The sequence below is a fragment of the Dioscorea cayenensis genome, chromosome 12, assembly GCF_009730915.1.
Source record: "Dioscorea cayenensis subsp. rotundata cultivar TDr96_F1 chromosome 12, TDr96_F1_v2_PseudoChromosome.rev07_lg8_w22 25.fasta, whole genome shotgun sequence".
NCBI classification, from domain to species: domain Eukaryota; kingdom Viridiplantae; phylum Streptophyta; class Magnoliopsida; order Dioscoreales; family Dioscoreaceae; genus Dioscorea; species Dioscorea cayenensis.
Window position 1 is genome coordinate 3,242,923 of NC_052482.1, and position 72,089 is coordinate 3,315,011.

Below are 72,089 nucleotides of genomic sequence, written 5' to 3' on the forward strand. Positions count from 1 at the left end.
ATCACTCCTTTAGGAAGGCGTGGTCTATGTGCCGGTGTACTCTTCTAATCTAGCACCCAAGAAGTCGAGTGAGCGTCTGAGGTTCCTAATGGAGTCCTCTGGGAAGCATTGGTTTGGGTTTTTAGCTGTAGAGTACTAAGCAAGTAACATATGAATAATTTTGGAAATAACAGAAAATGAGTCACGAGCATGCATGTTGAAGACACGACTATTTTGTTCAAGCCATAAATTCCAGAAGATGGCCCTTGCGAAAAATCCCAAAAAGAACGAAGTTGGGCTTGTAAGGATGGGATCCAAGAAGTCCAGACCTCAGCAAAGGTCCGAGGAAGGAAGTACAAACCTAGGACTTGCTTAAAGAAGTGCCAGATACAGTTGGAAAAATCACACTCGAGCAAGAGGTGTTCCACTGAATCTGAATTTCTATGGCACAAAACACAGGTGTTCGTTACACATTTGAAATTGCAACCTTTTTTGGCTAGATTGACAAAAGTAAGGATTTCGTCATCCCAAGCGAGCCAACAGAAGAGGGTTATTTTGCTGGGGAAACCCATTTTCCAGAAATGAGAGTAGAGGGGACTACGGGTACCACCATTCACCATAAATTGATAGAAGGATTTTACTGAAAATTTTTTAGCGCTATCCAAGGACCAGGTTCTCACATCCTCTAAGTCACTTTGACAATCTGGAATTACAGAAAGGAAGGGTGAGATTTCTTCAGCCATGGTTGTTTGGAACAACCTATCAGGAGACTAAAGTTCACTAGAAAAGGACCTTACAGTCAGCCAAAGGGAACGATAATCATTGTAAAGATCAGACAATAAATCTCTAGGTGCTCTACTGTTTAGTATGTTATCATGCCACTGTAGGGTAGAAGCACCTTTCTTGACAGTCATCCAGGAACAAAATTTAAAAGAAGGTAACAATGGTATAATTCCATGCAAGAAGAAAGATTTGTTCCCCGGTGGTGTGTGGAACAATGGCCCCAATGAATCTCTACACAAATAATTGAAATTAATGATTTTGAGCAACAGTAATTACTATCAAAAGTGATTTTTCACCACCACTTTCCTAGGGGAGCCTTATTGAAGTCTTGAATGTTTAGGATGCCCCATCTTCCCATAGCGTGGGATCAGCAAATCCTTTTCCAAGTGACAAGTCTCATCCCGTTGGGGCCCAGATCATGTCCTTTCCAAAGAAAGTCTCTATGGATTATATCGATCTCATTAGAAACCCAGACCGGTAATTTGAACACTGACATCTAGTAAGTTGGAACTGAAGATAAGACAAAGTTTAGAAGAGTGAGTCGTCCGCATAGAGAAAGATAATTCCTTTCCCGGAAGTAAGTTTGGAGCAAACCATCAAGATAAGTTTTAGCCAATCTAATAGTCTAAGTGGAAGACAGTCACTAAAGCAATTAAGAGTTGCAAGTGATATTGCATTTGGGTGGAAGCCAAAATTGGTAGAATGTAGACAACTTTTAGAGAAGTTGATAGCGAGTCCTGATGATCCTTCAAAAAAATAAAGGATTAGTTTAATAATCTAAAGATCCTCATGTCTACCTGCTGAAAAAATGATTAGATCATCCACATATTAAAGATGTCAAATATTCCCAAACTGACCCAAGGGAATCCCCAATAAAACTCTTGAGCGGAGCACATGTGTGAACATTGTACTTATAGAATCTGCTACTAAGGCAAATAGCAGGGGGGATAAGGGTCACCTTGATGTAGACCACACTGGCAACGGATATAACCATATAGAGATCCATTGATTAAGATCCGGGCTTTGGCAGAACCAAGGATAATATGAATCCAAGAAATCCAATGAGTGCCAAACCCACTAGCAGCTAAGACCACCAAGAGAAAATTCCAATCTAGAGAGTCAAACGCTTTTGTAAAATCAACCTTGAAAGTTAACCCTGGCAGTTTGCACTTTGGAAGACTAAAGATAAGCTCTTGTGCTGCAACTATGTTATCCGCTATGCATCTCCCTTTAATAAAATCCGATTGGGAATTGTCAATTAAAACATTGATGACTCGGCTTAATCTGTTAGCTAGCAATTTAGAAATGATTTTGCAAGAAGAATTAATCAAATTGATGGGTCTGAAGTCAGAAATAACTTTAGGTGTGTTTTTCTTAGCAATAAGGGCAATATTAACCCAGTTCAGCCGTTCTAGGTTAGCTCTACCCTTAAAAAATCTACACAAAGTTTGACAAGATCTTCTTGGATCACAAACCAATGTTTCTGGAAGAAGAGGATAGTAAACCTATCAGGTCCTGGTGCTTTGTCCGCACCTAAAGCAAACACTGCTTGTTTAATTTCATCTGGAGTAAACGGCATCTCAAGAGATGAAAGATCCATTCTTTCTTTATGGACAAATAGGGCTTTCCAATCCATGAGAAAATAGTAGGGTCTAGAGGAACCAAGTTACACACGATAATGATCTGTAAAAATCTTGCCCAGCTCCTACTCTCCTTCAATCCAACTCCTATTATGACACATGCAAGGGATGAGGTTTTTGTTGCAACTATCATTAGCTATTAAGTGGAAGAATATGGTATTCACATTGCCTTCTTGAAGCCACGTGATTCGGGAGCGTTGTTTCCAAAAAATTTCCTCTTGACGACGAAGGGAAAATAGCTCCTGTCGAGCTTGAGACAGATGTTATAACTCAGCAGTGGAAAGTGGCCTACTCTCACTAGAGATATCTAGTGAATCAATCTCCAGAAGTAAGAATCTTTTAGTTAGGTTAAAGGATCCAAAGGTCTCAGATGCCCACCTTCGAAGCCTGGATTTCATGTGGAAATTTTTTTTTTTGAAAAGATAAAGTCTCCAGATCTCTCAGGATTAATTTCACCCCACCTATCATGAATTAAAGATCCCAATTGGTCATTCGAGTACCAGGATTTCTCAAAGAGAAAAATATTAGTTCAGGAAGTGTGAATGCTAAAGTCTAAGCAGATAGGGGAGTGATCAGATCCTAATCTAGGAAGAGAGAATTGATATGTTCTCGGGAAAGCTGAAGTCCAGGTGTGGGAAAGTAAAAAATGATCTAAACGTACCCACAATGGTTCCAATTGACCATTAGTCCAATTGTAACCTCTTCTCTGAAGAAGGGGATCAATTAGCTCAAGGTCTTGAAAAAGATTTTATGAACTGAGAACATCCCCTAAATTTGGTAAGCCTTTATTTTTATCTTGTGGTGAGAAGACCACATTGAAGTCACCGCAAAGGACCCAAGGAGAGGAACACAAACCTTTGATTAAGAGAAGTTCATTCCATAAATCTATCCTGAGTGAACGAGTATTGCGTCTATAAACAGTGGTACATAACTAGACAAAATTGTCTACTCAGTTAGTGAAATCACCGAGAGGAAGAACAAGCCCATGTGTAAAAGGATGCCACTAACATGGGTACTATCCCAAGCCATAATTATAACTCCAGCAGTACCAGAGGAAGGTAAAAATTCAAAAGTGTCTAGGGGACGGCTACCAATCGATCTCCAAAGAGAACGGTGCACATTCTGAAGTTTAGTCTCTTGGAGACAAACTATCCCTGCTCTAGAATTCGATAGAAACTCCTTGACTAGGAAGAATTAGAAGGTCTTCCCAAACCTCTAACATTTCATGTTAAGATTTTCATAAAGAGTGAGTGGTGGTTTGATCAGCAGACCTCAAAGAGGTCTCCGCACAAGAGTGAAGTGGGAAGAAATTTTAGCTTCAAGATTACGCATTATATTTATGCATTTATACTTATGATTAGGAGAACCCAAGAGTTTAACACCACAAGATATGTTATAATTAAGAAACTGAGCATCATGCTAGGAATTAAGAGTAGAAGGGTTAAAAGAAGAAGTAACTTCCTTCGGTTCCTCCGGAGTTTTTTTTTGGTAGATCTGGGGGCTATGGAAGAAATCATGTCTCTTCATTCTAGTGAGAGGAGGGTTTCTTAGCTCTGTCACTCCTTCTGATTGGAGTGGGGCCTTGTGCCAACCTGGGAGGATGCCCCTGGTGAAGGTCCATTTGTGGTTCACAAGACTCTGCTCCTACAATTCCTTCATTTATCTCAATAGTATCAAAGCAAGGAGCTTCTGAATGGGGGATTCTTGTATTTGTTGGTTAGATCCCTTCTGTCACTTCTATAGGAAGATCTTCTGCTTCAAGGATAGTATCCTCATTTGCGAAAGATTTTGCCATGTAGTCCTGGTCATCATCATCACCCTAATCTAGCAATTCCTCATATAAAGGATCTTCCTATGGAGGACTATACGGAGTTGGATCTTTGGTGATAAATTTCTCTGAGTTACAACATGGGATAAGAGTCCAATCCCCATATAGAACCACCTATTTGTAACCCTCGGGGATCTCCATAGGACGAAGAAATATTAAATGACATGGCAAAGGATGGTTTGGGGGAGTAGAATTGCCCCTTCAAAGGTATTGGTTACGTTGATACAAATACTTGGTCCCACAAGGGAGGGATTAGAAGAAGTAACTGGTATGGACATTGAATGAGGATGATCCTTTGTCGAAGCCATATCCTGAGGCAGAACCAAAGGCTGAGATAAATTTGGAATAATATCATCATAGGTAGCCTTGTCTCGAGATGAGTTTGGAATTAAATCAACCGAATTCAAATCCCTGGACAAGTTCAAAGTGTTAACATCTGAATTTGAAATTAAATCATCAGAATTCAAAGCCCAAGGCAAGTTCAATGAGTTAACATCTGAATTTGGAATTAAATTAGCAGAATTCAAATCCCTAATTAAGTTTTCGGTTATTATTTGACATTTTTGCTTATTATTTTGAGTTGGTACTTAATCATTTCATCTCTAGGGTATCGCTTTAGTGGCTTCAACATGGTTAATTGCTAATCAATTATTTTTTTAATAAAATAACATACAATAATATGTTAATACCTAATATTATATGTTATGAAATAAATTTGTGAAAATAGATAAAATAAAAAAAAACAACCATTTGAATCCAATTTCAAAATAGATATATGGCTTCAATCAATAACCTATGCCAAATCTAAAATATACTACAGTGGCACGCAAGATATTGTAGCAACATTATTTTTTTAATTTCTTGTTTTTTTAATTCCCTTTTTTTGTTTTTATAAAATTATATTTATAATTTATATTTTAATTAAATTAATAACTTATAATATAAGTTTATATTTTCTCAATCAATAATGCCATATATCCTGAGTTGGTGTCTCAAAGCTAACCCCACCTACGGGGTTAGCAAACCACACCTTTGGAGTTAGATTTCTCCAGAGACTTCAACAGGACACCAATTCGGTGGGTATAGCATTACTCTTTTTAAAAATAAATATTCATAATAAACATAAATTGTGAAGTGAGAAAAATAATTATAGAACATTCTATTTTAGAGTTAAAAATAGAGATGGTGGATGGAGGAACTTTCACTGTAGAAGCTGTATTTTTTAGTATTGAAACGCCTAATATGGAGTTTTGGGTTGGAGATGGCTTTAAACGGAATGTAAGTGCTGGAATTTATTTTTATTTATTTGTTTACTTATGCTTAGATTATGAATTATTATATTTTTTTTCCTGTTTTTTAATTGGTTTATTTTGTTTTAAAATATTTGTTATAATATATGGTCATCCCAGTTAGTTGCTCATGAGGTGAAATTATCATTGTATGTAATTTTCCCCTTAGGGACTGTTTGGTTCGCGGTAATGTAAAAAAATTACCATGTGTTACGTGGTAATCTGAAAATATTACCACGTTTGGCATTGCACCGGTGGTAATGTAGATGGTAATATCACATTACCAACTTATAAATATTACCAAGAAAGTGGTAATTCTATTACCACCAAATTTGGTGTCTATCTTGGATTACCATGGTAATCTTATAACTTTTTATATTTTAACAAATTGATCACCATAACAACCAAACACGGTAATGAACTATTCCCGGTAATAAGAGTTCTCAACCAAACATGGTTATATTAAATTACCACAATATTCCCAACCATATAACATTCTCACTCATATTACCATGGTAATCTCGTTACGTGGTAATATGTCATCACCACGAATAAAACGGTCCCTTAATTTAAGTAATTTTTCAGAAATTAGTTTTTCTTATGAAAAAAGTTCAATAACACAAGACTTTTATGTGGTTCTTTTTTATAATTTAAGAGGTAGTTTTGCAATAAAAGAGCATCCATTAGAGATACAAAATCAGCATTGGTTTGTTTTTAAAATTAATATTTTTAGAATTTTAATGTTTTACATAGGAAAGCTAGTATGGATGATTCAAATAAATTAGAATTGGATTATTATTTTATTCCTCTTGATTCCAAGGAGTGTGAGATTTAGAAATATACAATTAAAATAAACTTTTGAGATACATGATAGTTTATAATATCCAGCGGTTCTAATTAGAGGGGAACTGGTAGATATTTAGTGGCAAAACTCATTTGGTCATATGGGTTGGTCAACTTAATGGATTTGAATCATTTTTTTTTTAAAAAAAAATTTTATGAAACATAAATTGTGCTTTTCATGATATTTTAGCCTTGACCTAGAATATATAAAATTAAAGGCACTAACTACTTGCGTTAGTGAATTTTTTTTTCTTTTTCACTAAGTGGACAAGTCAATGTGAGTTAGAGGATTGCATAAGTGTGTTGAATGCACTGTATACCATAGCATTGTGCGTGGTTCGAATCCACTATAGAAAATTATTTTCACCATGCCTCAAATGTGATTTAAACATGTGTTGTTCACATAAGAAATAATGTGTTTTACCACTAGGCTATACTAGTGTTGGGTAATATGTGAAAATTCTTGTAACACAGGCAAATAATATTAAATATAATATCTCTGAGAATATAGAATTTATAACAGAATGCATATAAAAATGCTTTGTTCTATACTATCCCAGTGATTAATATTTTAATGAAATTAATAAAACAAATAATGTGAAGATAAGAGAAAGTCAAACATAGGGGTGCTAAAGTGGATTGTGCAGGTGCCTAGTCTATGTTTACATGCCACGAATGCTTGCCTTGTTTATGCTTTCATTGACAAGTCAGCTGTTAAGACGGTGCGTAAAATTTTTAAGTATATTATGCACTTTTTTTTTGGAATTTTACTTTTGGTTTCAGATCTCATATACGAATAAGTTAAAATAGTGTTGATAAATTTGCTAAATTTATAAAATTAATATTGGTAACGGATTAAATATTACTATTTTTTTTAAAAAAAATGCCCAATTAAATTTGGACAAACAATTCTATATCAATAGATCTTTAATAAATCAATAATTAATTAATCATCAAAAAATTAATTAAATGAATGCACGAATATATCTAATGAATCAAAGTTATTTTACAGAGAATTACAAATACAAATTCTCCAACATTGACAAATTATTTTTTATTATTTCAACCTTGATTCCTAGCTATAGCTCCTCTCTAATTAAATAAAGTTAGAGCATATAGTATATATGGAACCGTTTTAGGTATCTACATATTTAATAAATTATTTTTTTTTTAATTTTGATAATCACAATCAGTTTTTTAAATATTGCAACGTAATATAAAATTTTAAAGATATTTATATGTGAAACCCTAGTGTAAGATTATTTTACGTTCTAATCTCTTGGATCCTCAAATATCTTGGAAGCAATGAAGGTATAGTGACTTCATCATCTTTGCATGCATGCATTGTCAAAGGTGCACAGCCTCACAATTTGATGGTGTCTCTCAACCAAAGATTGATCACAACTTCATGAAGGCTGAGCACATGGCCGTCTAAGAAAGTGGTCAAGGTGTAAACAAATCCTTGACATGGGACCAACCAAGAGCCACCCATGACACTCACCACAATCACAAAGAAACTTAGGTGTGCCCATCTTTTTGATTCACTGAGACAACAGCACATTCAAACTATGCCCCCACTAATTAGTTATTTTATTTGTCTCAATTCCCCCACAGATGAAAAGCTGTTGTGTGTGGGCCAAAGGGTGGCAAGTGATGTCTGATTAGATCCACTATACTTTATTTGAGGCGGTCTTGGAGAGACCTCAAGAATGGCAAGCATTTTCTCATTCACATTTAGAAAAGCGGCTTCATTTTTTTTTTTTTAAGAAACATACATTATAATCCGGACTTTTTTCCGAGAGCCTTACAAGTTTGAGCCTTCTAGATTCTCGATATTTTTCTCCATGTTTTTATAACTTAATTCCAAAAACAATCAATAATAATTTATACTTATATATAAATATATATATATATATATGATAAACTACTATGAAAATTAATTAATTGATTTTTCATCAAACATATGAAAAGCACAAGTTAAATAAAACATGCTCTACTATGGAGTGATATATTATATTTCGATAACGACAAATCTTAATGTATTTATTATATAACCCAACAAATACATATATATAATTATAAATTAAATGTCACTTTTAGACAACATAAAGTAGTATATATATATATTTTTTTTTTTAATAACAACTTTAGGTATTAAGAATTTTATGTAAACAATGTAGCTCTTTATCTTGATGAAATATTTTGTTTGAGAATTTTTAAATGGTTTAATTCAATATTTGTCAACTACAAAATTTTACATTGTTTTTAAAAGTCTATATCCTAGTCGTTGAGACATATTACACTTATTACATATAACAATATAATATGCAGCAACCAACAATAAATATAGAATTACATTTTATCTTATAAATTGTAAACTATTTTAAAATATTATATATATAGAGAAAATATATATTTCAATTAATAAACTCTATTATTAATTGATTTTTATACATTACAACTCAAAAATAAAATATATCATCAAACTTAAATAGCAGAATACCGAAGTAATTAAAAATTAAATTCTATTATTAAATGGACTAGTTTTTAGCTTTTATACAGGAAAACAATATTCTTTCTCTGCATTTTTGTTCCCCATTCTTCCTTAGCCAAAAGGCCAAAAATTTATATAGATAAACATGCATGAGCCCAATTTATGTTCTCAACTTCAAGTTATACATGTTTTTGCAAAAATTCTTGCTGTGTTTGTGGCCTCAATTCAACTTACTTTTATATAAGCCGCTCTCTGTTGGCATGCTTAATAACAAAGCAATTGCCCTTTCTTCCTTTTCCTCTTACCTTATATTATATGAGTATTTAAAAAGTTTAGACTAGTGAAGAAGTTTTGTGAGAGATCCATTACCAAGGTTGTTGAAGGTCAAACGTGGAGGAAGGTGGGAGGAAGGTGGGAGGAAGGTGCAAGGGTGAAGACTAGACCGAATTAGAGATTAGGAGAGTCTTTATAAATACAACTACGGTTATATCAATGTAGTAGACATGTGACATAAAAGTCATTTTCATATATTGGATTTGAGACAAATTTTGTATGAAATAAATTTAAAATTTTAAATGGCCGACTAGGCAAATTATTTTTAAATTATTTTATACATAATAATAATAATAATAATAATAATAAAATAAATAAATAATCTATTTATAATGAATAAAATAATAATAATTTTTATACCTATGTATATGAAACAAAATTATGGTTATAAATGAGAAGTAAAATTTAGAAAAGAAGAAAAAAATAGATGTATTAAACCAAATATGTTGTAAAATAATATATTTAATAAAATTAAAACAAATATGTATTAAATCAATTCAAATAAATTAGATGTTCAAAATATGCAAAAGTATTTGCTATAATAATAATAATAATAATAATAAGGGAAAATTACTGTTCACCCCTCGTAATTTTCAAAACTTCCCAAAAACCCCCTCCTACTTTTACACACCCCGGACAGCCCTTCCGTTAGTGTTTAACTTCCCTATTACCCCCTACCGTTCACTTCAAATGGGTCGATGTTGTGAAATCCCATTTTTGGCCTTGAAAAATGGTGGGAAAGGAAAAGCGTCAAATCATCATGTTCAACCTTTTCGAGGGCTTTACGCTTGGTTTCGATAGACAATGCATGGGAGTTGCATTACATCTTGTTGTTCTCCTCATTTCTCCTCATTTGAGTTGTTCGACTTCGATTACTGCCGGTTGCGTATCACGGTGAGAATCTCTTCGTTGCTATCGGTTTAACCATTCAGCTAGGAGTTTATTATGGCGACTCATTTGTGGTAGTCTGGGTGAAGTTTATCATACCCGAAATATATAAATCGGTTTCTTCAACGGAAAAATGAAGTTGATTTCCATCGGATTGGTCAATGCACTTCATCTTCAAATGAGTCGTATTCGATTTTTATTGTCGAGGCGAGCATGTGCCATTGTCGTCTCCGTTTGAAAACGAGTTCATTTTTCGTTGTAAAAGTTCTTCTCGTTTATTGTTATCTCGTTTGTATATTTTTAAATAATGTTTAACTATTTGTTATTATCCGTTTAAATATATTACTAATATGTTTAATAATTGTCATATCCGTTTAATACTTGTCATCTCCGTTTAACATTATCTTTACATGTATAACTTTTCATATTAACGTTTAAATTCTCAAAGTCTCTGCGTAAAACGGTGATCTTTTTCGTTTGATCTGAATTGTTGCAGGTGGCACGTGGCAGGTGGCAAGGTTATGGTATCCCGTGCATAAGAATTAATGACGGCATTAATTCTTATGCACTGTAACATAAATATCCGAACACCCGTTCGTTGTAATCGATCGATGTCGGTCCAGCATGCGTTTGATTTTTCTCGGATATGAAGAGTCGACTCGCTTGTGGACTTCACACCATAAATAACCAGGAAGAACCCTTCCCATGGACAACCACTCGTCGTCGTCCTCATCATCCTCCTCCTCCCCCTCCTCCTCTTCCTCCTCTTCCCATGGACAACCACTCTATCTGAAAGGATGTTTCGTGAACCTCCTTCCTTATCTTGAGAATCAATCAGCCGTAATCACGCAACAAGTTAAACTATCTTTTTCTTGCCCAGTCGAAAATGCTCGCATAATTGCCTGAATGCAGAGGATTCTCCAGCGGTGGATGATGGGAAGCAATTATGCGAGTTTTTCGACTTGGGTAAGAAAAGAAAGTTTTCACGTATTGCGTGATTGCGGAGGATTCTCTAGAGGAGGGAGGTCAGGAAACATCCTTTAAGACGGGGTTGATATTTATCACTTGAGACTTTTTGTTACCGTTTAAGAACATTACGTCGATGTACTAACTATGTGGATTACGTGTTTAACTACCAGTATCTTCGCTTAAGTCCGACCATGACACATTGATTAATAGTCGTTTTCATGAATGTGTTTGTTTAACATTTTTAATGTTGTATGTTGTGCGGGTTCAAGTTGATCGCGCATGTTATGCGACCAGTGTGAGCGTTCGAATGTCTGGGACACTTGTGTCGTTATATGAGGGTCGAGTCGTGAGTGTCCAAAGTCCTTGTAAATGTTGTAAATGTTGTAAATGTTGTAAATGTTTTGTAAATGTTTTGTAAATGTTGTAAAACGAATGTTTTTATTTGAATGTGAACTTCCGAAATTTAAACAGAGATCTAGTAAAAAACAATGTGGGAAACAAAAGAACGTCATTGTAAACAATAGAAAAAAAGTTAAACAATACGATCATACTCTTTAAACAATGACAACGAGTGTTTAAGAAAAATACGTAAAGATGTTTAATCGGTGACCCAAGAGGTACCCATCTTCACGCGATGTCGGTGAAAGCATTCAATTTAAACAATAACATATATTTTTAAACGATTGAAGTCACTATATTTAAACGTTTCAATGTATTATTTACATGATATAGACTTTATTTAAACCGTGATCGTTATGTTAAACACTATGTGTATCTGTTTAAACATAAAAAAACTTGACGGTTAAGCAGATACTCATGTCGAGCGATGACAATACGTCTTCATCGCGACGATGGCATATATTTTTTTCCTTTTTGCCCTTCCCGATGGAGGGAAAAAATACCGCCCAATCACATCACGTCTAGTCTAACCTCTATGCACTTTTTTTGGTCTTCATCGCATGACGTTGATATATATATGCACTTTTCTTGTTTGCCTATCTGACTGTTGTTTGTTGTTTACATCTTCTTCTTCTTCTTCTTCTTCTTCTTCTTATTCTTCTTCTTCTTCTTCTTCGGCTTATTTTTGTTCTTCATTTCATTTGAATTGTACGATTTGGTTTTCAGCTGATATATTATGGAGAGTTTTTGTGGTATTGCTAGATTCAACGGGGAGGGAAGAGTGCTAATATTCACGGCTCGGACTTCTTGGGAGTTGGTGTTAGCGAGATATGTGAGCGATGGGGTCTCAAGTTTCTCTTGTCGGGGGTTAAGTTCATCACACCGGATGGATATAAAAGCGGTTTGCCCAATAGAAAAGCGATGTTGACTTCCGAAACGGATGTGTCAGCGTGCACTCCATCTTCAAATGTGCTGTAGTTAATCTTGTCGTCGAGACAGAAAATGTGCCATTGTCGAATCCTAATGAAAACGAGTTTTACTCGTTGTAAGTTCCTTCTCTTTTAATTGTTCGGTTATGCGGGGCCATTAGTGTTTAAATATGTCCGTCACTGGTTAACATATTGTACTAGTCATTTACGTTATTAGTTAACTGCTTAAGTATTTAATTTAACGTTTAAATATTGTCATTATCACTTAAACATTATATTCTCCGCTTAACATATTGATCTTTTCATTTGACTGAAGTGTTGGCAGGAATTCCGATTCTGCGAGTGCTCCAGTTCATCCCCATGGTGACCCTGACGGCGTGGGATGTCTTCCTTCCTTGTCAGATCATTCTGAAGTGCTGTCGTTGGATATTGGACAACGTTTTGGCTGAGTGTCGAACATTTTCGAGGATGTACTTGAAATCATGCAATCAAAAGGAATTTTTGACTTCAAATTCATAAAGAACGAAAAACATCGGGTGGCGTGGAATGCTGCTGCCGAGTGGTTGTCGTTAGCGCCTTCATGCATCAAAAGCGTATAACAAAAAACTTTCGAATCAAGACTAATCAACCCGTCGACACACTTGCGGTGGTGGCATAGGTTCGGCGTCGCATCCGAAAAGCGTCGAAAAATGGGAGTTAGCGCACGAGTGATTCGAAGCTCAAGGGACCGTCCCTTGTGCAAGGCCATCGAGCATTCGAGGAAGGACATGTTGCGGGAACATGGTGTCCACATACCACCTACAAAGCGGGGCTTGGTTGGGAAAAGAGCATGCTCGGGGTGGTCCTCGTGCGGTGACATCTCTGACTCATGTTGTTTGCTTTGGTATGTGGATAAGGTGGGTGAGACAAATCCGCTGACGTTGCGATCGTGGAAAGAGGCGGTGATCGTTTTAAAGCGTGCATTCTTTTTCGTTCGGTCGCGTGTATTGTGGGATTCAAGAGGGTTTGCGGGCAGTCTACTGTTTCTCGATGGTACGCACCTCTACGGGAAAATGTCGGGAGTACACTACTTGGTTTGCCACGAGGAAGATGGAAACAATGGTTTTTCCGCGTCGCCTTGGTATAGATCGACAACGAGACCGATGCCAATTGGACTTGGTTATATCTAAGTTAGGCGATGCCTTATACGAGGATGGAGATTATCATGAGATAATTACCTTCGTGTCGAGACGAGTCGAGGGGCCTTGTGAGCGCAATTGCGAGTGCTTTCCCATCGTCGCCACATGCATACTGTCTTCGACATTTTGGAGGCCAATTTTATGAAAGCCGATGTCGGACTTGGGAAGTCATTGAGGGAGGAGTCTTTGGTCTATATGCTTCCGCATTGCGTGGGCATCCACGGCTAAAGATTTCGATGATCACAGTGAATGAGCTGCAGGCCACATCACCCGAGCTCATCATCGGTTGATTAATAAATCGGATATGGCACATTGGTCGAATTATCTCGTTCGGGAGGTGATCGTTGGGGTGAAATGTATTCAAATGTCGCGAGTCGTTCGATGCTTGGATCAAGGAAGCACGTCATTTTACGGTGGCGAAAATGGTCGACTCCATAAGGTCTGCGAATGTTGGTTTTCACCTAACATTTAGTGTCAGCCCCTTTAAACATTCTCAATCTTTGTTTAATTACACTTATCGACTTTAAATATTAATCCTTACGTTTAAATATTTACAATAATGTTCAAAACATGTTTACTGAATTATTTAACCATCATCTGTCTTTTATTAAACCTTATTTGCCGAGTTCAAGTTGATGCGCATATTATGTAACCGGCGTGAGCAGCGAGACAAATGGGAGACCTACTTATGCCCGGACATACATTCGAAGGTAGAGATCATTGTTGAGGGACAGACCCGAAATCTTCGTGTTGGTCGTTGTGTCGATGATCGTTACGAGTGATCGACCGGTCGAGCAACTACGTGAGATCTCGCCATCGAGAACTTGTTCATGATCGAAGGTGGCAAGTTTATGGTATCCCTTGCGAAACACGCTTGCGAGCAATAATGCGAACATACGCAGCGTACATCGATTTATTAGCGGGTACTTCACCGTCGAAACATTACAAACTAGCGTACTGAGGAAGCTATATTCCCCATACCCGGCGATGGCGAGGCCTTGAGCCGGATATCGTGAGCTTCGTTCTGCGACCGCTGTAGCGAGAAAGGCGACTGGGCGGCCTGAGGCGAAAGAGGATCGAGTCATGGCGTTTGATGTCCGCGAGTTACATTGCGGCACTCTGCCATGGATCCGGTCATGTCGAGCGATCTTGCATGATAAGCTGCTCGCCCGACTAGGCATTGTAAATAAACCCGACGATGGCGGAAACATTGTGTATTGATGGGCAACTTTCCATATTTAAACTCTTACTCTTTAACCCGAATTGAATGTATTTAAGCAGAGACGTTGTTATTTTAAGCGGATACAACATGAAAGTTGAAATATTTCAATCGATGTTTAAACGATATATAGTATATTTAAACAATGAAAGTGAAATGTACACAATTAGAGCGTAAATTAATCAATGAAATGAGCTCAGATGGAATTTAGCACGCTTTTACAATTCAAAACAAACAAAAATTTACATTTACATATACAAGTCATGTTCTTCGAAAAACAAAAAAACAATGAATTAAATTTGTCCGAGGGTTTACACTCGAAAAACAAAATTGATATTGAGATATACAGGGACATGTTCTTCAAAAAAACAAAAATTTAACCCACATGTGACGACCCCCCTTTATCATGGACACAGATCTGCCATCCCTCCTTAAGTATCGCGGGTAACATACCTTAATCCGAGGTAAGGGCGATGCCATGCTGCGGTGAGCCGTAACTTCTCACCCCAAAGTAATTGCTCGATAAACCGCATGAGCGTGAGGCAGGGCTAATCGGCGCTTCCTTGTTTTTAGGCGTGGGGTTTCCAAGTGCACTGAGCCGGGTACTTTTTCGCCGTCAGCGACTCGCGAACTCCATATCGACACGATTGTCGAATAGATTCCATTGTCGAGATATACAAGTCAAGATTAGAATACTCGATTAAATACCAAAGCAGGATATTAATCGGACATAATTAAAGAACTTACCATGTCCAACGCGTCCTTATGCATTACCGGGCCATGAAGAATAATGCACTGTATTCTTGTTTATCATTGTCGGGGACGGCGACATGGAAGTGGCCATTCGTGATTATCGGGAGGATGACAATTTGAACTTCATGCGAGTTGCGTGCGACATCCCCAGACCATAGCCATAATTGTTTCATGCGTCGTCATCCTGCTTTGACATAAACAGCAGTAAGCGATGCGGTGATGGGCGTGCTTCTTGTAAGGATATGGCTCTTTGCTCTGCGACTTTTGTATTATGCATACGAAAGCGTCCATCACATCATCGATGACCGTCTCCTTCCCCTCAGCGGATGTATAATTTGTCGCGTGTGGTGCTCGCATGTCGTTTCCTCCTACACACGATCTTTCGAGGTTAAGCGATATGAGATATAATAAGACCATATTGTAAATATTTAAATGATATTATCAATTGTTACATGATATTATATATAATTAAAGCGTTAAGCGGACAAAGTAAATGATAACATAAAAGGCATTAAACACTATTAGAAAAATCGTTAAAACACTATAACAAAACCTTTAAACAATATCATAAAAACTTTAAAACTTACCCAGTCCATAGAGCAGCTTTGAGGAAGATCCTCATCAACTCCTCGCTTTCGTATTTGTTAAAGACGCGACGAGCCAACCCATTTCTTCTTCTTCGGAATAAAAGCTTTCTGAGCCGTCTGGTCCCATTTTTTATTGGCCTTGATCATCTCTCTCGTTGCTCGGTCGGGGTCTTCAACATCATATTCCTTCGATGCAGGGACGATGGCGGCGAGCATCAGCTGCGCAGACACATCCTTACATGGTTGTTCTTGTTGTGGGATTGTGTCGGCTTTGATGCGAGGAGCGAGCGAGCGACAGACATCAACCGCGTGACACATCCTTACATGGTTCTTGTTGTGGTGGGGATTGTGTCCCGCTTAGATCTTGATCTGTCGGCCACCGCCACGGCCACGGCAATAGATTCAACGATCTTCTCAACCGTGGCCTTGACAATATCATCATTGGGAGACACACCCTTAACTTGTTCTTGATCTTCAGGGATTGTGTCCATCTTTGATGCCGCGATCTCGGCAGCGTTCCACCGGGTCCATCGATTCATCAAGAAGAGAGTTAACGACCTTCTCAACCAGCGAACGGCCACATCATCTACGATGTCCTCCATCGTCATGGCCATGTCATCAATGGCGGCAGAGACTCGATGACTGACATCGTGCATGCCGATGGTGTTGCTATTGTTTCATCGTCGGCGGCGGTGGAGACGAGGCGATGATTGTTCTCCTCTTTTTCGCAAGTCTCTTCGAATGTTGCCGCCTTGGAATGACCTTCCCGATGATGTCGTCGTCGTCAAATTCGGACGCATCGTTCATCCCGGGTGCTTCAGTTCTTTGGAGGGATGGCGCGGTAGAGTTTGTGAAACGTCCTTCCGATTGCCTCAACATGAGCGACAAGCCGAGAAACTTCGGTCGTCAATATCGGCATGCACTGCATAAGGAGTTGCGGTGACATCTTCGCCTAATGTCGCGGTGAGGGTGCACACGGTCGGAGGGGCTGCCATGGTCGGGAGGACGCCACAATCGGGGACCGTCGTTATTGTGGTAGGGGGTTGTTGCAATCTGCGGGGTAGGGGAGGGCTTCTCCGGCGTCGAGGAATCGCTTGCGCGTGGTGGGGTTTGGAAGTAGGAGAGCAGGCGTCCAGTAGCAGCGCGATAGAGGCTGCTCTCTCATCACGCCTTGACAGTGGTTCAGGAGCAGATAGCATCCAGTCCGTCGGTTGGCTCAACAAATATTTCTTCTTGACATTCACGGAACCAGCTCAGGAAACTAACATATGTAAACAAAACAATTTCAGCGAAATCATTCATTTTAAACTATAAAAAAACTATATTTAAAGCAGTGTTTATATATTTAAACGTTATAGAATATAATTAAAGCGGAGAATGAAATATTTAAACCGGTATGAATATAGTTAAAGCGGTAAATACTAAAGTTAAACGCTAAATAAAAATGTTTAAACATTAAAGACTTATGTTAAACATTGTCCATGATTTATTACCTCTTTTCCATCGAGTGATGACAAGTCGGTTTCTCACCGTCAGCTTGCTTTCGGTGAAAATACTTTCACCGTAGCACAACATCCTTGGGATCTTGCAAAGCGGACTTTCTTCCCGTTCCGGGTCATCTCAGTAAAACCAGAGCGTTAAGCGCGACCGAGCAACCCTTAATGTACCACGTGTTGGTCTTCTTCCCAGGCGCATCTATCTTGCACTCGAGCGGGCTTGCAGGAATATCCTCCATGAAGCCACTTGATGCGTCGCTGCGCCCATGCGTAGTACGCCCCATGGGTCGGTAGATCATCGACATAATCAACGATCCAGTTCGGGAACCGAGCATGAGCGTATTTGGGAAGAGGGATCTGTACCCATGAGAGTACACCATCGGAGTTTGACAAAATTATCTTCTTCTCCCTCTCGTCGAGACAAGTTGCACGGGAGTGCTCTTGATGGAGTCTCGTGTCTCTCGTAGGGTTTTTGATAGATACCCTCCCTTGAGCAGTCGGGTTTTCTTCTTCGAAAGACCACCGTGTCGCCATCGCAAAGCTGAGACCAAGAACGAGGGCCACATCTTGAGGTGCTGAAACTCGTGAGCTTTCCCGATCCCGAATTTATTGAGTGCGACCATCGCATCTTTGCAAAGAGAATCAAGAAGGGCCCTCTCTTGGTATATAGCTTCCAGCTCGAGTGAGCAGCTATAACGGTGTCCATCGAATAATCTCCCAGATGTCGAGGGGTCGTGTTATTTTTCAATTCGACTAAAGTCTCCACTCACGGGTGTCAAATAGCATCGCCCATTAACTAGGGTTGACCGCCAGTAATCACCCAGACTGCGACAATAACAACACATTCAACATGCAGTATTCACAAAAGTTTAAGCGCAAATTTAAGGTTTTAAACGGTAACCTCTCAGTTATTAAACAGAGATATCAAATGTTAAACAGAGACCCATCTTATTAAATAGAGACGAGAATACTTAAACAGAGACAACAAAACGTAAACTGTAACATCTCATTTCTTAAACGTCAACCTCATTTGTAAAACTGCAACCATATCAAATGAAAGGGGAAATGTACATTATAAATATTACACAAATCATAACAATCGAAAAAACTTTTTCCGATAGTGTATCTGAGACGAAAAATACAAAAACAAAAAACAAAACCCTAGCCAGAAATCTCTCGCGGACTAACAAAACCCCAGTAGAAATCCCCTGCAGACTTGATATCTTCCAACAAAAAGCAGAACACAAAAACAAAAACCGAAAAAAATCTTTCTTTTGTAATGAGCGAGTTAACATAAAAACCATACTCGATACCTTAGATTGCAAAAGCGATGAAATGCCAACTAGTTGCTGGGGACTTCTCCTTTGAGATACTGGGTGGAAAGGAAAAAGCTGCTAATCACGGAGGCTTAGCAGTAGAGACAACCGGAGGCGACTTCGAAATGGAAGAGTCGAAGACGCGAGTTGAGAAAAAAAGCAAGTAAGCGGCTCCAATAAATTCGTCTCTCGGGGTTTACCCTCACGGAAAACCACCCCACTTCCTCTCAAATCGCCAAGATGGCTGCAGCCACGACTCCCCATGCAAGGGCATTTTCGTCCATAAAATTTGAAACTCACTCCGTTCACATCCGTTACAGGGTTTGGGGGCTTGAAAAACATAGAGTTTAAAATGAGGGGGTTTTTAGGGATTGCAAAACTAACGGGGTGTTTTTGGCAATTTTACAAACTTAAAGGGTTTTTTTGGCAATTTCCACTAATAATAATAATAATAACTATTTAAAAATGAACTAATTTAAAAAAAAATTTAAAAAAAATAAAGACAAAAACCTACCACTCCAATCACTACGTGCCCTTTGTGTAGTGATGTGGCTTTAAAATTTTATTAATATTAATTAATTAGGCTCAAATCAAAACTATCCTATAAAATAACATTGAAAAAATTGGATAAAAACATGATTAAGAAAGATAAGTTATATGTTTGTCCCAGACAAAAACAAAAACAAAAACAAAAACCAAAAGCTCTCTCACACTCAAAGTCATCATCAAAAGTAGGGATGGAACCAAGTGGGGGCTTCAGCTTGCAATCCAATTATTTTGGCCGGAATTAGCCACCCTCACCATCGAAGGTTGGCTATCTTTTTTTTCCCGCAGGTTGCAGCCCCTCCCTTCCCAAAGTTGAATGGCTAAGCTCTCAAGATGGCTCTTTATCTCCTCTCCTTAAATTTTGCTTCTAGGTTAAGCACGGTCACTAAGATGGGAAGATTCGGTGGTTAGCTGGTTGCAATCAATGAAGAAGAAACCTTAGCCAAGATGAGAATTTGAAATCCATGGGAATCAATGAATTAGATTGGATTCTTTCTAATGCCTCGTGAGATCTATACAAGATACATTAGATTGTATTGTTTTTTAATGCTTCATGATATGTAGAAGGTACATTGAATTGGATGTCATTTTATACCTCGTGACATGTACAAGTTACATTAGATCTATGATCCAGCCACTAGATTTAAATCAATTATGTTTGAAAATTAAAATTGGTGGGGTTGTGTTGTGTGTGAGACTTGTGGGCCAACAAGCTCACGATTTATGCACCGAGGAGGCAAGGCAGCTAGCAGATTTAAACTAAGTTTTGAAATTTTTTTGTATTAGTGTGCATCCTTGCAATTTTTGTACATTGATTGGAGATAATAATGAGTATATTAGTATTTTTTTATTTTATTTTATTGGATCATATATTGCTTCTCAATGTAAATGAGAATGCATTATGTATAAATTTTTTTGGTGAAAAATATAGAACATGATTGGTAACTTCATTTTTGTGATACGACTACAATGTGTTTGATTAAATGCCTCAATGAGATCATTGAGATGCAATGTTGAGAATATCAAACATTATGCATTAGGATATATCACATTCTATATATGTATAATTAAATAAAGTTTAGTGTTAAGTCTACATAACAAATTACGTAATTTTTTTTTTTTTTTGTTCTATCTACATAGCAAAATGCATAATAAAATAAGTTATTTTAATCAAAGATTACATTGTCATATTATTTTGGTATTGGAAACATTTGTTATGTTGAATGAATTTTCTTTAACATTTTGCCCTCAACCCCTCTTACCAATAAGTCCTAATTCAGTCCTTGATCAAAAGTACCTTTAGATTGCCATGAATGTCCTTCTAACCCCACCTCTTTGTCGGATATGTATGACCCACTTTCTCCCAAGTCCAATGCAGCATTATTATGTATATCACTCAGTGTCATCATTGGGTCGGACTGACCTGGCCCGGCCCAAAAAATTAAAGTTTTGACCCAACCCAAGTCTAGATCTGACGAGTCTCATAAATAGTTTGGGCGGGCTGGACTGGCCCAAATTTAAAATATAAAACCAATGGCCCAGCTCATGGACTTAACTCTTTAGATTAATCATTAGATTAGGCTAGGATCAGCCCGTTGGATTTTGCTCGAATCGACCCATTGTTATTTTTATTTAATTTTACTTTATTAAAATTTGTGATGATTTAAAAATAAAAAAACAAAATAAAAATAAAAATAAATAATTTTATTAATTGATTAGTATTATTATATTTTTTACTTGAGAAAAATATTGCATCGCTATAATATAAGCATATCCAAACTAGATTAGCACCAACTCATTTGTCAATCATATGCATTTTTTTCCCATTCTACATAAAATTGAACCTCTATGTACGTACTTGATTGATCAATGAAAATACAACCATTTTCCAAGATGAATCATAGAGGGAGTTAGCTCGCATGACATGACTCATGAGATTGGCCCATGGCAATTAACCACTTACTAGTTAGCTCCCTTGTATGATAGATTTATTTCAATTAATCAATCAATCATTTGTAATATTTTTTTAATTTTTATTATTAATATTTAGTAATAAATCCAATGGGTCAAATCATGGGTCGCCCTGTTGGATCAGTCCAAAAAAGTCCAAAATGATCGTCACTTAAAAATGATATTCATATCTAATTCAAGGTTTGTTTGGATCGGGCTTAGACTGGCCCATTAAATATTGATTTTAGATTAGGTTTGGATCAATCTTGGGCCAAAGCTTGAGCCGGTTCATAGGCTTTGGGCCATTGTTAATAGCGATATATCGCCCCATCTCAAATGTTGCATGCTTATTGCTTCCTTCCGGGCTCGGCCAATATTACCATGGCCGCCGTTTCAAAAACAATTTATTATTATATATAAAATAACCTTGCTAATTTAATTTGTTCAACAAAAAATATGCCCATCTACATATTTTCGTAATTTTTAAAAAAATTAATCTAACTTTACATTCTTTTAATTATAATTGAAAAGAATTTTATTTTTTTAAAAATATTTTTAGGCGTCTCATATAAATATTTATAAATAAATAAATGAAATGACGACAACCTTTCCCCTAACTGATGTTATACCACCACAACAAAGAGAATGCCACCCGAGCTGTGGGTGTGGAATTATTAAAAATTAAATAAAATTTATTTATTTATTTATAAAGTAATTTAAGGAAGTTTAAGATCTTGACGTTCATATATCCAAATGCATGACGCCAAAGAGAATACCACACCATAAGGAGAATACCACCGGGTCCACCCGGGTCGGGGGTGTGGAAGTGGAAGTGAAGAGGTTGGTTCCTTGAACCTTCCTGGATTCTGGGCCCCACAAGATGCTATAAAAAAGCACAATGCCTCCAATTTTGCTTGTCATCCCAGCGCCATGGCTTCAACCTCAGCAAATCCTCCTCCTCTTCCCCCTCCTTTGTTTGACAAAGTGTTAGAACTCTCAAGGGAATTCATAGCCTCAAACCCAAGGGATGCTACTTTTTCTTTTGCTCTTCTTCTCAACACCAATACCACTTCATGCATTACCAAAGAAGAGTACTCTCATGTTCAAGATCTCATTCACACTCTTAAACATCTCTTCAAAGACGGACTCATTACTATCCAAGTCGCCACCGATGAAAAAGTATACCCTGCCACCACAATGGACACCTTGGCAAGCCTCATGGCTGCCATTTCCCTCCACACCGACCATTCCTCCGAGTCCATCGCCCACAGCGCATTGGAACACCTCCGTCAGCTAAGTCTCCATTATCAACAGCTTCAAAACAAACTTGTCCACTATAACTCTATGGGGAGTTATTTGGGGATTAGCTCAACCGTGGTTATTGGTGGTTTTGCAGCTTTTGCTATGCCGCCGGTGGGCCTCATCCCGGTGCAACCGTTGGCACAGTTCTTCAGCACACTATGGAAAGAACAAATGATCAATCCATTAGAAAGAGAACTGAAGGTTATTGTAGCCAATCGATTCATGATTCATGACATGATCATCAAGGTTGGTAAGATGAAAGACATGGTTCAAGGTTTGGTGAACTTGATAGCTAAACGCGAGTTCTTGGAGGAAGTGGAGAAGGCTTTGGTAGACTCCATAACTCAGCTGCAGATGGTCGAGCTCGAGCTCGAGATCTGAAATCTAAGCTAAACCTCTTATATCTAGTTCATCTATGATGACGTATAATGACGACGTATGATGACGTGTGATGATATGTACATTTATATATATCTGTAGTGTTAAATCCTAATGAGACAAAGCGGGAGGATGTTGTGCTGTTTAGTGGGTGAACTGGTATTTTTCTTTTGTTATGTTTTTTTCTTTCTCCTTCTGCACCTGTGTACATGTGGTTCGTGTTACTACTTACTACTATTTTGTGTCTTTTTCTTTTTCTTTTGCTTGTTTTGAATTTTCAATTGTGTTAGCTTTACTGTTGTCTTTGCATTCAACAAAGTATGATTTATGTTATTAAAATTTTATATTTTTTTAATAAAATAATGATAATATAATGATTGGAACAGGGAAGAGATGAAAGTCATAAAAGAGCGGAGTAGTCTATGAAAATTGAAAGATACTTGTGAAGGAAAAAATATATAAAAAAAGTAAAAATCAGGTGTGTGTCTCCCCTGCAACCGCCGGAGTGCTGCCGCCGAGAAGGTGGCGTGGTTAGGTCCTGGTCCGGGTGGAGGTGGAGCTTGGCGAAGACGATGGATTGGTTCATCGAACCGGGGAGGTAAGCCTGACAACATGAGCACGACGTTGATGATGGATTTGAAATGGCTTGAACCGCTGCTCCCCGAGCCAACCTCGTGCGCACTCAGCTTCAGTGAAAAAGAGCCACCGTCAAGGGCCGGATCCAGCATCGGAAGGAGGTAAAGCGAGGTGGAGCTTGCAGAGCGAGCGTTGACGATGGATTTGAGGATCGAGATCGTTTGACTACTCGCGTCTTCAATCAAGGTACCAAATTTCATGAATTCTTCATGAATTATCCTCAAATTTTTTTTTTTTTAATGGTTTTTGGGAATGGATCATTGCGTTTAGGTGCTGTTAATTAAGGTTTAATTGGTATTGCGTTCCAGGATTAATCGTGCACCGCGTGGTTGACAGGCTTCTAGATAAGCCAGGAGGGATTTGATTTGAGGTTCTTGTTAAGCCTCCGGAGCAACGAGGTGGATAGGGATGATGGCGGCGTTGACCCCGCCGTTGCTTGATTTATTTGACAGCCATGAGCTCATGCCCAACCCCGCTCAGGTGAATCACTCATTCTACTTTGCTGATTCTTTCCTTTTTCTCTAGGAATTTTGGTCAACATGCCTCTAATACATTCAAATCCAAGCGTTTGTATAGATAAAATTTGTTTATTGGCTTAAATCTGTGGTTGTGCATATTTTTGAGAAAGGCGATGTGCGAAGCTCGGGGGATGAACACGTGTGGGGAGCCGTCTCACCATCGAATCACGCCTCACCTCATGCGAGATGGGGATCGAACTCGGGAAAACACGTTCGACACTCGAGGCAAACACCCTACGTAAGGGACCCGATGTCAATAGACCAAATGGTCGTTGGCGGTTGTGCATATTGATTGATTTATAAAAAGGGTCCTGTTTATATGATGCTTATTTTGTTTTAGAAACTACTTTAGAAAAAGAAAGAAGAAAAATTAGATTTTGGGAATGATGTTTGCTCAGGGGTTATGATGTTTACTTTGTTTTAGAAAATTACTTGAGTAAAAAAAAAGAAAGAAAATTTGATTTTGGGAGTGATGTTTGCTCAGGGGTTAAAATGGTGGTTCAGTGTTTGCTTGGATTGAGTGAAAACAGAGGGATAACAGGAGTTGAATTCTTGCACTTGATGCTACTTTCCCTCCCTCCTTAATAAGAGAGAGAGAAAGTTTGGCTTTTATTATTGAATTCTTTCTGCAATTCTTGGTTTTGAATGAGCTATCTCTGTTTGTGGGTGTGAAATTACACATACCTTCTAGTCACTGTACGGCTTATTTTGCTTTCCTATTATCATAATGATGCTGCACCCGGCTTGCTGAGTGGATAGTAGCTGTTAAGCTTATGAGTAGAGTTAATATATGTTGATTCACTATATTCCATATGCTTTGGTTTTTCTTTCATTGTTGGAGCCACTAAGAGCATTAAGAGTACTATGAGCATGTTCTGCATGAAAATTGTTCTTGGTTATTTTTGTTAAACTCTTACAGAGAAATAAAACTTCTATATGCTGAAGAATACCCATGTGGAGGCTGCAGAAAATCTAAACTAGCATTTGCTGGCTTAAAATTGGAATAGACGCTTGTTGATTGCCCCCTTGCTTGGCTGGGCTCTTTGGTTTCGTCTTTTCTATTTTTTTGTTTTGATATTCTTTATGTCTACCCTGCCTCAGTGAGTATTAGGTTGTTCAGCACATTGAATCATAAATTTTTTTTTTAATTTCCAAGTGATTATGGGTTCATGGCTTCCAATAATGGTGACCGTTACTGTTAATTACCTCTTGTGGGGCCTCCAATTCAGAAGATTTAATTACCAGCTTGCTGCTTGCAGTTTCATGGTGCTTCTGTTTTTAGCTTTACATGATACTATAGGAAGATAAGCAACTGATGCCGTCTATCTAATTGTGCTCTAGATTGGTGACTTTGAGGTGAATGTGTCAAGGGACATTTCTAGTCCAAATGCTCTAAATCCTGCTATGTATCCAAAAGTCCTGCCAACTCAAGCACCACCAATTCCAAGCAAGCCAATGTCTGAATTAAGTCCTTCACCTCCAGCTTTGCCACAGAAAGCGTGTCATACACATTCAAGTCGATGTGTAAATGTCCCATCTGCAGAAGACATGAAGACAGCTGGATGAGGACTTCCAGAGTTTAAAAATGGTATTGTAGCTTCTACTGCATGAGCTTCACTAGACATTTTGCTAGTATAAATGGCTTATCATAATGTTTATGCACCCAGTGGTTGGTTTCTAGGCTGAACACAGAAACAATAGATGTAAAAGGTAACCCAACAGCAGTTTATCAGATGTTTCATCAAGTTGTCCTCTTGTGTGCTTGTGCTGATATTCCTCTGCCGAAACAATGAGAAATACTATCTCCTGACTATCAAGCATTTCATAGACAACAAGGAGACATGACCAAAGAAGGCTGGTCATTGACTGCTTTGGCAATAAATGGTTAATTAGGGTAAGTCTTCTTTTCTTTAGGTTCCCTTTTTTTTCAGTTCACCTTATGGGCTTCTCATGTATGCTTGATTTTGATGCACTTGGACGTCACTGGAGAAGCTCTTAAAATCCGCTGTCAAGATGGAGGTAGCCTCAATGACATGCGGAATTATAGTCATCCTCAGCCCATGGTAAATTTTTTTTTTTAAATTTTTTTTTATAGATCATAGTGCCATTGTCTTTGATTATTTGCCCCATTTTCTCTGCATGTTTCACATATCCAGCGTTGGTAATAAACTAAATCATTCTTAATCATTATTTAATAGGATATTCTTTTTGGAAGGACAAATCCTAATTACATCTTTGTTAAAATGTCATTGTTTATCCAGTGCATTGAGGCTCATGTGATCCATTTATGGGTTGAGCTTCAACTGTGAAGCTGAATTAGATGATACAGTTGAACCTTTACAGCCAATGCAAAGGACTATTTGTAAGCCATGATTTGTTAATGCATGTGCTGGAATTTTTATGTATTTATTTATTTACTTATGCTAAGATTATGAATTGTTATTTTTTTTTCAGATTTTTTAATTAATTTATTTTGTTTTAAATTATTTGTTAAAATAGTCATCCCAGTTAGTTGTTCATGAGGTAAAATTCTTGTTTAAGGTAATTTTTCAGAAATTAGTGTTTCTTATGAAAAAGTTTAATAACACAAGCCTTTTATGTGTTTCTTTTCTATAATTTAAGGGGTTGTTTTGCAATAAAAGAGCATCCATAAGAGATACAAAAGAAGCATTAGTTTTTATTTTATTTTTGGATAAAATGGTCAAATCATTCACTTTAATCAATGTTGTGAGAGTGAGTTGTTGATCCCTCAACCTCTCACGAGGCAAGAGAAAGAATTGCATCCTTTTAATGTGAACGCTGTGTGTTTTATATAGAAAGGCGGGAAGGGATAGTTCAAATAAATTAGAATTAGATTATGATTTTATTCCCTTGATTGGAAAGGAATGTTGGGTTTAGAAATATACAATAAAAATAATTTTTTGAGATACATAATAGTTCATAGTATCTAGTTAGGAATTTATTTCAGATTTTCTTCCACTTGTTAAAGAATATCTTGGTCATTAACTATCATTTGCTGGCTTAAATTAGAAAGAGGCATGTTGATTGTCAATGGTTTTGTTCGTCTCTTTGTTTTTTATTTTTTTCTATTATTTTGTGGTGATGTTCTTTGTCTACCCTGCCTCATTGAGTATCTGGCTATTAAGTATATTGAATCACAAATTAACTTTTTTAATTAGCTGAATTATATCGTGGGAATCTCCGATCATAAGTAATGAAAAGCAGCACCTCCTAGAATAATCTGGAAGTTCACACCGACTTATGCATCTAGAATGTGATCAAATATCATAGCATGAATCTGGAGTCTTCTATCAACCGACCTAGCATCCTATAAATAGGTGTCTTCCATTTGTAAATGCATTCAAGGAAGCAAAGCAAGTTATAGAGAGCTACTAAGCTAAGGAAAGATAGTGAGAGTGAGTGAGTGCATAGTGAGAGAAAAATTAGAGTGAGGAAAGAGAGTGTCTTGTAAAATATTTCAAATAACTAATAAAATTAAGTTCCATATATTCTCTCTCCACTCAACAATTCTGGTACCAGAGCCAGGTTACAGGGAAGATTCTGCCAGATCATCGACGAGTGCCCGAGCATAAGGAGTTCACCAGTGTTGCAAGAAGTTCGCCAGTCAGAGTAAGTGAGGTACCGGTATTCTACCGAGGAGGCTTGCTGGAAGTCAGGTGACCCACACATAGCAATGGAGTTCACAGGTACGACTGGTGGTTTAAAGAAATTAAACAATAATAATTATATAAATTGGAAGGCCTGCATAGAGTCCTATCTACAAGGACAGGACCTATGGGAGGTCGTAGGTGGGTCGGAAACGACTCCACCAGATGTCACTTTTGAAGAAGTGGCAGATGCTGCTGGTGATTCTAAATCAAAGGAGAAGAAGGCTCTGGCGGCAGAGAAGTCAAAAGATGAAGCTCTGCGAAAGTGGCGCATCAAGGCAGGTAAGGCGATGTTTGTTTTGAGAACAGCTGTGGAAGATGAGTTGTTGGAGTATATCAGAGATGTTGCTACACCAAAAGTTGCATGGGACACTCTCGCCACACTATTCTCCAAGAAGAATGATGCTCGTCTCCAACTACTTGAAAGTGAGCTGATGACAATCTCGCAAGGAAGTATGATAATCAGTCAGTACTTCACCAAGGTAAAATCATTATGCAGTGAGATTGCACAGGTCGCCCCTGAAGAGAAGATCAGTGAGCAGCGAATGAGGAGGATAATTATCAATGGCCTTAAACCTGAATACAGTGGGTTTATGACTGCTGTTCGAGGCTGGCCAACACAACCAACATTATTGAGTCGGAGAATATGCTCGCCAATCAAGAAGCATTAGCTAAGCGGATGGTCGGTGTTTCCTTGAAGCAAGAGGAGGAGGCACTCTTCGAGTGGTAGGAGGAAAGGTCGATTCAACCCAAAGCAGAGACCTACAACTGAAGACAAAACAAGCCAGCAAAGGAGGCCAAAGGAAAAGACTGACTTTTCAGGGGGAGCTCGCAGTCAAAGGAGTACCAAGCCGTCCGTCCAAAGGAGGTGACAGTCGAGATGACCGCTGCTACAACTGTGGAAAGAAGGGGCACTATGCACGAGACTGTTGGCATAAGAAGAAAGGCCAAGGAAATGCAGCAACATCAAGAAGCTTCCAAGATACCAAACATCAAGTACGGTATGATAGTGAAGAAGAGTGGGATGTTGAAGCAGCATTTGCTGTTGTCACCACCAAAGTGGAGGAGCAAGAAGAGAAAGAGGTGGTAGCTTTGACATCAATAACAAAGCAGAAGAAGATCAATTATGAGAATGACTGGATCATTGACTCTGGCTGCTCCAACCACATGACAGGTGACATCAAGAAATTAGAGGGCCTGGAAAAGTACAAGGGGAAGCAGGTGATTGTGACAGCTAATAACTCCAAGCTGCCCATCACCCACATTGGTAAGACACTTATCTCCCCGCGCTTCAATTCAAATCAAATTAAGCTGCAGGACGTCTATCATGTTCCCGGGATGAAGAAGAACCTGTTGTCAGTCTCACAACTGACAGCACAAGGAAACTATGTGGTATTTGGGCCACAAGAAGTCAAGGTATACCGTAATCTACAGGCATCAGGCACTCCAGTAATGGAAGGCCGCAAACTGGAGTCTATCTATGTGATGTCTGCAGAGTCAGCCTATGTAGACAAGACCCGGAAGAACGAGACGTCTGACCTCTGGCACGCAAGACTGGGGCATGTGAGCTATCACAAGCTAAAGTTGATGGTGGAGAAGTCAATGGTCAAAGGCCTGTCCGACATAGAAGTACGAACTGACACAATTTGCGCTGGGTGTCAATTCGGTAAGGCTCATCAACTTCCTTTCCAGCAATCTAAATTCAGAGCTAAGGAGCCTTTGGAGTTGGTGCACTCTGACGTATTTGGACCAGTTAAGCAAGCATCTATCAGTGGTGCCAAATACATGGTGACCTTTATCGATGACTTCTCAAGGTATGTATGGGTTTTCTTCATGAAAGAAAAATCTGAAGCATTCTCCAAGTTCAAGGAGTTTAAGGAGAAGATGGAGAATGAGCTCAACAAAAAGGTACGGTGTCTTCGTACTGACAATGGAAGAGAGTATCTCTCTCAAGAGTTTCATGTCTATCTGAAGGAGCATAGGATTCGAAGACAACTGACCTGCCCCAACACTCCACAGCAAAATGGTGTTGCTGAAAGGAAGAATCGGCATATAGCAGAGATATGCAGAAGTATGCTACATGCCAAGAATGTGCCAGGGAGATTTTGGGCTGAATGCATGAGAACAGCAGCTCATATCATCAACCGGCTTCCACAAGAGAAGATGGGCTTTCTCTCTCCATTCCAAAGACTGTGGAATATCAAACCTACAGTAAGTCACTTTAAAGTCTTTGGATGTGTGTGTTATGTTTTTGTACCAGATCATCTTCGTACCAAGTTCGACAAGAAGGCGGTACGATGCATCTTTGTTGGCTATGATGATGAGAGAAAAGGATGGAGATGCTGTGATCCGGCGTCTGGACGCATCTACACATCCAGGAATGTGGTCTTTGATGAAGCTTCAGCTTGGTGGCCTTCAACAAATTCAGTTCAACCAAATATGAAGGAGACTGAGCCAATAGTCGAAGAACAGTTACAAGACCAAGCTCAAGAGATACCAACAACAACTGAAGAAGACATAAGTCCAAGATCATCAAAGACCAAGAGTCCATGGAAGACAGGAGTTCATGGAGAAGCTGAAGAAGACTCTACAGAAGAAATGCCTCCACCTTTAAGAAGATCATCCAGGGTAAGACATCCCAATCCTAAGTATGCAAATCTTTGCGACTAATCATGGAAGTTGAAGAACCAACATCCTATCAAGAAGCGATTAAAAAGTGATAAATGGAAGAAAGCAATGGAGGAAGAGATAGCGACTCTTAAGCAAAAATCGAGGGCGTGGGAGTTGGTGCCAAGGCCAGAAGAAGTAAAACCAATCTCGTGCAAGTGGGTGTATAAGGTGAAAACTCGAGCAGATGGAACAATCGAAAGGTACAAAGCTCGACTTGTGGCACGAGGATTCTCGCAACAGTATGGAATAGACTACGATGAGACATTCAGTCCAGTAGCAAAGATAACAACGGTGCGAGTACTATTGGCATTAGCTGCAAGCAAAGGATGGAAGCTTTGGCAGATGGATGTGAAGAATGCCTTCCTACATGGAGAGCTTGATAGAGACATCTACATGGATCAACCACAAGGATTTGAGAGCAAGGCTCATCCAGAGTATGTATGCAAGCTCAAGAAAGCATTATATGGCTTAAAGCAGGCTCCAAGAGCATGGTATGGGAAAATTGCAGAATTTCTTGTACAAAGTGGCTACTGAGTTAACGACGATCGAGTTCGAGCCTATTCAGTCGAGCACCACGGGGAGGCAAGATGGCTATAGAATCTTGGTGTATGTTGACGACCTCATCTTAACCGGAGATCTCACTTTGAAGAAATCCGATTGCACAAAGGAAAAATCTTTCAATCCGGTTCCGGATGAAGGAGCTTGGAGAATTAAAGCATTTTTACGGGGCTCGAAGTTGAGAAGACAAAGGAAGGTATGTTCCTATGTCAACAAAAAGTATGCAAAGGATCTACTAGAAACATATGGGATGTTGGAGTGCAAGCCACTATCTACACCAATGGAGCCCAACATCAAGCTTCGTGCGGGGAGAAGGGAAAAGACTTGGAAGATCCAAGGATGTATCGACAAGCGGTAGGTAGTCTTATCTATCTAACCCTTACTCGTTCGACTTGGCATATGCGAGTTGGAGTAGCAAGCCGTTACATGCAAAAATCCAAAGAAGCCACATTTGGAAGCGAGTTCGCTGGATACTTGATATTTAAAAAGGAACTACTGATTACGGTATTCAGTATCGTAAAGGTGAAAGATGCCAAATAGCGGGTATTGCGGACGATTATCTTTCGGAGATTGTGACACGAGGCGATCGACTACGAGTTACATCTTCGGTTTGGGATCGGGGAGCGATGTCATGAGTGCGATGAGAGGCAAAGCTACCGTATCTCTCTCCACCACCGAAGCCGAGTATAGAGCAGCAGCTATGGCAGCACAAGAAAGCACGTGGTTGATGCAATTGCTAAAGGATCTTCACCAACCGATTGAACAGGTAATACTTCATTGTGATAACAGGTCAGCAGTATGTCTAGCAGAAAATCCAATGTTTCATGCAAGGACAAAGCATATTGAGGTACACTACCACTTCCTAAGAGAAAAAGTGTTGCAAGGTGAGATCCACATGAAGCTGACGCCCACAGAAGAGCAAGTTGCTGATATCTTCACTAAAAGTCTCAGCACAAAGAAATTTGAAGATCTACGAGCACAGTTAGGAATACTCAAGAAAGATCAACAATACTGAGCAAGTCAGTGCTGAGGGGGAGTAATGAAAAGCAGCACCTCCTAGAATAATCTGGAAGTTCACACCGACTTATGCATCTAGAATGTGATCAAATATCATAGCATGAATCTGGAGTCTTCTATCAACCGACCTAGCATCCTATAAATAGGTGTCTTCCATTTGTAAATGCATTCAAGGAAGCAAAGCAAGTTATAGAGAGCTACTAAGCTAAGGAAAGATAGTGAAAGTGAGTGAGTGCATAGTGAGAGAAAAATTAGAGTGAGGAAAGAGAGTGTCTTGTAAAATCACTACAAGAAAAACAGAAATTTGGCACAGTAATTTTGTCACGGAATTAAAACCGTGCCAATTTTGTCACGGAAATTGGCACTGAAATAAAAACAGTGACAAATTTTTCACGGACATTGGCACGGGAAAAAAATTGTGACAATAATTGGCACGGAAAAAAAAACCGTGCCAAAGTTTGTCACGGTCATTGTTTTCGTGCCAATGTTTGTGACAAATTTGTCACGGTATTTAGCACGGTACTTACAATCCGTGGCAACAAACGTGACAAATACAGTAAAAAATATTTTCACGATTAAAACCGTGACAAAAACAGTGACAAAATAAACCAACATAAAATGGTCTTTTAGTAATATTACAAAAAACTTAAAAAAAAATTAACAAAATATAAAATTAACATGGATTGAAGAGATGAGTACAACCCGTGCCAAAAATAGTGACAAATAAGAGTATTTGTCACCGTTATTGGCACGGTTTTGGATATACTTTGACAAATTCATTAATACAATTTTTATTTTTTTTAATAAAAATTATTGTAGATGGTGTACATGACTAACTCAATACTGACTAAATAGAAATAATAAAATATAAAAATTAACATGGATTGAAAGATATAAAAATCCCAATTTTTCATATATATGTCAAACAATTAGTAGAAAAAAATTATGCTTTAGCACGGAATTTGGCAGTGCCCGTTGAATCAGTGCTTAAAAACCGTGACAAATAAGAGTATTTGTCACAGTTATTCAGCACGGTTTTGGATATACTTTGACAAATTCATTACTACAATTTTTATTTTTTTAATAAAAATTATAGTAGATGGTGTACATGCACAATTATTATGACTAACTCAATACTGACTAAATATAATTAATAAAAATATAAAAATTAACATGGATTGAAAGATATAAAATCTCAATTTTTCATCTATATGTCAAACAATTTTTAGAAAAAAATATTAATTGGACGCGAATTTGGCACGGTGCATGAATCCGTGCTAAAAACGCGTGACAAATAAGAGTATTTGTCAGCGTTATTGCAGCGAGTTTTTGGATATACTTTGACAAATTCATTAATACAATTTTTATTTTTTTAATAAAAAAATTATAGTAGATGGTGTACATGCACAATTATTATGACTAACTCAATCTTGACTAAATATAATTAATAAAAATATAAAAATTAACATGGATTGAAAGATATAAAATCTCAATTTTCATCTATATGTCAAACAATTTTTAGAAAAAAAATATTAATTGGCACGGAATTTGGCACGAGTCGCTCGAATCCGTGCCAAAAAAACCGTGACAAATAAGAGTATTTGTCACAGTTATGTAACGCAGTTTTTGGATATACTTTGACAAATTCATTAATACAATTTTTATTTTTTTTAATAAAAATTATAATAGATGGTGTACATGCACAATTATTATGACTAACTCAATACTGACTAAATATAATTAATAAAATATAAAATTAACATGGATTGAAAGATATAAAATCTCAATTTTCATCTATATGTCAAACAATTTTTAGAAAAAAATATTAATTGGCACGGAATTTGGCACGGTCTGCCCGAATCCGTGCCAATAACCGTGACAAATAAGAGTATTTGTCACCGTTATTGGCACGGTTTTGGATATACTTTGACAAATTCATTACTTCAATTTTTATTTTTGTAATAAAAATTATTGTAGATGGTGTACATGCACAAATATTATGACTAACTCAATACTGACTAAATATAAATAATAAAATATAAAATTAACATGGATTGAAAGGTATAAAATTCCAATTTTCATATATATGTCAAACAATTATTAGAAAAAAATTTTAATTGCCACGGAATTTGGCACGGTCTGCCCGAATCCGTGCCAAACACCGTGACAAATAAGTGTATTTGTCACGGTTATTGGCACGGTTTTGGATATACTTTGACAAATTCATTACTATAATTTTTATTTTTTTTAATAAAAATTATTGTAGATGGTGTACATCACTAACTCAATACTGACTAAATAGAAATAATAAAATATAAAATTAACATGGATTCAAAGGTATAAAATCCCAATTTTCATATATATGTCAAACAATAATTAGAGAAAAAAATTGATTTGCCACGGAATTTGGCACGGTATGCCCAAATCCGTGGCAAAAACCGTGACAAATAAGAGTATTTGTCACCGTTATTGTCACGGTTTTGGATATCCTTTGACAAATTCATTGCTACAATTTTTATTTTTTTAATAAAAAATTATGGTAGACGGTGTACATGCACAAATATTGTGATTAACTCAATAGGAAATAAATATAAACATCAAAATATAAAATTAGCATGGATGCATATAAAACATCTCAATGTTGTTAAAGTGAACATAATCCAAATAAAGTAGTGCATATTTTATCAAGTAAAACATTAAAAACTAATAACTATTTACACCCGCTTGTCTTATTTATATTACAACCATCCACCATTCAAAGAATCTCAAATTATTGATGATATAATTCCAATTATAATCATTTTTTTATAAAATAATTAGAAACTTATTACTTTGTCACGGAATTTGGCGCGGTTTTCTCATAACCGTTCCAAATACCGTGCCAAAGAAAATATTTTGCACGGTATTTGGCACGGCATAGCCGATGCCGTGACAAAACCGTGACAAACAATAATTTTGTTTGTCACAGTTATTGGGACGGTTTTGGATATAGGTTGTCAAATTCATTTTGACATTTTTAATTTTTTTTATAAGAAATTATATTTGTCGTCTACATGCACAAATATTATGACTAACTCAATACCGACTAAATATAAATAATAAAATATAAAATTAACATGGATTGAAAGGTATAAAATCCCAATTTTCATATATATGTCAAACAATAATTAGAGAAAAAAATTGAGTTGGCACGGAATTTGGCACGGTATGCCGATTCAGTGCAAAACCATGACAAATAAGAACACTATCGCGGTTATTGGCTACGATTTTGGATATACTTTGACAAATTCATCTCTAATTTTTATTTTTTTAATAAAAAATTATGGTAGATGGTGTACATGCACAAATATTGTGATTAACTCAATACTGAATAAATATAAATAATAAAATATAAAATTAACATGGATTCAAAGGTATGAAATCCCAATTTTCATATATATGTCAAACAATAATTAGAGAAAAAAATTGATTTGGCACGGAATTTGGCACGGTTTGCCCTAATCCGTGCCAAAAACCGTGACAAATAAGAGTATTTGTCACGGTTATTGTCACGGTTTTGGATATGCTTTGACAAATTCATTACTACAATTTTTATTTTTTTATTAAAAAAATTGTGGTATAATATATTTTGCACAAATATTGTGATTAACTCAATAGCAAATAAATATAAATAAAAAATATATATTAATAAAAAATTTGAAATTATTGCTATATATATATATATATCTTTATATTATATTAATTACTGTGAAATAGTTATTATTGGTATAATATATTTTTATTTTTAGTGAAATATTTGGCTTAATAAAATTTTTTAATGAGAATAAAAGGATATTTAAGTAATTATATTTAAAAAAAACTTAGAAAAATCAAGAACCAAAAAGTTTGGAAAGGAAAAATCAATTTATCATGCCTCCTCACTAGAATCAAGCCAGATTTTTTTTAAGTAAAACATATATACAAAATTAATAGTGCATGCCTCTTATCCAATTGCCATTTGTTGCTTGATGATTGAGCCACAACTCTCCGTCTCTCTCTCCCTTCCTTTTTTTTAAAAAAAAAAATTTGTTTAAGGGTTTTTAAAGTTTTCTTTAAAAGATATGTATATATATATATATATGTATATATGCATTTTTGTCTTTGTTTCATCTCCCGATCATTTCATCTCTTCTTCATCGTTTTGGAACCCTAAATTTGAGGTATTTTCCTTTTTTGTTTAATTCAGTGTTTTTGTTTAATTTGAGGTATTCCAATTTTTGATATTGGAATAGAGTTGTGTGTTTACGAAACAATAATTGTAGTTATTAACAATTTTGTTTATTATAATATATTTATAAAAAAATTCAAGTTAAAAATTAAAAATTAAAAATTAAAAATATTCATTTTTTACAAATAATCATAAAATCAAATAAATAAATATGATCCATCAGGCACATAAGATTTGAATGCTCTAGCTTTATCATCAAAATAAAAGAAAAAAAAAATAAGTGTGAAATGATATCATATTTTTGTTATGAGATGCAACAATATATGTTAGGGATGTAAATGGATTTGGAATAAGCTCAACAAATACGGGGTTGAGACAGGGAACATCCAATCCAATCAAATTATATTTTAATTTTGGCAATTACCTCAAGCTTGTTTGGTACATTTTGTTCTCTTGATTTAATACACATACACATATAAATAGATCTTTAATTTTAAATTATTTTTATATGTTTTATTTTTTTTATTATTAATAATAACATTCAGTAATTTCATTCGGCTAAGAAACATGTCAAAATTTACTTTTTCATACGCATAATAAATTAATAATCTCTAATTTCCTTGCTAATTTTCTTAACAACGTCTTCATTTCCCAGTTTATATTAATCTTGAAATATTAAAATATAGATATTGTTAGTTCAAAAATAAATAAATAATAAACATCAGTGTAGATGGAATAATAATTGATTGATGGATTGGCATCAAGATCCGACGGTCCACAACCAACATCAGTGTAATCGAAGAGCCCTCATTAAACAAAACCTATCCTCTCCTCCATCTTCACCCCAAACCCTAACCCCAAGATCTGGTTCCGGCTATAGCCCTAACTCACCTTTTGCGAACTCTTCATCACCCCCGGCGTCCTTGACTACGTCGCCCGAAACTCCTCGTCTACAAGGGCATCGTCTGTGAATTCGTAAGGCTTTTCTCTGGACCGGTTCCGGCAGGGAGAACCTCGAGTTTAACGTCCGCTGGACCCGCCAGAACCTTGCCATCACCAATAGTTTAGCATCTGGATCACCAGTAGTTTCTGTTCATTCTAAGGTTTGGTTGTCGTCAATATGTTATTCCTTATTTTACTCTGGAGGTTGCTGACCAGAGTAATGTGGTTGTTGTTGTATTTGCAGCCGCCTTTGGGCCCTTTGTGTACTATGGCCAGGTAATGTGGATTGCTTATGGATGTTGATTGAGAGAGTATTTAGCCGTCGTACCAGAGTAGAACTTCAATGAAAAGATAACATCTCCTATGTTGTTTGTGGATGCAGTCACCTTTGGGTTCTGCAGCTTCTGCTTGTATTATGATTAGGTAATGTCCATTGTTTCGTGATCTCGCACTTCATTTTTTTGAAAAATGCTTTGCTTTTCGAAATTCGGATTCATTTTGGATTGAATTGTGAGATGAGTCACTATAAAAGCATTTGGTGTCTTAACAATCCAAGAGAGCATTTCAGACATTAGAGTTGTTTTAATGGGGACTCTTAAAGGCAGCAAGATGGTAGCTTCTTAGGATATTGGTATATCTTTTTGCCAAGCCAATGGAAATAAGCCTAAAGCATGACTTCTTGTTGCATCAGAAGCAAAAAATTTTAATAGATTCAAAGCTTCAAACCATCAATTATTTTAGATGTAAATATGCCATGCATAATATTGAAACTGGGAAGCCTTGTTACTGTTTTTAAATTAGCAATTGGACTAGTAGGTGGATTGTGTAGGTTATAATTCCCAGGATACCATTTCATGTGGGTTATACGCTCTTGAAGCATAATATCTGTATTAGATGTTTAGGGTCCTGAATCATGAATTACAATATCATAAATCTTATTGCTTCCTTGTTTATCTATTCATGTAGGTTGATAGTGAATAAATGATTGATTGCTGTCATTGATTTTAGGGATGATGAATTGGCAACTGAGGCAGCATGGGTAGTTGTGTATCTTTCAGTCCTTTCAGAAAATGCTGTCCGTGTGATGGTAAAAAGTAATATCATTGAGCTTCTTGTTGGAAGATTGACAGCCTCTGAGAGTTTGCCATTGTTAATTCCGGTATATACTAATACCTACTAAATTATGTTATATGCTTGACTTCACATGAGCTACTCACAGGATTTATGTATTACCGTAATGGTTGTGTCATGATTATCCTGTATTTCTTTTGTGTTAATTTTTAGCTAGAAATTTCTAGATTTGGATATTACAGACTGTAGAAACTTACAAGCTTTGAGAATTTTGTCATTGTTAGCAGATTACTTTTTTCCTTATCAGATGTTGTAGGACAGCATGTGCCTCACATTAAATTTCAATTGTGTTTGCTATCTGTAAACTAATTGATTTTGCACCGGCCTGTAAGTTTTCTGTTGTCATGTTTGACGGGCCTAGTTCTTATTTTTTCTGCTTTGTCTTATGGAAAAGTTGTCTGTAAATATAAAAAAATAATTTATTTTCATGAACTGAATTGTACTTTATTGTATGCTGGGAATTTGTATGCCTCTATGAACTGAAATGTTCTCTATTTGACTGATAATAAAACTGTTCTTCTCTCAATACAGACAACAACTAATAAATGAAATAAGACCCCCAATTTTGTAAATCAAGACATGTCTCTTGTATGTTTTTCTAGCAAATATATATAGACCCTTCTTTTCTCAAGTGTGTAGCCATGTGTTTGCTCTTAAATTTATTTGTTTATTTATTTAAAAAAAAATATGAACTACTAAGCATATAACCCATAAACTAACATAGTGAATTCACCCAAATGGAGATCATTTGTTTAAATCTAATCTTAAGTTTAATAAAATTGTACACAATGTGATTTATCTACCTTGAAAAACAAACTATTGCAATAGAGATAATAAATATATCGTCACATGAGTTTATTAAATTATTTTGGGTAAAATTATATGTTGTCAATTTATACAAAAATCATTGATTTTTAATAGTAATTATATAGAGATTATAAACATGGTTGTGAATCCATTGATGCTTCTATTGTTCATGTTTTTAACTTAAGTTTTGTTCAAGTTGATTGAATCAAATGTTGACCAAACTAGACTATTTGGTATATGCATGACTTTTTCCATGTTTCAACTATTTAAAAATACACATATGATATGGAGCTTAATTTTGGTCTTCCATGAATTAATAAAACCAACTCATAGTGAGAGTTTGTAAGCACAATACCAACTTCCTAACTATAATGCATATACATTATATATATAGATTTCATAACCGTGCTTAATTCCGTGCCAAATTCCGTGCCGAAAATGTGTTGATAATTATGTAAATAATAAAACCGTGACAACATTTGTGACAAAAAACCGTGCAAAATAACGTAAAAAACCGCTACAAAAACCGCTGCTAAAACCACACTGCTTCAAAAACCGTGATAAACTCGTGTCACACAAAATCGTGTCAAAAACTGCGATAAAAGTCTAACCGTGCCACAAATCGTGACAACCTTAACCGTGCCAAAAACCGTGACAAATCTAATCGTGCCAAAAATCCGCGATAAATACTACTGCGTCAAAATCCAGCGATAAATACGATCGCGCTAAAAACCGCTACAACCTATACCGTGAATAAAAACCGTGACAAATTCAACTGCATCTCAATATCCGTGTCCAAAAACCGCGATAATAAACACCGTCCAACAACCGCTGCTAAAAATATATCCCGTGCTAAAAATCAGTGATAATAATTGTCACGGTCTATAAAACTGCGATGACTAATTTGTCACGGTTTTTCATACTGCTGACAAATTAAATTTGTCACGCATGCTATAGGCACGATTGAGATTCCGTGCCAAAAACCGTGCCAAAATCAATTTGTCACGGTTTTTAGACCCAAAACCGTGCCAAATTTACCGTGCCAAATTCCTGTTTTTCTTGTAGTGAATATTTCAAATAACTAATAAAATTAAGTTCCATATATTCTCTCTCCACTCAACAATAAGATTTAATTTTTAGCTTTCTGCTTGCAGTTTCTTGGTGCATCTATTTTTCTATTTGCATGATACTGCTGGAAGATATGCCACTGTGCCATCTAATCATGCTCTAAATAGGTGACTTTGAGATGTATGTGTCAAGGGACATCTTAAATCCAATTGTTCTTATTCCTGCTATATTTCCAAATGTCCTGCTGAATCAAGCACCACCAATTCCAAGCAAGCCAATGTCTGAAGGAGAACCTTCACCTCCATCTGTGCCACAGAAAGAACGTCATACACCTCCAAATCCATGCCTAAATGTCCCATCTGCAAAAAATGCCAAGTCATGAGCTGCAAATCCATGCTTGATTTTGATGCAGTCGGATGTCAGCTCTTGGGATTTTCTACCAAGAAGGAGGTAGCCTTAACAAAATACAGAATTATAGTCATCCCATGTCTATAGAAATTGTTATTTGAAATTTTATGGATCATATTTATGTTGTTTTGATGATTTACATCCTTTAGTTTGCATTTTTTTTTTGATCATTTACAACGGGGCCGAGATGCTTTTTTCTTGTTTTTCTTTTTTAAATCTTTGAATTATTCTAGCCGTTGGATGGATTTACCATCTTTTGAAATGCTTATCCCGGTGCAGAATGATGAGATGTAATCGTTGATGCATCTTATTGACTTTATATTAATTTTATTTGTTCTTGTTTTTATTAATTTTTTTTTGTTTTAAATGATGTTAATTTTGCTCTCGCTTTTAGTGAAAATGTGCGTGGCATCTCCGATTCAACACCAATTTCAAGTAGAGCTTGTTGATCATTTCTGTTTTAACTTCCCATTTTTTTTTTTTTGATCTTCACAGGTATTTAATCTAGTGCTTTTGTTTTTCTTTGTCTTGCTTCTTTGCCTTTGATTTGGTTTTTTCCTTCTAAAATGCAACAACTTTAAATGCAGCAAATCCTATGGCCATTGTTGATCAAAGTGGAGAAAAATATGAACAAATTTACCTTTCCTATGGATTCGCGGCCATTGATGCGGCTTTATTTTTAAAACAAATAAATGCATGCTCTTTTTGTACTCGAGAAAGACATTTTCCTCCCAACCTTAACAAAATATGCACTTTTTTGGACTTAATAAGTGAGCATATTTCCTTCCATTGGAAGATCAAACCAGAGACTTTCTATGCAGAAAGCAACAAATAATACATAGAAAATAAACAGCCAAAACAAAAATATTACAAAATATACGCCACAAAATGTCAGGTTATACTCAAAAACTCTCCAATAATACAGAAGAATTAATAAACAACCAAATAAAAACATAAAATATATACACCACATAACATCAAACTTTGATCCTACTAACTAGGCGGTCGCCAAGACATGTCTTCTTATTTTTTTTGGTGGATTTTTTCTTGAGGAATTCACATATACACTTTGAACGGAAGTTCTTGAACGAGAGACCAAGTGTCCAAACAACTCAAAGGAGGAGGGTTTTTATTGTGGGAAAAGGGATTTTCAAAAGCTCACCACAATAAAAAGAAGGCGAAGTGTTGTGCCTTTGGTGAAGAGAGTGTCTTCTCGTATCCCACTGCATCGGGCTGCCAACCATCCAATCACCCATGGATCGGTTCCCAATGTCGATTGGAGGGTATTCTCATCATTTTGCACGCCGGAGAGTGTGTAATAAGAGTCAGGGTAGTCTGATAATTTTTTAAGCTAAATAACTGTGTTTTTCCATTTACGGACATCTAGACTACTGGGAAAAAAATAATAAATGAATGGATTTTTAGGGATATCCAAATTCCTGTATTATTTAAAAGGTTTTTGAACCAACAATATGGTCATGATAGCACATTCTAATAAAATAAAATAAAACAAAATACATTTTTTTTCTTGTGTATTTTTTTCAAACTTGCTTATTTTATTTTTTCCAATCAAATTTTGACATGCCGGAATTTTCAGTTACCATCGTCACCTACCCCATCAAGTAAATCTTTATGTAATTTTGGTTTCCATGCTATTTTTTTCGTTTCCCATGCATCCTCACCACCTTTCCCTATCTTCTTTCGTATGCATGATCATGCTGCACTTGCATATTTTTGGTGGGGTCATACTTGCATACCTTTTGCATATATGATTTATACAAAAGGTTTGCAAAGGTTTGCAAGTATGACCCCACCATATTTTGCATATTTTTGGTGGGGTCATTTTCGTTATCTTTTGCATAGATGCAAAAGGTATGCATGTATGACCCCACCATATTTTGCATATTTTTGGTGGGGTCATACTAGCATACCTTTTGCATATGTAAAAGGTACGTAAGCAAGTGGCCCCAAGAGCCCTGGAAACCAAAAATATGCAAGTGCATGATCTCTTAAGAGCTATGGAAACCAAAAATATGCTAGTGCATGATCTAGCCCTTGGTACCTAATCGGAAGGCTCTTCTTTTTTATTCGTTTTCACAGTCTTGACTAACCTGCCTTGCAATTACGAAGCCTCATCTAATTAGTTTCTCTCTTTTGGCAACTTCTTTTTAAGCTATCAATTAGCAAACCACAATCACAGACATACATCCCCAACCCTTTGTTATTAATTAGCTTGTTATCACCCATGGCTTCAACCTCCACCAATCCTCCTCCATCATCCTTTGATCTTGAAGATCTCATTCACGATCTTAAATATCTCATCAACCAAGGTCTCCTCACTCTCCAAGTCGCCACCCAACATGAAGTAGATCTCACCATAACACTGGACATGCTGGAAAGCTTGATGGCCATCATTTCCCACACCATCAACTTCAACATCGAGAGCGCTAGGGAAGACTTCCGTCAGCTAAGCCTTCATTTTCAAGAACTTCAAACGAAACTCACCAAGTATAGCTCTATGGGGATTTACTTGGGGATTACCTCAACTGTTATCGCCGGTATTGCTATGGCGCCGGTGGGCCTTAGCCCAGTAATACAACTGTTGGGACAGCTCTTCGATACCATGTGGAAAGAATGGATGATGAATCCATTAGAAGAAAAACTGAAAGTTGTTGAAGCCAATCGATCCATGATTCATTCCATGATTATTAAGGTTGTTAAGATGAAAGAAATGGTTCAATCTCTGGTGAGCTTGGTAGCTAAACGCTACGAAGATGCCGAACACCAGAAGGTGCTCTTGGAGGAACTGAAGATGGCTTTGGTGCACTCCCTGGCTCAGCTGGAACTGGTTGAGCTGGAGCAGGAGATGGCAAATCCCATGTAGGACTCACTGGTCAAATTAATGTGTGGCAAAAATAAATAAATAAATGCCACGTAGGAACAGCATGCAAGTATTTCATTTCAATCCATGATTTATCCGTGCGTTTCCAAGGTATAATGAATAGTTTGTTTAAAAAATAAATTTCCCAAGATTATAGGGTTATATATATATATATATTTGATGTAATTTGATTGTACGGTAAAGCTTTTATAATAACGGAAATATACCCAAAATTTATGCAATTTCTTCTTTTCACTTAGAATTGTCTTACTTGTGTACAAAATTTTCCAATTTTATTTATTTGATAAATTGGAAAAATTAATTCTCGAAAAGACACCCACGTAAATAATATAAATTATTGAGGGTAATGTTGTGAATAAATAAGTCTCCAAACTACTAATTAGCTGTTCAGTCAAAGTAATTCACAAAATAGCTTCAAATCAAACTGATCTATGGAAAAACAATTGCTGTCACACCAATCCAGATATAAGCAAGCATCAATCCATCACTAATCATGCAGATCTATCACAAATCCACATATTCCAAACCAAACAACCTCACAACACCAAATGAAAATATAAAGTTCACAGAATTATAGATCTAGTAAAACAGAGTTTAAAAGTAGTAATTACTAGGAGAATAACTTCCCTCCTGATGCCGGTCATCGTAGACGATCGTCGGAGCACCAGTCATAGGCCAAATAGCTATCTGATACTTCTCATGCTTTCCCCTTTCTCTTTCTTCTCACTTATACTATCCACTTCCTCTTTCCTTCTCATTCCTCTCTCTCATCAGTCAAGAGCCACTAATCGTAAGTAACCTCTTTTCCTTAACCAATCCCAGCATTGCCCATCGCCACATCATTGGGTGTAACATAACCCACGAGTTGAGAGCTCCACCACCTTTTTCTTTTACTTCTTTGCCCAACTGATAATGATTCACCCACCTCTACAGCCTCATCATCCTCCACTTCTCTGATAATAAATGGTGCTGATTCATCTACCATGCTCCTTCTCACATGCCCCCCTTTGAACTGATTTAACTGCCTCCCATTCACTCCATTACCCCCCTCATTAACTGAAACCTTGCCCTCAAGGTTTAATGATGGAAAATACTGTCTGAGAAGGTCCTCATATTCCCATGAATTGTTTTCATCAGTCAATCCTTCCCATTGAATCAAAGCCTGACGCATAGGTTACACCCTAAGGAGAATGGTTCTTTGCTGTAGTATTGAAATAGGTTGCAATGTTGGTCATTCTGCTTAAGTTTGTAGTGGTAGAGGAAAATAATTTGCTAAGTCTCCCGGATCACCTTCGCACTTCTTTAACAATGACACGCGAAACACATAATGAATTTGTGCTCCAGGTGGCAATGTTAATTGATAAGCAACAACCCCAATCTGTTTGGCAACTTGAAAGGGACCAAAGTAATGCAAACTAAGCTTTGGATTTTTTTCTTAGTGCCACTGAATGCTGCCGGTAAGGTTTAAGTTTAACAAAAACCCATTGTCCCTCTTCAAAAGATAATTCCTTGTGTTTCTTGTCTGTCAATTGCTTCATTCGCCTTTGAGCTTTGAGTAAATTCTGCTTCAACTATTGTAGAACCTTGTCACATTGCAGCAAAAGGAACGCAATATCTGGAGGGTCTTTGTCAGTAGAATTATAGGTGATCAGAGATGGAGGTTCTCTCCCATACACTATTTGAAATGGGAACATGCCTGCACTTGTGTGGAAGGATGTATTATACCAGAATTGTGCCCAAGGAAGTAATTCTAGCTAATTCCGTGGATTTTCTAATACAAAATACCTTAGATACATCTCCAAACATTTATTAATGCTTCCGATTGACCATCAAATTGTGGGTGCTAGGCTGTAGACATAGATAATGTTGTTCCCATGGCATGTAATAGTGAAGTCCAGAACTTGCTAAGAAAGACTTTGTCTCTGTCAGTTACTATAGACCGTGGGACACCATGTAATTTGACAATGAGCTGAATAAATGCTATAGCTACTGAAGTACTCGAGAAATCTATCTTCATAGGAACAAAGTGCCCAAACTTTGATAATCTATCCACAACCACCATTATGACAGTGAAACTTTTTGCATTTGGAAGTCCCACAATGAAGTCCATTGCTATGTCATCCCAAATTCTCTGTGGAATTGGAAGAGGTTGCAATAATCCTCCGGGATAAGTGTGATCACTTTTAGCTCACTGAAATGTAAGACAGTTCCTAACAAATTCATGTAAATCCCTTCTCATACCCTTCCAAAAGAACTGTGATGCTAAACCAGCAAAAGTTCTGAGAGAACCTGAGTGTCCACCAATTCTAGATGAATGGTATTCCTAGAACAATTTATGTCTGATATCACCATATTCAGGCACCACGATCCTCCCCTCATGCCATAGTAAGTCTTGTTTCCAATAAAATTTGTTGTCATAACTTTGGCCCTGTTGAATTACTACAATTATATTGCTACAAAGAGCGTCCTGCTGTTGTAATTCTTTAATCTGTGCAAACAAGGAGTAATTCACGGATGATAGAGCCAATACATGACACCTTGATAATGCATCTGCTGGAATATTTTCTCTACTAGGTTTGTACTCGATAAAAAAAAATCATAATCGAGCAATTTTGGGAGCCATTTTTGTTGTTCTGGTGTATGTATGGTTTGTTGGCACATACATTTTAAAGCTTCTTGGTCTGTTCTGATAATAAATTTGTGGCCCACCAAATAGTGTCGGAATTTACTGACAGTTTCCTTTACAGCAAACATTTCCCTCACATATGCCGATTGCTTTTGCATAGCTGTAGTCAATTTCTTTTTGAGAAATATGCTATTGGATGCTTGTCTTGGCTCAATACTGCCCCTATCCCACTCCCTGAAGCATCAGTTTCTAAGATGAATGTCTTGGAAAAATTTGGTAATCTGAGTACGGGTGCTAAAACAATTTTATTTTTCAGAGTCTCAAATGCTTCTTGTGCTGCTGGAGACCATGGAAACTTATCTTTTTTTTAAAAAGATCTGTGAGTGGGTGAGTTAAATTGGCATAACTCATGATGAATTGCCTATAATAACCACTCAACCACAAAAATCCCAGCAATTGCTTTATATTAGTTGGTGATGGGCACTGTGTGATAGCTGTTACCTTTAAGGCTTCCATTTTAACCCTATCTGTAGAAACTGTATGCCCAAGGTATTCAATTTCCCTCAGCCCGAAATTGCACTTTGATAATTTAGCATACAGTTGATTGGCTAACAGAGTGATTAACACTATCTCTACACGCTTTAAATGGCGGTCCCAATCTCTACTGTAGATTAGTATGTCATCAAAAAATATCAACACGTATTGGTGCATAGCGAATTGAAAGATACTATTCATTAGAGATTGAGAAGTTGCTGGAGCATTTGAAAGCCCAAAGGGCATTACTACCCATTGGAAGTGACCATGGTGAGTCCTGAATGTTGTTTTGAATTTATCCTCTTTATGTAATAGCACCTGATGATAGCCAAATCTTAAATCTAACTTAGAAAAAAATTTAGCACCACTCAGCTCATCTAATAACTCATCAACGGCTGGAATTGGATAAGCATCCTTCACTGAAATTGCATTCAAAGCTTATAATCTGTACAAAATCGCCATGAGCCATCTTTCCTTTTAACTAATATCACAGGAGAGGAGAGGAAAACGGGTTTTTACTTGGCTCAATCAATCCTTTATGAAGCATTTGTTCCACCATCTTTTCTATTTCAGTCTTTTGGCTATGTGGGTACCAATAAGATCTCACTTTGACTGGCCTAGAATTTGGTTGCAATGTAATCCTATGATCACATATCCTGGCTAGTGGAAACCCTATAGGTATGTCAAAAACCCTCTGATAATTGTATAAAATTTGTTTAAGAACATCAGGCACTTTAATAGAATTTTCTTCAATTGTTGCTACTTCTGATGGAAGAATAGAATTCTGTGCATTTCCCTCGGTCCTTTCAACAGTCATTTGATAATATTCTACGATGGATCTCACCGAATTTAATCTAAACAATTGGTGAACTGAAGTAATTATGAACTACATGAATGATACCTTTTGAACTTCAGTTAAATTGATCTCATAAAATTTTTGCCATGTGACATGTGTTATATTAAACTTTTTCATTTTATGAAGATATTACATAATCATTTTATGAAATTTCTCCATCCATCTTGGTGTCTTTCCATCGCCATCCATCTTGGTGTCTTGCTATCATCTTGCTTGCCATCTTGCCATCCGATGATGATCTAGTTCTTAGCACGTAATCGAAAGGCTTTCTTTCCTTATGCAGTCGTTTTCTCAGTGTCAATAAACCTTGCCTTGCAATGAAGTCTTATCTGAAATTTTATGTTGTTAAAGTTGTATCCAAACACCTCTTATTATAATTTTTTATATAATATTAAATTCTATAGGAAGTATCATTATATTTATGAAATTTAGTGGTACCCAAACAGAGCCTTCAGTCTTTGGGATATTTGTTTTTATTTCTCTCTCTGTCAACTTTTAACTCTTCTAAGTTGGGTTTCTTACTTTAGCTCGGAAAAAACTCTATTTAAACCACCAACTCCCAGAAGCATCACCACCACCACCACCAATTAGCAAAACCTAAACACAAACATATATTCCCAAACTTAAATTATTAGCTTCTCATCCCCTTTAATTAATATATGAACCAATCCATGGCTTCAACCTCCTCTTCCTCCACCATCATCCTTCATTGTTGAAGATCTCATTGGCACTCTTAAAGATCTCATCAACCAAGGTCTCGTCACTCTTCAAGTCACCACCCAACAAGAAGAAGATCTCACTACTACATTAGACATGCTGGAAAGCCACATGGCCGCAATTTCTCGCACCATCACCATTATTTCGAGTCTATCGCCGAGAGCGGCCCGGAAGACCTCAGTCAGGTAAGTCTCCATATTCAAGTACTTCAAACCAAACTCACCAAATATAACTCTATATATAGGAAGTTACTTGGGGGTGACCTCAACGGTTATCGCCAGTTTTGCTATGGCGCCAGTGGAACTCATCCCAGTAGTCCAATCATTGGCACAATTCTTCAGTATAGTATGGAAAGAACGAATGATCAATCCATTAGAAGAAAAGCTGAAGGTTGTTGAAGCCAATCGATTCAAAATTCATGACATGATCATAAAGGTTGGTAGGATGAAGGACATGGTTCAGAATCTGGCCATGAGCTTGGTATCTAAGCGCAACGATAACGCCCAACACCAAGAGAAACTCTTGGAGGAACTGAAGAAGGCCTTGGTTTTGGCCCTGGCTCAGCTAGAGCTGGTTGCACTAGAGCCAGAGAAAGGAAATCTCATATAGAGCTCACTGTTCACTTGTGTGGCAATAATTAAATAAATGACACACTGTAGAAACAGGATGTTAGTATTTCATTTTAATCCAGAATTTATCTTATTTTTTTAAAAAAATAAGAAAGACAAAAAGGTAGGGTCGTTGTTTACAGAGAGAGGGGGTGGGGAAGAAGGAGCCGGGTCTATCGGTAGATTTTTTAAATCTACTAATATTCTTAAAAAAAACATGTGGTCATGTATATGTGTATGTATAAATATAAATGGGTGTGAATAGGAAAATGATGCTGTCAAGGTTATTAAGTAGTTTACTGTGAAAACAAATTTCGCAAGATTATAGGGTCATATTTAAAATCTTTTATTTTATTTTTTTTTTTTTTGAATAATAGACGACAAGCGCCTTTTTTATGAATATAAACAGTACTAAACAGTAATGAAACCCGGATGTACAGTATAAGAATAGTATAAGAATCCCGAGTGAACAGTGTATGAATAGTACAGAGAACAGTACTGTTGGGGGAGAGATTTGAACACATGACCTCCCCCTTACATTTTTGATGTCATACCATTGGGCTATATTTAAAATCTTTTATAATAACGGAAATATACCCAAAATTTATATACAAAATTCTCTAATTTAATTTGTTTGATAAATTGAGAAAATTAATTCTCAAAGGGACCCAACTGCCAATATTATAAATAATTGGGGGGTAAAATAGTAATTTCATACGTAGAGGATTTCATGATTATAGTTCGATCAGAACATCCGCCGTGGCGCTTTCTATCAGATTAAGTTTTTCCTTGTCTCCGAGGTTTTTCCTTTTCTTTTCAATGTTTAGATTCATTGTCTGATCCTTTAATTAGGGTTCCGCATTAATTTTGCCTTTTTAAATTTATTTTATTTTATTTTTATTTTATTTTTATTTTTTTCAGTGGTTGAAGGGAACGAGAAGAAAAGGGGCACTCTTGTGGGGGATTCAACTATGAGTTGATATATTTGGGTTTTTATGCAATCTGAATGCCACTTGTTTGTGTTCTATTTCCATTTTCCATGAATTTTTTTGTGCGCTTGATTGTTTGTTTGTTTTGTGATTAGTCTGCATGTTGGAAAGCTTGTGTTTGAATGTTACAATGTTTCTACAGAACAGCTTTGTTTGAGATCTTGGCCTCATTTTGATAAAAAAGTTTTTTTTTTTTTTCCTTTCAATTTTTGATGTTTTGATATTCTTTTATGTTTGACATTTCTTCTATGTTTGAGCTTACTTGCTGTGTATGATCTAATGATTTAAGATGTGTTTGGATGGGAGTAATAAATACCGTTAGAATGGGAATCATTATCAATAGTAGTTTATACCTAGTTTAAATGCACTACTGTTAGAATAGATATGGAATGTGTAGATAATAAATAGTGGTACTGTATAGACGTATATATTTTTCCCAAAATTGGGAGTAATAGAACTATTTGAGAAGGAATGAATAGTATTAGCCTTTGAAATGACACTTTTGGCCCTCTGAATATTTAATTAAATAAAACTGATAAAATTAAATAATTAACTATAATTATTAAATTAAATAATAATTAAATTAAAAATTATTATATATAATAATAATAATAAAAATAAAATGGCATTTTTACCTATTAAACTAATAGTTAATTAAAATAAGATATTTAATGTGAATATTTAATAATAATTATTATTTTTAATAATAATATCCAAAATATTTTTTAGATAAAAAATGTATTTATCATTAATCGGATTTTTGTGTATCAAAGGTATAAAAGTAATTTTGTCATGTTCCCTCTTAAATTTCTTCATTCCAATGAAATATTCTTTCAACCAAACACAGTTTTTATTCTCATTTCTATTCTTATAGTGTCATTACCATTACCTTTCTCATTCTCCTCCCATTCTCATTCCATGAACCAAACACACCATTATTTTCTTTGTTCTCTTGTTGAATGTTACCACTGAAAAACTAAACATTAATAGTTATTCTACATGCAGCTTTGATTATTATATGGAATTATTATTTTATCATGAATTCTATTGAAATATCAAAGTTTTTGGCATGCAATTAAGAGACAAAAATTCTTTATTTCCATACCACTCAATTAACTAAAATGTCAATCTTACCCATACTATTACATGTTGTATTATCTATTTCATTTAGTTGGCTCCTATTCAATCTTTATTGACGCTTGAGCTATGCAATTAAAATTTTAAATTAGTCCTATACGCTAGAAATTGAGAATGAAGAAAAGTTGCTATAAAATTCTCTCAAAGGACCGGTGCTGAGATTTTGCAGGTTGATTTTTTAAGCGAAATTTGCATGTTGTTATTGTCTTGAACCATAGTGTGTTGATCATTTTTGTTTTAGTTTCACAGATTTTATTTAAACTGGTGCACTTGATATTCTTTTTATTTTGCTTTTCTATGTCCTACTTCTCGCATTTGATTTGTTTTATTCCTTCTAAGATACGTCAAGTTTAAATGCAGCAAATTATTTGGCCAACGTAATTCGCGGTTTTGGTCATTTTCGCAAATTACATTGATTCTATTCCTTTAAATTGTTTATTGTCAGTGGTTTTGTTCTGCTATTTGTTTTCGTCTTTTCTATTTTCTTATGGTGATGTCCTTTATGTCTACCCTGCCTCATTGAGTACCTAGCTATTCAGTTGAATCATAAATTAAATTTAATTTGCAAGTGATTGTAGGTTCATTGTTTCCAATAAAAAAAGCCCTTACTGTTAATTATTGAATGGATATTGTGGAAACCTCTAATTTATAAGATTTAATGTTTAGCTTTTGGCTTGTAGTTTCATGGTGCATCTGTTTTTCTTTTTACATGATACTGCTGGAAGATATGCCACTGATGCCATCTAATCATGCTCTAAATAGGTGACTTTGAGATGTATATGCCAAGGGACATCTTAAATCCAATTGTTCTAATTCCTGCTATATTTCCAAATGTCCTGCTGATTCAAGCACCACCAATTCCAAGCAAGCCAATGTCTGTATGAGAACCTTCACCTCCATCTGTGCCAAAGAAAGAATGTCTTACTCCTCCAAATCCATGCCTAAATGTCCCATCTGCAAAAAATGCCAAGTCATGAGCTGCAAATCCATGCTTGATTTTGAAGCAGTCGGATGTCAGCTCTCAAGATCCTCTGCCAAGATGGAGGTAGCCTTAACAACTCACATAATTATAGTCATCCCATGGCTATAGGAATTGTTATTTGAAATTTTTGTGGATCATATTTCCATTATTTCGATGATATACTCTTTTGTTTACAGTTTTTTTACCCTCTCATCACATTTTGGCTGCCTTGGTATCAACTGAGCAATTGTGCAGTTGCATTCTCCTTTATTTATGTAGTAGTTACCCATTTTCTCTGCAAGTTTCTCACATTCTGCTTTGGTTACAAATTAACTTGATCACCATTTAATAGGATATTTTATTTGTTTCTTATTTCTACTTTGAAAGGATAAGTCACTGCACGTCCTTGTTAAAATGACATTGCTTCTCCTGAACATAGAGGTTTATTTGATCCATTTATGGTTTGAACTTCAGACTGTCAAGTTGGCATGGATGATACACTTGAACCCATACAGCCAATACAAAAGACTATTTGTAAACCATGATTTGTTGTTGTTGTTTTTTTTTTTTAATATATAAAATGGATTAGTCATTATCAAATACATGCATAGGTGAAGAGTTAATACTTTGACTCATGAGTGCCTTCATCTTACAAGGGTTACAGTTCAAACCTATAAACAAATATCTTAGGTATAGAGTATTTGGGGCCAATAAATCAAGAGATCTGAAATCTAAAAATATACAATAAAAATAAATTTTTGTGTACATACATGATGAAAATAAAATCTTTGTTTAAAAATGAATGAAATAAAAATGAAGCATAGCTGTCAACGTAGTAGTGCGGCCATGCTGTAGCGGAGCTGAGTTAAAGACTTGAGTCTGGTTTGAGGCTTGTCCCAAAGTAATTAATATGCGTTCAAACTTGGCTTAATCTTGAAATTATTAAATCATATATTTTTCCTCAACTCCATTCTAATTTTGACAACTTAATTACATATGACTTGACTTTAAAAGGAAATCGAAAAACACACCCCCTCAAAAAAATAAATAAATAAATAATTGCAATTCTTCCCATTCTATAAAAAAAATCTTAAATTTTATATTTATAAACATTTATGTTTTTTTTAAATAATTTATTTTACAATTTAAATTTATTTAAAATTACTAATATATTTCTAGCCTTGCGTGTCATCAGTGCTGGACCCAAATGCCCAATCTAGGCCCACCGGAAGAGGTGGCCCCCACACGTCTGGACACTTAAACAAATATTAGAAAGAAAAAAAATAAAAATAAAAAATAAAAATAAAAACTAAATAAAGGATTCCATCAGACAATTTGTAAATTTTCATAGACTTTTAAATAATTTTTCAGAAATAAAATCATAATGGAGTTTAAGGTAGAGATTGCCAGTTCGTCAACCCAAAAAACTCATTCATGACCATGTCCCATTGTTTTTTTGGGAAAGAAGAGCGGGGCGAACCCACTAGAGACCCAGGGACGTGCACAAGCCTCGGTGGAATAAGTGGGGACGGGGCCGCGCTCACGTGGGCGCTGGAACCACCCGTACACAACCACTATTCACAACTCCCAGAAATGTGCCCTCAGCCGAGAATCGAACTCTCACTACTCGGTGAGAGCTCTATGGGCGACCCGTGTACCAATAGACCCGAAGGTCGTTGGCGACCATGTCCCATTGTTGGGCAATGTAGCTTTTTTGAAGGTGATGCATTATGTGACTTAAATTTTATATGTTAAATATTTTAAAGTTCTAACTACTAAGCCTCTAACTGTTATTAACTACGAGAATCTAATAGTTAAATTGTTTTAAGATTAAGCATGTTTTTTCTTTCCGTTATGAAACAAATTTAATAAATTAAAAAAAAAAAAAACAACGGTCTTTGTGTGAATAGGACCACAGGCTAAATTATAATAAATTTTTAACTATTTTTATTAAATAGTAAAACATAATTAAAAAATATATAAATCATGTTAATAATTATAAGAAATAAAATATAAAACTTGCATTTAATAATTAAAAAATTAAAAATTATTAATATTGATAAAAAAAATATTTTTTATTAATATTAATTAATTAATTCAGCTTAAATAAATTAAATTATTTTCCTCTAGTCTAATATTCTTAAATAAAATTAGACCATAGCATCATTAAAAAAGATAATTAGATAAGGATAGCATGGTATGGTACAAACAACATAACATAGCATACAATTTTTTTTTTTTTTTTTTTTTTTTTTTGGAATAATAGACGACAAGTGCCTTTTTATATGAATATAAACAGTACCAAACAGTATTGCAACCCGGATGTACAGTATAAAAATCCCGGGTGAATAGTGTATAAACAGTATTGTGAACAGTACTGTCGTGAGAGGGATTTGAACCCATGATCTCCCTCTTATATTTTGGTGTCATACTATTAGGCTATCCAATAGTTGACATAGCATACAATATACTATACTATACGATACAAAGCCAACCAAATCGGTAGGGGAATCAGACAAAGCCAACAACATAGCATAGTATAGCATGGCACTCTTATCTCTTAAGCAACGGATTATATATATACTTATATACATAGTACTATAGCATAGTATAGCATGGCATTCTTACCATTTTTGTATGAATATCCGTCACTAAATAAAAATTATCCATCACTAATAGAGTGACTTGACTTTTAGGTACCAAGGGCTAGATCAAAATGTCATGCATCCAAATATTAATTAATTAATTAATTAATGTCATGCATCCAAGCATCCAAAAAATTAATTCACAACCTTTGAATAAAAAAAATGCAAAGCAGTTAAAATGAAAATAATAAATTCAGGCTTGCCCATAAAAGGGTAAATATTTATAGGACTCACTTGTTCTTTCCAGGTCCATTAAAGACCTTAAATATATATAAATAGTTTTTTATTATTAAAATATGAATAACGCCCAGGAAATATATATATATATTTTTTTTTAAAAAAAAGGAAATAGATATCTTCACTTTCATAAAAATAAGTTTTAAAATTATATAGCTTCAAGCGATTATATTGAAAACTTCCTAGAAGCTATGAAGCTAAACTTAAAACTTGACAACTTCCAAAGATCACTTTTAAACCACGGAAACTTCCTGGAAGCTAGCTTATTTTTTTATTATTTTATACAAATCAAGTTATTATCTATTTTTAAAAGTGATCCATCAACTAAGTCCACAAGTCTAAACACATGTCCAACTCTGTAATTAATGGAACTTTCACATTGTAACACGTCAGATTAAACTTGTCCAGATGCTCTTTCTCATTGGTGTGTTGTAGTTCCATTAGAAGGTTTTTGTATCTCATTCCTTGCGTTAGCGTCCAGATCAAGCCATTTGGATGACCAAAGTATCATTGTTTGAGGGGTAATTATCATGGTTGAGCACTAATCTTTCCCAATATTTCAATTCAGCTCCAACATTCAAAACGTGTCAACATGCGCACTAAACTTTCTTTTTTTATTACACAGGCTGGGCACTTAGACATTTCCGGTGAATTTTTCTGATGTGGACACCGGCGAGCTTGTGTGGCCTCCAATATGCCACCTCATCGGCAGACGTGGAAGACACCACCTCAGCAACTTACCCACGTGGTGTTTTACATGTCCACCTTGGATTCCACACAAACATCCCCTTCTTCTAACCCCTTTCTCCCTAGAAAAAACCTTAGAGAACATGATCTAATCCCACCCCAGATCCATATCCTCTCCGGCCGAGCTAGTGATCAAATGGTAGCCAGTAGATTTTCTACATTAACACCGACGCCTCCATGCCCTCATTCCTGGCCAAGCTCAAGATCCCCGATACTTGCAAATCGGCGTTCATGTTTCCGGAATGAGAGACTAAGATAGCCAGTAGCTGCAAATCGGCCAAGCTTGAGGAATTTATTTTGCTGTTTTTGTTTATATTGTAAATGTATTGATTCAAATCAAATAAAATCACATTAAATTTCATAGTTCAAATTTTGCCTGAATGTAAAGTTGTCTAACCCTATATTGTCCGAAGTTTAATTGTAACCCTATACATAGTTGCTGCAGATTTGCAACATTGAAGGAGAGTTACAGAAAAATACAATTCATTAAAAAACTTTAAAAAAGACATTAGTAGTAAAAAATTGCAGGACCACAGCATAGAGAATCAACAGAAAATAGATAATGCATTAAATTTTGGTCAAAACAGAGACAATAAACATTGTTAGTTCCTTCTACAAAGTACCATATTATAATAATTGTCCATATCATTTGTCAAAACCCACAACATATTTAGTTAATTCACTTTGCATCAGCCATGCCAAAAAACCCAAGGGATAGCATCATCTCTCAAGAGGTCTTCCTAGATGCAGATGAACTAGAACCTCCCAAACCATGTGGTTTCCATATTCTCCTTTTTTTCTCTACAATGCCTTCTTTCTCCCTAACTTCTAAGGGCTTATCCTTCATTGGGGGTCTTTACACAGGGCTTTTTAGGGTTGCATGGCCCTTCCTTGATGTCTTTTTATTTTATTTTTCTGTTTCCATATGCATTTGGCCTTGTTCCTTATCAGACAATTTGAGGCCAACCCCAGTTGAAGATTGCTTTTTCTACCCTGCTCTTGTGATAATTTTTTCTTTATTTTCACTAGCTGCAAATGTGCTATATAGCCATTGTTGAGATGTGCCTGTAATCTACAATGGCAAAAATTCGGTTTACACAATTGTGAAAGATCATTATGTTATGCTTGGACGGTATTAGATGTTGCTAAATAAACAATGGTATTATTACTCACCCCTGTTACATGTTGTTCAAATGATTCATGTCCTGTAGTAACTTGGCATCCACTCAATAAATCAACCTTGCATCATGCACAAAGATATAATTTAGCCTTTAAGATGATTAAAAAAGAAAGAAAGAAATAAAGAAAGAAACAACCATTATAATAAAATTCACACATGTTGATAATGTTCTTGCAGGATTTGAGGGTCAATTGCATCAAGTGGGTTATTTTCAGCAACCTGTGAAAATCAAGGCATAAACATATGTTAGTTCTACCATTATTTTAATAAATTGTTGCATAATACACTCACCTTATTGGTGGTAGATGCTCCACAAGGTTCTGATGTGCTCCATGCTCTATCATTCACCTTGTTCTTCTATTAGATATCATGTCACAAGGGTGAGAGTAAAATTTAAAGTTAGCAAATTCAAACACCATTACATACCTGTGAAAGATGGAACCTCTTGTTGTGGCCTATAGCACCACATGTGCTGCAAGTAATTTTAAGACCCTTTCTGTTGACTTTTCCTTTAGTGTATCCAACCTCTTCACCAGCCTCTTTTCTCCTGAGCATTGGTCTCTTCCCTTTGTGTCTGTAAACAGGATCAGGTGGATTCACGGGGGCTAGGTCTCTCCTTGGCCAGCATTCCCTGCCTTGTGTGGGGTATAAGATGTGGTTGTATGGCTTTAGGAAAGTTGTGATTCTATAGCACTCATCTACATGGTTTTCAGGTATATCCTGATTATAATAAATTATCGAAACAGCATGACAACAACCCAGTAAGCTGCCATCTTCTACAAGTGCAGGTTTTTCTATCATTGTCAACTACAAATTGCCCATCAGGGCCTAGAACCTGATATTGACATACCCCCTGACCATGTTCTTCTATATAATCAACTCATTGTCTTTGCTTTTTCCAACTTTTTTATGATTTTGGGACAATGCATTGTCTCACATTTTGACATGACATCTCTTCTTTTCTGAATCCTTGTCATTAACATTCTCCTAATAGCTTCATTCAGTGTGATTATCCCTTTAGTCCTAGCTTCTAGAATGATACTATTGAAACACTCACACAGATTATTCAAGAGCATGTCACACTTAAATTGACTTTTAAAGTGTGACCTAGACCAATGGTGAGGGTCTATCTTTTTTAGATATTCACAGGCATCTGAAGATATCATGTTGAGAGTGTCTAATTCCCTGTTAAATGCAGGAATGTAGGAAGCTCTGGCACATCTCCACATTTGGTCCTTAAGTGTTTTCCCCTTGAAATTTTTTCTAAAGGAGATGATTGGCCTACAGCCAGCTGGGAACCCTACCTTCAATGGAGATAGACACACATACATACCTTCAAAGGTCCCTCCTGTGCACTTGAACTTCACAGTTGACCCTGGATGTGTTCGCAGGATTTCAAGTCTGTAGTCATGCAGGCTTAATATCTGAGAATGTTCATCTCCATCTAGCAAGCTTTTTTTGTAGGACAATTTAACACAACGCATGAAAAAAAGGGTTCAGTTAGCAACTTAGCAATGCATTTATAAAATTCATCAAAGCATACACTATACCTCCTTGCAATACATCTGGGCCTTTAGCCTGCTAATGCCCATCTCCTCATTGGATTTGACTGTTTGAATGATCCCCGCAATAGACCAATTTGGGTCAGCCTGAATTATTCCAAGTAGTTATTTGCAATCCATTGGGCATTAACATGCCTTATCTTATGGTCTTTGACACACTCAGGTTTGAAGATTCCTGACTTGATTTGAATTGTAACCTTGTCCTTGATAATAGGAGTAGCCCATATATAAAAAGGACATCCCTTCTTGCATATTGCCTTACACCTTTTACTGTTACTAGGCTTGAAGTTCATAACAACTCTATGTTTAATACCATAATTTCTGACAGCCTCCCGAAACTGCATAAAACTTGTAAACTTCATTCCAACCTTCAAATGAGGATCTTTTATATCAATTTCCTCAACAAAATCTGGATATTTAGGCCTACTTTGCCCCTCTGCTTCTTCATCTGTTGAACTGCATGAGTGCAGCTCTTCTGAAGCATCATACTCATTCTCAATTTCTTCTCCATCATAGGCATGGACTTGTGTTCTAATATCTACTTCCATTGCACCAGTCCCAATTCCATGTGCATCACCATTTCCCTGGTCTGCCTCATTTCTGTCACTGTTGAAACTATAGTCTGAATCATATAGCCCACTGTCATCATCCATCTCTTGTTGCTCCTGATCCTATATATAATCCCTAGTGCCATCATCATCACCACTGACTAAGCCACCGCTATCTTCCTGTAAAACATTCTGTCTCTCTTGACCTAAGCCGCTGTCCTTTTCCATTATGTTGATTTGTGTATCTTCTTCCAAGGCAACATCTTTTTCCAAAGTTGAATTAGCTAGCATTGAATGTACACCTTCTCCTATAGCATCACTAACATTTCTTACATCGCCATCTGTCTAATTCATGGTAACTTCTTCATCTCTATAGATCCCTCCATCAATCACCACATCACTAAAATTACTTGAAAACACCTTCCTAACCTTGGCATAAATATTAACCTTTCTGAAATAGCCAACAGACCGGGTCATTGCTAGAACATCTACATCATCTTTTAGATCTTTCTCTCCCATTTGCTCACTCATAATATCTAACCAGGAGAATTTATTGCCTTCCACATCTAAATTTAATTCCTTTGCCATGTCAATGATCTCTAACATAGAAATTTTGTCAGCACAGCAATAGTCAACATGTCCTGCTATTTTGTTGTCAGCCTATTTAACTGCATCACCTACTGTGTAATGAATAACTATGGTGAAGTAGCCTGAGTTGGGGGCTGAGATTAAAGTTGCCAAACAATAATTAGTAACTCAAGAAAGAATAATGTGGTCAAATAGAACAATGTGACAGATTATTTTCTCACATTGCGCATTCTAATGCAAAGATTATAACTTTCCAATACCATTACCTCAAAGGATTTATCAATTCAAGTTAACAAAAGCTGAAGAAAATTCGAAAGGACATTCACATTCCAATTAATTTCAATTCCGTATCAATCATTATACTTAAGTCATTCACCACCATGAAATATAAAACAAAAATATTAGTGAAACCCTAAAATTGATTTTCAAATAAAAGTTCAACTCAATCAATGGTATAACTTATGGTAAATCGGTGGGTCTAAATTCGACGGCTGCATGGCCCAATCAACCTCCATGCTGCACCGACGAGGCCTCCGCGATAACACCTTTTACTGTTATAGGACTCCAAATAACTTACTTCCGGCATGGAGGCCTCCGTGTGAATGCAGACAAATTACTTGCTACCGACGATCACAAGCTCGGCCGGAGAGGATGTGACTGTGGTGGGTTAGGATATGGATCAGAGGTGGGATTAGATCATGTTCTCTAGGGTTTTTCCTAGGGAGAAAGGGGTTAGAAGAAGGGGATGCTTGTGTGCCATCCAAGGTGGACATGTAAAACGCCACATGGGTAAGTTGCTGATGTGGCATCTTCCACGTCTGCCGATGAGGTAGCATATTGGAGGCCACTCAAGCTCTCCGGTGTCCATGTCAGAAAAAATTCACTAGAGATGGCCAGTGCCCACCCTGTGTAATTGAAAAGAAGCTTAGTGCCCATATTGATACGTTTTGAATGTTGGTGCCCGAATTGAAATATGGGCAATGGTTAGTGCTCAATCATGATAATTGTTTGAGTCTATTTTATTTTTAAAAAACCATTTTCCAATTTTAATATAATATTATATTTTTAATTTGATATTTACTATATATCTAATAATGCAAAACATTGCTTAATGGGTGTGCAGAGATAGGTAGTTAATATTTTGACCGGGCTTAGTTTATGTGAGGGTGAGCTATAGTTTGAACCCGCTTGTTTGGCAAAGAAATAAGCACTAAGTGTAAAAGACTTACTATCAATAAATTTAAAAATTTGTTGGCAATGATTTAGGCCTTGTTTGAATTAGCTTAATAAAAAAGTGCTTTTCTTCAATTTGGTAGAAGGATTTTTAAAAAACTGCTTCTGAGAGTAAGTTGAGTGTTTTTCTATATTTTATGTCTGGATATGTTAATGCAGAAGTATTTTTATATATGTAAAGTTGTTTGGATGCGTATTCTTAAAAAGGCTTTCTTCAATGTCAAATTACTAAAATAGGCCTTCATTGAGTTATTATAATAACAACACTAATTCTAATACTAATATACTAACATACTAATATTAATATAAATATAATAATAATAATACTAATATGAATACAAATACTAATATACTAATATATTAATAATAATACTAATATGAATACAACTACTAATACTAGCTAACATATTATACTAATAATAATAATATACTACTAATAATATTATTATTACTAATACAAATATACTAATATACTAACACACTAATACTAACATATTATACTAATAATAATAATAATATACTAATAATAATATTATTACTAATACAAATATACTAATATACTAACACACTAATACTAATACAAATATACTAATATACTAACACACTAATACTAATACTAATATACTAATGTACAAATTCTAATACTTGTACTAATGTATTATAATTATTAATACAATTATTATTAGAAAAACAAAAAATATAAAAGCATAGTCATTTCTTTATTTGATAAGGATAACTTAGTAATTTAATAACTCCAAAATAGCTTCTAAGAAGTGTTTTTTCAAAAACACCACATGGTTGTCTTTAAAAAAAAAAAAAGTTGTTTTTCAGTTTTTTTATCAGCTTCAGCTTCTACAGAAAAATTAATACAAATATTTTTTTGAGCCTAGAAGTGCTTTTTTTTATAAAAAAAAAAAAGCACTTCTAGGCTTTCCAAAAACCAATCCAAACAATATTGTTGTTGAGCGGAATGTTGTATTTTTAGTTTTATTTATCCATTTATTTATTCTCAGGTTTGGATTGTTTTATTTTTTAATTAATTAATTTTTTTAAAGTATTTGTTGAAATAGTCTAAAATTCTCATGGTCTCCTTTTTTCTAGTTTAAGTAATGTTTCAGATATGAAATATTTATGAAAAAATTTAATACACCAAACTTTTACGTTCTTTTCCATAATTTATGGGATAGTTTTTCATAAAGGACATTCAGAAAAAATAAAATATAAAAAATTACAGTTGATTTCTTTCTTTTATAAATATTCTTTAGAATTTTAACCTTATATAATATATATATATATATATATTAATAAAAGTGACAAACGCCATAAAAAAAAAGAATACGACTATGCTGCATCAGGGGCGGAGCCAGAATTTTTTTTAGGGGAGTTCAAAGGAAGATAGAATTTTTATTTTCAAAAGGAGATAAAAAATTTTTTAGATGACAAGTAAAAAGTGAATAAGGAAAATATTAGATTTTTATAAATATTTTCCTAAAACTATATTTTTTAAAATAGTATATATATATATACTAATTTTTCAAAAATCAAGTTATCGCACAGTAAATTTTACAAAAAGAAATGGTTACTGTATAACTAATTTATTAAATATCAAGACTACACAATAAAATTTTATAAATATGTTTGTCTAAAACTATAATATTTTAGACTATATATACTAATTTGTAAAAAAAAAAACAACTCATCAAACAATAGATTTTTACCAAAAATACAAAATAAAAAACTATATAAATCAATTTGTAAAATATTAAAGAGCAAAATAATAAATTTTCACAAAGATTTAAAAAATATATTATTTTTTATATTTTATGCATTAATTTGATATATATATATATATAAATATAATTAAAAAAACAAAAAAAAAACAAAAACCATGGGAGCCATGGCCCTAGGGATGCAAGTGGGGCGAGGTGGTGCGGGGAATTAGATCCCCATCCCCACTTCCCACGGGGCGGGGATTCCCCGTCTCAAAATTCCAAGCAGGGGAGAAATTCCCCCCACTCACTTCCTCGCAGGGATCCTCTGTGGTGTCGGGAAATCCCCGCGGGGTCGAGGAGTCCCTAACCCACCAAATTTTTTTCCTAATTACACATGTAACACATCATATATGAAATTAAAAAAATAAACAAAATATTCCTCAAAATAAGCATTATTTAATGTATGAAAAAACAACAAACTAACGAAGTAATAGATGGTATGCAGAACTAAAGAAGGGGAAATGTGAAAGTTGGAACTTCATAAGAAATGTTCTACTTACAAGTTGAGATTTCAATAAAGTTGATAAATTAATCAATTTAATCTTAATTTAATTTTAATGTAACCTATTTATCTATAATAGGAAATAAAAAAATTTTGATTAAAATTTTTAAAACAATTTTTCATATAATTATCTCCAAGTATTGCATTGGAGTAACCAACGTTGTCAAACCTGGGCCAGCTCGGCCGATTCGACCGGAAAAACTAAAAATCGGCGATGAGGCTGGTCGGCTTACACTTTTGACTTGGTGTTGAAATAACCTGGGTAAAAACCGAGTGATCCGGCTAGTTAGCCCGAAAATTGATTGACCCAGCTGAATCTACTGGGTTAAAAGAAAATATTTTTTTTTTTTAAAAAAAGGAAAATTTTGGTGATGCAAAAGAAGTGAGAGAGCGGCGGAAGGAGGTGAGGGAGAAGGTGGTGGTGAGAGGAGGTGAGGGAGCTACTGCGAGAGGGAAAAAAAAAATAAAAAGAGAACGCTCGTAAGAGAGAAAGTGAGGGTCCGATTGGAGAGAGGGGTAATTTTTTTGAGTGGTCACCGAACTTTGGTCAACTTTCACTTTGGTCACCCGACTGAAAAATGCATCAAAATGGTCACCAGTTTTTGAAATATTTTCACCGGGTAGTCACCCATACTATTCCGGTGACTTAATGCTGATGTGGCGACCGAAAAAACCGAGTCAGCCTCATTCAGCCACGTCACATGCTCCAGGTGGTAGAACACTTCATGAATCATCTTCCCAGTCAGCAGCTTGTCCACGTGGGCATCTTCTCCAACGGGATAAAATAGAGAGAAAGATCATCTCTCCAACGGGACAAAGCTACTCCTATTGAGATCTAGGGTTTGCTCATCGCTGCTCCGAGAGAATACCACCTTTTCATAGCTGCTTCTTGGAGATCTAGAGTTTGTACATCGGAATTGAGCATAGGATTGGCAAGCAACAATGAAAGATCAGAAGTCATGATCTTAAATCACTTAGCAAAAGGGATTGGAAATTTTCAATGTGTTTTTTTTTTGTTGAGAATCCTTTTGTATTTGTGATTAGTTATGTAAAACAATGAATAAAGTAAACATTTTGTTTTAATTTAAATTCACCAGAAATGCAGACAATCTTCTCCTAAAATTTTCAATGTTTATATGGTCAGGAAAACATACTAAACTGTAAAATTTTGTTAGTCAGATCAATGTTCTCCTGATTAAAATACAATGAAATTTTTATAAGCACTTTACAGAATTTAAAATCAGTAAGACTTGAATTCATAGCTGAATTGAAGTTTTCACATGTGCATATTTGCCTTAAAATCATCAAGATTTCATTTCATGTCTGAATTGAAATGTTTACAAACACTTCACATAATTTAAACTCAGTAGTAGAAGTAAACATTCCATTTTGCACAAAATCAGCAGGACACCTGCTTCAAAGGTTTCACACAGGACCTGATTGAAGTCTACTGAACAAAATTAGCACGACAGCTACTGTACACATATTAAGTTGTTTCAACAACAACAACAACACACACACACACACAATAACAACACACACATTCTCAGTTCCCTGGAGGAACCCATGCCTTTCTTTTCTTGGCATCACACCCACCTCGTCCTCTTGTTGGTTGTCTCTTCACCTTTTCTTTCTCCTTAGGGTTTTGTTGCTTGCTAGTATCTGGTGCAGAATCCCTGCTGGGTGTAGCTTCAGCAGTTTGGTTCATCTGAGAAGCAATTCCTGTGGATCTCTGCTGGGCAGACTTGCCTTTGCCTCCCACTGTTGTTAGCTTTTTCCTTGTTTATTCTGCCATGACTGATGGAAGCTCACGAGCATCAAATACCTGCAATGTAAACATTTGACATACAATTAATACTTCAATGGTTTTCTTTGTTTTCAGAATTATATATATATGTAAGTTATTTAAAATACCTGTGACAATGGATCTTCATGGACCTCTACCATTGAGCTTGTCTTATGAAAGAATTCTGGCACAACTGTATGCTCTTGAACCTGTTCCTGTGGCTCTTGAACTGGTTCCTGTGATGTGTGTCCCTCTGGCACTTGGGGCTGTGCTGTCACATTTGGCTCTGAGGTGGGACACTCTTGATGAGTTTCCATAATTAAAGTGTTAACCTGTGTGTGATGCAACAACCAATCCATAATTAGGACGAACCAAACATCAATTCATTTAGGTTCTAAAATGATATTACATTCATGATAGCAATATAGAAAAAGCCATAACAAACCATTTGAAAATGATCATGTAGAACTTCTGGATCAATTCCATCCATTGGATTTTCTTGCATTCTTCACCCTGGCCACCATGGTGTTGTCTAGATGTATCTTCCCCTGTAACCTATTATTCAGACAAGTAGAATGCATCAATTAAAATGGTTTGGCCATTTGGAACACAATAATTTTATTACCAGTCCTTGCTGAACATGATGCCTTTTATTGTGCCCTGGATTCCTACAAATGCTGCACTTCATCCTCACACCTTTCCTGCTTACTTTCCCATTGGTGAATCCGCTGGTCTCTTCACCAACTTCTCTCCTTCTAAGCATAGTCTTCTTCCCTCTCTTTCTACACACTAGTTGAGGTGGGATCATGAGGTCTTGGGCACTTTTTGGCCAGCAGTCTTTGTCATGGGTGGGGTTCAATATGTGCTTGTAGGTGTCTAAGTAGGTCGTGACCCTATAACAGTCTGCTAGATAGTTTTCAGCCTTGTCTTTATTGTAGAAAATCATTGACACAGCATGACTGCAGGGAATCCCTGTTAGTTGCCATTTCCTACATGAACAAGACCCCTCATCTTTGTCTACAATAAACTGGCCATCTGGACCTAAAACCTGGTATTTGCTTCCCCCAGACCAGGTTGTGTTGTAGAACCAACTCATCTGTTTAGCCTTTTCTAGTTTTTTCATAATCCTGGGACAATCGGCTGTTGGCCACTTCTTCATAGCATCTCTTCTTTTTTGGATCCTAATCATCAATTTTGTCCTGATCATCTCATTCATTGTCACTATCCCTCTAGTCCTAGCTTCAAGTATTGTACTGTTGAAGCTCTCACATAAATTATTCAGTAGGATGTCTCAGTTAAATGTTTAAGTAAGCCCTAGACCAATGGTGTGGGGGTATTTGTTTCATATAGTGGCATGCATCCTTGGACATTCCATTCAAGATTTCCATGTTCTTCTCAAATGCTGGGATATAACTAGATTTGGCACACATCCAAAGTTGATCTTTCAACCCTTTACCCCTAAAATTCTTTCTAAAATTTGTGTGAATGTGCCTCACACAGAACCTGTGTTCTGAATTAGGGAACAACTCCTCAATGGCTGGAATTAAACCCTAGGTTTGTGGATTTAACAAGCAGGAGGGGAAACATATCAAACAAAAGGAAACAAAACAAAAAGAGCTCAATTAGTGGTCTATGATTCTGAATTCAACTGATAGACAATATGAACAGAACATGGTAGCATTTCAATATGAACATGGTAGCATTTAGACAATATATACTACAATATAATCAGAACAACATGAATAATGTTCACAACAACTTGAATAAAGGATGATCATTACAAATTTAGGTCACAATAGGCAGAATTAAGAATGATCAGAACAATTATAGTTCTGCTTGAATATTAAGGATGATCATTACAAATTAAGAATGATCAGAACAATTAAGAATGACCACCAATAATTATCAGTTTGAACTATATTAACATGTCATGACAATCAAGAACTCTGAAATGAAAGGTATTTTGTGATTTGAGAAAAAAACATATATGTGAAAAAGAACATTACTTCAAAGAAAAAATAGAGACTGAAAAATAACCATGAGAAACAAGTAATTTCTATAATTTATTCCCATGCAAGAATTTTTTCCACACAGAAGAAAATCAACACCAAAATCTCTTACTTATAATAAGAACAAAATCCACATGCAAACAATATCAACATTTTTCACTTAACTCCTATTCAGTTCTGATCATAATAATAGTTCATCATAATTAACCATAACTACAAAAATTAAATGGCAGTAATATGATGAAGTCCAGAATCATTCCATTCCAAAACAACCGGATGGGAAGGACAAAATTTCATAGGAAAAAAAAGTAAAAAAATAAGATCCTTGCAGTAACCCAATAGGAGTTCCAAAGGTAAGGGTAAAGCACTCAAAATTAATATTAAGTGGAATGCAAGTAGGCAACAAACCACTAAGCTAACATAATTGTATTACAATCTTGCAATTCTTCCATGGAAATTAGACCAGTTGGTTGTCACATCATTAACATAAACCATATGTTGCAAATTTGTGAAGATTGTCATATATTTGCAGAAAAGATCCAATTCAACTAATTTGTACACAAGGAATATAACCCAAGCTCCAAACAAGAACTAGTAAACTAACCAAACTTGTGATGTCAAAAGTTAATCTTTCAATATTTATTGAAAGGTAATACTGTTACCAGTTTCCACTTTCATCACTTTCTTCCTAATGGTTAAAATAGTGAAGGATTACTACGCTGGCATTGATTATGACCATCATGCTACCTATATTCAATGCACAACCGAATACAAGCTCAATAAAATCACTCATTTAGGTAAATCCAGGCAAATGTATTAACATGTATGAATAGACCTTCTGTGCCTATGAATCTTACTGGACAATAAAGTATGAAACAAATTCTATGCCTTCACATATCAAGGGACAAAAAAAAACATATCCTTTGTTACATGGATATGTAAATTCATATCACATGCATTAACAATATAATTCTCAAATAATTCTAAAAAGGACAAAAAGGTAAGACTCTTTCAGGATTCAACCAGCAATACTGAAAGATAAAATATAATTTTCTGTCAGTTCTAAACATGTTGCTTCTTCATAAAATGAAATGCTATATAATCATCCAATTTTTACCACCTAATATAATAGTTAAAATATGCAACCATTATTTTTACAACATCAAGATGGAATTAAAAATTTCAAATTACCTTCTGCCTGTCACTCATAAAAGCCCAGTGATGGCTATTGTTGATCCTCAAGTCTTGTGCAAGAATTTCCAGGAACCACTTCCAGTTGTCTTTGTTCTCTTTATCCACTGCATCACACAAATAAATAGAATGGCATACATTGGTGATTCACAAATGAATCAATTCAATCACTCTGAAGTGTTAAAAAATGTAAAGCACACTTTACCTGTTGCCCATGCAATGGGATAGGTGCAGTCATCTGCATCTATCCCAACTGCAGCCAAGAGTTGACCTCCATACCTGCCTTTGAGGAAGCAACCATCTAAGGAAATTACTTGCCTGCAGCCTGCAAGAAAACCTTCTCTTAAAGGTGTCAGGCATATGTACATGCACTGGAACACCCCTTGGTCACACCTAAACATGATAGTCGACCCTGGATGGCTTCTCATTAGCTCCAACCTGTAATCATAGACTCTTGCCATTTTGGCTTTCTTCATCACCATCAATGATTCTATATGTGGGTAGACAAGCAAAATGAAAATGTGTTACTGCAATGATAAAATTAGAATTTCATTGTATTGGCTTAAAAGTAAATAGTATCAATTTTGAAGAATTGGAAGTGAAATCTACCTCAATGCAAGGCATTTTGCTCTATATGCCTTCAATTGGCTGATATCCAGTTCTTGGTTTGTCTTGACTGCTTGGATGATTCCGGCTAATTTCCAATTAGGGTCTGCTCTGAATTGTTCCAGGTAGGTCTTAGCTATCCACTTAGCGTTCACATGCCTATTGCTGTGTCCCCTTGCACACTCGTGAACTAAATCCCCTGCCTTGATCTGCACTGTATTCTGGTCCTTATACATTGGTGAAGCCCAGAGATAGAAAGGGCAGCCTTTTCTACAAAATGCCTTACATCTCTTTTTAGAGTTTGGTTTAAAATTCATGACTACCCTATTTTTCACCCCATAATTCCTAACAGCCTCTTTGAATTGTTCAAAGCTACTAAATTTCATACCAATTTTAAAGTGAGGGTTTTTCATGTCAACTTGTTCATTAAACTCTGAATACTTAGGTTTAGTTAACACTAATTCATCTTCATTTGTTAATGAGCAGGAGTTGAACTCATCAGAGCCTAGATTATCTGAATGAACATCTTCATCATCTGATTCTCTTGGTGGTTCTCCATCTATAGATACAGTTGTTCTCCTTAATTCTCTGTCATCTACCTGCTCTCCTTCAGAATCACCACTAAAGTTATAGCTAGAATCACACAAGTTACTCTCCTCATCCCTATCTTTTCCATTGCTGTCTGAACCAGGAATTCCACCATCTAAATCACTATCATCTTCATTACAATCTCCTTCAGCAACTGGTTCTTCATTAACATCTATATTTCTGTTCACATCTTCAACTGCAACATGTCCATCCGTAATGACAATATGAACCTCCCTCCTAGGTGATTGGACATCTTGTGCCATTACCAAAGCATCCATATCTGAAGCAATTTCTTTCAGAACCCTATCTTGACCATTACCATGAACCCACCATATGCTACAACCAATAACATTCAGATTCAAATCTTTTCCCATGTTTACCAATTCTAATCTAGAAATCTGGTCAGCACACACATAGTCTACATAATCAACAAATCTATAACCACCTCCAGCATTGTAGTGTACCTTTATAGAGAATAACTCAGCATTGGGCACTGGAAGAAAAAAATAATTGCAACTCTCACTTAGTATTACAATATAAACTATAGCAGAATTACAAAATCCCATACTAGAATCCTATTATCATAAACTATAACAGAATTAAAAACCCCATACCATATTCACTTTAGTACATGTTTATACTTTACAATCCTATCAACATAAACTAAATGCCATACCAGATTTTAAAGAAATTGAGACTCCAATATTTTTTTTTAATGTCAATGTTAGACAAACCATATAGGACAACTAGATTTAAAGGAAGAAATGTTTGCATTGCTATATGAATTGACAGTACACAATACAAGAAGATAGAATAAATCATGAAAAAATGTTAAAGAATGTTAATATTACTTGTGCTAATCAATTTCAGTATTGAATGAATAAATATTACAAATGGTTTTAAATTAAAACTAAGAAAGGCAAACATGTGAACCACTGACCAAAAGGTAAGTTGAAGGTACATCTATATTTTTTTTAATGTCAATGTTAGACAAACCATACAGGACAACTAGATTTAAAGAAAGAAATGTTTGCATTGCTATGTGAATTGACAGTACACAATACAAGAAGATAGAATAAGTCATGAAAAAATGTTAAAGATTGTTAATATTACTTGTGCTAATCAATTTCAGCATTGAATGAATAAATATTACAAATGGTTTTAAATTAAAACTAAGAAAGTCAAACATGTGAACCACTGACCAAAAGGTAAGTTGAAGGTACATCTTGAGATAGCATTGCTACTTGGCTTTTAAAAACATGTGTGTGGACCACTACAATAAAGAAAAAGTTGATAATAAAAACAAAGGGAAGGCTACCATTTCACAATTTTAACAACTACAAAACTTTTTCTTTTGAACCAAAATGGAATTCTACCATACTGAAATCCACTTCAGCATCAATAATAGACAAACCAATAATTGTTAAAGAAAAAAAAGACAACAATGTATGAATTTAGCACAAACATTCCAAGGGGACCACACATAATGTCTGCAACTCGTATAGCACAACCCCACATAATTTAATTAAGTACACAAAAGTACCAAATTCAGACAATTTCATGAAAAGCCTCAACCGCCTGTCAAAGCCCTAAATTTACACATAAACCCTAACTGCATTCCCATGCAGATTTGCAATGTATAACACTCAGGTAACTGATGTACAAGTGGAAAAAGTTACGTCCGGAGGTCCCCCCAATAGACCGCACCTCCCAACTCACTGACATTGTGAAGTCTAGACTCACTCTGCCGGCTTGCGCTTCCTCCCATGCCGGTGGCTCACTCCGTCATTCGATGCAAACAAGGTGAGAAGAAGGAGAGAAGACAAGGTATGAAGAGATGGTCTTTCTCTCTATTTTATCCCGTTGGAGAAGATGCCCACGTGGACGAGCTGCTGACTGGGAAGATGATTCATGAAGTGTTCTGCCACCTGGAGCATGTGACGTGGCTGAATGAGGCTGACTCGGTTTTTCCAGTCGCCACATCAGCATTAAGTCAGCGGAATAGTGTGGGTGACTACTCGGTGAAAATATTTCAAAAACTGGTGATCATTTTGATGCGTTTTTCAGTCGGGTGACCAAAGTTCGGTGACCACTCAAAAAAATTACCCCTGGAGAGAGAGAGAGAGAGAAAGAACGCCATCAAGAGAGAAAGTGAGGATATGGCCCGAGAGAGAGAAAGAATGTGAATGTGTGCACGTGATTATTTATTTATTTATTTATTTTTTATTTATTTTGTGAGCCCCGAAGGTATCCTAGGGTGAGACATTAGAATTATTAGGGTTTTTTTTTAATATTTTATATTTTTAAAAATCAGTATATAAAAATAAAATTTTAAATATTAGTTTAATTGTATTTTAGATATTTTAACAATCAAAGAAAAGATATACGTAAATAAAGTTTTAATTATCATATTTAATTAATTGTATTTTTTTAATTATTAAAATATAGGTTATATTATTTTTATCATTATTAATTACTATAATATTTTGTTTAATATTTTTTTATTGACTCCGGTTCAACCCGGTTCAACCCAGTCGGACCCATCAACCCCTGACCCCTGGGTTTAGTCGGGTCAATGCCCAGGCCAGGTCTGACAACCATATGAGTAACACTAATTTTTATTAAAAATCTAAAACATTATTAATAAATACAAAAAAAAAAATTAAAACCCAAGTATTTGGTCATTATAATATTATATCAATATTGAATTTTTTTAATAAATAAAATTAATCATATGAGTTATTTTTAATATATATAATATATATTAAATTTAAAAATCGGGAAATCCTTCTCCCCGTGGGGATTCCCCACGAGTATACCCTCAGGAAGTAGCCCG

The 72,089-nt window shown here is 35.9% G+C and overlaps 1 protein-coding gene and 2 long non-coding RNA genes across 3 annotated transcripts; 2 read left to right on the top strand and 1 right to left on the bottom strand.

Moving 5' to 3' along the window:
• The first annotated feature begins 23,495 nt into the window (after positions 1–23,495).
• LOC120273626 lies at positions 23,496–26,706 on the top strand. The gene is made up of 6 exons (XR_005540581.1): positions 23,496–23,921; positions 24,044–24,215; positions 25,595–25,841; positions 25,921–26,147; positions 26,246–26,316; positions 26,515–26,706. It is a non-coding gene; the product is annotated as an uncharacterized LOC120273626 (long non-coding RNA).
• Positions 26,707–37,179: 10,473 nt separating this feature from the next.
• Positions 37,180–38,731, top strand: LOC120273625. Its single transcript, XR_005540580.1, has 3 exons — positions 37,180–37,476; positions 37,560–37,738; positions 38,324–38,731. It is a non-coding gene; the product is annotated as an uncharacterized LOC120273625 (long non-coding RNA).
• Positions 38,732–45,819: 7,088 nt separating this feature from the next.
• LOC120273113 lies at positions 45,820–47,608 on the bottom strand. The gene is made up of 3 exons (XM_039279763.1): positions 47,311–47,608; positions 47,110–47,210; positions 45,820–45,954 (listed from the first exon to the last, which is right to left on the bottom strand). Exons 1-3 carry the CDS (start codon positions 47,606–47,608, stop codon positions 45,820–45,822), a joined length of 534 nt encoding a protein of 177 aa, XP_039135697.1.
• Positions 47,609–72,089: the final 24,481 nt, after the last annotated feature.

What these genes read in the sequence shown, in the direction of transcription:
- LOC120273113 (XM_039279763.1), bottom strand. Translation starts at nt 47,608, where the DNA reads ATGACTGTTGAAAGGACCGAGGGAAATGCACAGAATTCTATTCTTCCA. An exon ending in TAAAGGATTGATTGAGCCAA is followed by an intron (nt 47,211 to 47,310) that starts GTAAAAACCCGT and finishes ATGCAATTTCAG; the next exon opens with TGAAGGATGCTTATCCAATT. An exon ending in TAAGATTTGGCTATCATCAG is followed by an intron (nt 45,955 to 47,109) that starts GTGCTATTACAT and finishes AAATTGTTCTAG; the next exon opens with GAATACCATTCATCTAGAAT.